The following is a 66630-nucleotide window of genomic DNA, read 5'->3' on the forward strand; positions in this document are numbered from 1 at the left end:
GCTGTGACTTCTCATCCAGCCCCGCAGCTGATGCTCTCAGGGTCATCTCGGGGATAACAGGGATCCTTAAATCTCCATCCTGTCTGTGGTTGCCCCCTCGCAAACCCATATACGCTTCCCGTTCCTTCTCACTCTTTTTTGCAGTCCTGGGAGTAAAGCTCTCAGCAGATTTGGACACAGGGCAGGGGAAGCACCCTCTTCCTTGCTCGAATGGATTATGCTCCCATGCTCTCCTATCCCCCATATTTTCTCCTCCACTTCTGTGCCCTTTGCTGCAGCTACACTTCAGATCAAAGCAGGAGAAAGAATGTGCTGAGTGTTTTCCTCCCTTTGCCTTTACCCGGCCTTCATCCCAACAGTCCATATGTCCAGCAAGGGGAGAGAGAGAATTCTTTTCTATAGAAGGAGTGCGGGTGGGGAGAGGCATTATGACGTCTCAGCCACAGCCCCACTTGCTGGACTCGGTATTTTCTCCCATTCCTTCTTACTGTCCAGGCCCCCAGCCTTGGAAAAAAGATTGGGAACAGCTCATAGGGGACAGAGTGGAAGGAGCAGTGATTTAAATTTTATTGGACAGGGCTTATAAAATTCTGTATTTCAGACACAGCTGCAATTTTTACCCTGATCCTGGCTTATAGCTTCAAAACTGCTGTGGTCTGTGAGTGTCCGGTGTGAGAGTGTCTGTCTCTCGGTCTGATACCTTAACTTTCCACCTTCACTACCCGTGCGAGCTCTGCCTGGCTTGCCCTGTCTGTGCTCCGGAGCAAAGCCAGTCCCTGATCTAAAACTCCATTCCAGTCTTGGGAAGAAGAGTTTCTGCTCAGAACTGGGGACAGGGTGGAATTTATGGCTTGGGCCTCTGGGCTCCCTGAGTCCCCTTCTCTCTCCCACGTGCACCTCACTCCTCTGCCTTGGGTCTGCAATCTCTGCTAACCCTGTCCTCTCTCTGCCTCAGCCTTACATCCGGGCAGTAGGTCTGGGCGCCTCCCTTTCCTAGGTCGCTGAGAGAGGTGCCTTTCTTCAGAAGACCTTTGGGATTTGGCTTTCCCCAGGAAGACGGAGGATGGGACACCCACTGTTGGGTCATCTCTCCCCTTGACCCAAAACTTCCCACAAAAATGTCTCAAGAAACCTTCCTGAGACTTAGCGTCCTGCCCCCACCCACTAACTGCCAGTTCTCCAAGTGGGGCAGATAACTGGGCATCCTGGAGGGGGCATTTTTGTGTAAGAGATGTACGGAGTCAGGATGATGGCCACCTTCATATACTGCTCTGCGCAAAGAGGAATAAAACATTTCTTTTTCCAAACTGCCTTTGTGTGATGTTTCCATTCCTCTTCCTCTCTTCTTGGCAGCTGCTCCTATTCCTCTAAACACCACCCCCCACGCCCGCTCCCCCTCTTATAATATTCCTTCCCTCCCACCTCAGAGAATCCCCAGCATTCTGCCCCCCACCCCCCATCCCTAATTTACGGGGCTCTTTGCCTCCTCGGCATCTCCCCGGCCACTCGCCTGGAAATTGGCGCCAGGGGTGGGGTAGGGATGGTATTTTCTCAGTGGGAGTCCCAGGGAACTGAGTGCTACCCCACCCCCCACCACCCCCGAAGCCAGCTGCCTGCTCCCGCCTCAGCCATTAGTAACCTGGAGACGCGCACCTGCGTGGGGGCCGCCTGCAGCCCCGGCTCTCTCCCTGCACCTCCCTCTCCCGCTCCGAAATGGCGCTGAGCGGGTTATTTATCGGAGCCAGTGCTGCTCCAGAAGGTCAGGACAGTGGTGTAAATAACCTCTCCTCGCCATTTCCCCGTCCTTCCAGAGCCTGCGCCCCTCCCCCTCCTCCACCTTTCTTCGCACAAATGAATGTGGCTGGGCTGGCGCGGAGCCTGGCCCTGCATCTTAATGGGGCGATGAGCTCACAAGATGGATTTAGCTGGGGGTTTTATGGTTGCCGCGGCGACAGGAGAATGCTTTGGTTTTCTTTACCCCTTCCTCTGCAGGATTTGAAGCAGAGGGGGAGCGTGGGGAGCCCTTCTCTGCACTGCAATCTGAAGGGTCTCTGTCACCTCTACTGCTCGTGAGGTAGGCCTGTAATTCTGGGGGTAGGCAAAGAGAGGCTGCATTAGGACCTTAGATAGGAAAGGATGAGGGAAGAAGGGCAACGAGAGGGGGCAGCCTCTCCAGCATCAAGGCATGAAACCTACAGTTGTCCAGTCTTGCCTGCTGTTTGAGAACCTAGCAATTCAGTTCAGCAACTGTGGGGCAACTGGGCCCAGGGTCACCCTCAGCAGATAGAAAAAGAAAAATGCTTGGGTATAGCACCCTGCAGCCCTGCATTGAGAGTTAGGGTACAGGGGGTTGGATGAGGGCTAGGGATTTTTGTCTGCCCCTGTGAGGTGGGGGAAAAGCAGTGTTCAGTAATTAAGATCGCTGTCCTAATCTTCCTACTCATCACCCAGCATTGGCCCTGCTGGCGGGGGGCGCGTGTCAGTTTGAGAGGTGAGGGCTGCTGAGCAGTGACGGGTGTGGAGAATGGTGTTCTATCCAGTTCTCAGACTTGGAATTCTCTGAGCTTGTTTCCCCAGCCTGGCCTGGTTTGAACTTTTCCTGCCTTCTCCGTTTCCCACTAGGAAAGGAACTCTAGTTCCCCGGCCTACCAGGTCCTCTGGCCAACAATTTCCTTTCAGGACTATGAGCAAAGCCATTCCCAGCCCTGACTGAAGCAGAGACTGGGGAGTAGGGTCTGACTGTCTCCCTCCCTTGGTCTCTTTCTGTCTGATTCTGGGCCTCTGTCTCTGTTTGTGAGCCTTTCCCTCTTCCCCAGGGGATCCTGGGAACCCCTCCTCCCCCATCCCCCTCCCTCCCCTTTGGCTGGGAAAGTGACTGCAGCCTGAATGGTGCCAGACACCTGCCTGCCAGATGTGGCCATTTCCCATTCTTCTCTCCCTCCTCCCCAAATGTCTATCCTCTCCCCACCCCACTGAGCAGAGGGAGCCCCGACAACAGAGAGATTTAGTGCTGCAGCCCCTCTTCCTCAGTACCCCTCTCCAGTTCCTCTCCCTCCCCCTGGTGCCCATGCCCCCCCTTTTTCCCTGGTACAGCCTCCTCCCACTCCACTACCCACCCCCCCACCAGGGTGCTGGCTTGTGTAAGCCCCAGCTCCTGGACTGGAGAATGAATGGGTGGGGCAGAGGTGATTGGCCTCTGTTTCACCCATGGGAGAGTACATCAGCAGGGCTGAGGACAGTGGCAGCCAGAGCTGATGTCATTCTCACTGGTGGGGCAGGGAGGGGGGAGGGAGGAGGAGGTGAGTGGAGAGGGAACTGGCTCTCCAGGACTATCTACAGAGGAGAAAGAGGTCTGTGAGACCTTCCCAGGTAGGCGAGAGAGCTCGAATTGTTTGGCTGCCTGGTGGACATCGCATCTGTGTTCCTCTGGCTGGGTCTCCAGATGTTGTCTCTGGATCTGTGTCTCGGTATGACTCAGTAGATGCCCCTCAGCTCCTACCCTTCAGACTGACCCAAAACACACACTTAAAGGGAACCCTTAGTCCTTACCCGTCTCTCTTTAGTGTTTGCCCTTCTGTGTCTTCTATCAATCTCTCTTCCCTCCCATTTCACCCTCCTCAATTTGTCGAACTTGTCTTGCAGTCACCTGGCCTCCCCCACCTCCATCCATCCCATGTCATAACACAGTATGATCCCAGACCTCCCATCAAAGCAGAGACTCTGATTCAGAGTCACTCGTTTCTCCTTGCCATCCCTCTTTGCAATCTGACTGTACCCCCAGGCCAGACAGAGGGCTCTGGGGTGGCAGTGGGCTAGAGGATGGCTGGGCTGAAGAGCAGCAGAGGCCGGACAGGCCAATGGAGAGTCCAAGGAAGTAGGAGAGGTGGGAGGAGTGGGACAGGAAGATGGAAAGAGAAAAAGTGACTGAGACACAAGGAGGGCAGGGGCTGAGGGTTAGCAGAAAGCCAGCACAGCAAACTGGAAGAGTGAGAGAAACCCACACAAAGAGAGCAACGCTGGGAGCAGAGAGAAAGAATGGAGAGGTGGAGACCGGAAAGTCAAAGCAAGAGAAGGCAGTTGGAGAGGGGCCAGGCAAGGGGCAGGCTGGCCCTCCTGGGCCCCCTCACACTGCTGGGCCAGAAATCTTGCATGAACGCGCATGTGTGTGTGTCAGTCTGTCCGTCTATGCACGTGCATGCAGGGCACAGGCGTGGAGGTGTGTCTGGTGGGGATAGAGATGATCCCCACAATAGTCTCATTCTCCCATTTCTTTCAGCAGCCTCCTTCCTTGAGGCACTCCATACCAACCCCCCCACCCCAGTATTCCTGATGCTCCAGGGGCCATCCCCAAGGTATTTCCAGGATTCCAAGGAATCCTGGCTTTTTCACTTGGAATGCAGGCCTGCTGGAATGTGCAGTCAGGACCTGCAGCCTCAAGAGGCCCCATCCCCTCACTGCCCACCCCCATGCCTGCTCACCAGCTGCTCCTGTCCGTCTGCTCCTCCCACTCTCCTTGTATCTCTCCCTCCTCCACACTGACCCCTCCCCCAGCCTCTGACCCCCCAGCCGCCTGGGGCCTGGGTTGGAGGGAAGACAAAGACAGGATTTATCACCAGGATTGAGAAGCATCCCGGAGACTAGGGCTGAGGGCAATGGCTGACCTCCCTGGATGGCAGGGAGTGCTTGGCCAGATGCTGGGAGGCAGGAAGCCTGGGTTCCAATGGCTCCTGCTCACAACCCTCACCCCCCGCCTCTTCCCACTATAACCTTGCTCTCTCCTTTGTCCCTGAAGACTGAGGAAACAGAGACGATGGCCTCGAGGTGGCTTTAGGCCTCTGAAGGAAAACCTGGGCGGAGGGAAGAGATGAGATTGGTGTCTTAGGGTTGTTCTCTTATGGATACTGGGGAGGATTTGGAAACCAGGTAGAATCAGGTGCCAGTTATTTCCAGGACTAGAAAGGAGTTCAGGTTTAGCCCTGCAACAGGCGAAACGAGATGAACTTCCCCTAATCTAGAAGGACTTCTCCAGAACAGCCCCTGATTGCGAATAAAGAGGGAGATAAAGGTGATTATGGGTCCTGAAAGATGGAAGATACCGTCTCACCTGGAAGCAGAGAAAGAAATGGAATTCCCCAAGGGTTACTAGCTCCAGCCCCTGTGAGAAGGCCTTCCTCGGGCTTCCCTGGTGGCGCAGTGGTTAAGAATCCGCCTGCCAACGAGGGAGACCCGCATTCGAGCCCTGCTCCAGGAAGATCCCACATGCCGCGGAGCAACTAAGCCCGTGCGCCACAACTACTGAGCCCGCGCTCTAGAGCCCGTGAGCCACAACTACGGAGCCCAAGTGCCACAAATACTGAAGCCTGTGCGGCTATAGCCCGTGCTCCGCAACAAGAGAAGCCACGACAATGAGAAGCCTGCGCACAGCGACGAAAAGTAGCCCCCGCTCATCACAACTAGAGAAAGCCTGCGCACAGCACCGAAGACCTAACAAAGCCATAAATAAATTTATTTATTTATTTATTTATTTTAAAAGGGCTTCCCTGGTGGCGCAGTGGTTGAGAGTCCACCTGCCGATGCAGGGGACACGGGTTCGTGCCCCGGTCCGGGAAGATTCCACATGCCGCGGAGCCGCTGGGCCCGTGAGCCATGGCCGCTGAGCCTGCGCGTCCGGAGCCTGTGCTCCACAACGGGAGAGGCCGCAACAGTGAGAGGCCCGCGTACCGCAAAAAAAACCCCAAAAAACAAACAAAAAAACCCACTTCAGATTGTTTAAAAAAAATAAAGTAGGTCTTCCTCCCTGAGACCTCCAACTGCCTCCTGAGAAGATGAGGAGCAGCTGGACCCTGCCTTTACAGTAAATAGATTATTGGCCCGAAATTGTCTCTACTCAGCAGGCAGGGTGTGTGCTCAAGGAGAGGGAACGGTATGATCCAGGAGTTTCCGAGAAACCAGACCATATATCTCAGTGGACAGCTCCTGCAGCTTCCCGAGCCACCCCTGGAGGCCCGCTAGCCCCTCCAGAATCTCAGCGTGTCAGGCGCTCTGCAAACCCAACTCTGAAGCTGCACCCCTTCCAGCTCCTGGCACCCAACACCCTGCTTGCCGCCTTCACCCTACTGTCCCAGGAGAAGGCTGCTCAAGTTATCTCCAAGTGAAAAGAGGATGGAGGGAAGAGAAACCGAGGCAACTGGGAGCTTCCCATCTATCAACCTCTCACCACAATCCCACCAACCCATTCCCACCCAGGGGCTGATGAGGGAGACCTTCTCATGGTTTCTTTTTAAACTCTTCTGCAAGCTGAAACCATTCCCTCAATTCTTGATGGAAAGCCAAAAATTGGAAATTTCAGTGGGAAGCATTCATGGGTTGGGAGGAGAGACTGGGAGAGGACAAAAGAACTGGGGGTGGGGTGGGGATTTGCACAGGGTAAGGAAAAAAACAGGAAAAGGGAGAAGTGAGCATCTCGTTTTTCCTCACTCCCTCTTCCCCCAATTGAGAAGGCAGATTTACAGCACTGGTTTGGGGAGGGGGGTGAGCATGAGGAAGACAGATCTGCAGTTCTGCCCTCTGCGTGTCTGGGTACTTAGCTTTAACTCCCCCATTAGCATCAATCCCCATCTTGCTGCCCATCCGTCTTCTGACATCAGCTCCTTCCCCTCTCTGTAGCCCAGGCTCTCTGACCCTAAGTGGCTCTTAAAGGGCCAGTCTAGACCTTTCTCTACCTCCCTTCTCCCACTCCAGGCAGCACAGTCCGGGTGTGTGTGCTGTGGCCATCCTTGCTAAGGCCACAGTGGATGGGAGGCACAGTGTGCGTGTGGACGGAGGGGGCAGCTCTTCCCCACCTCTCTCTGTTCTCTTTAGGTCCCCCTATATCATGGACCCCCTCTTTGTTCACTACCTCCCCAAGCCAGAGCAAGCCCTCTGGTTGGGCTGGGAGTCACAGACACGGCTCCTGGAGCTGGGCTGGAGAAGTCATGTGGACCCACAGGACAGATCCTCTCTCTCGCCCTCATTTCCTGGAGGCCCAGGGGTATCGTGAACTACTGGCTGTTTTTAATTCCCAGCCAGCAGTGGGGGTGGACAGGTTGGGGGCTTAGACTCCTAGGAGATGCCCTGAGCCCTGCATTCCCAGCCTCCTTTCCCAGGGACCCAGGCTGTGGTCTGTGGGGCGGTGGAGGATTTCAAATCTTCCTCTCCCAGTGAGCGAGGTGACAAGCCAGAGAAACCTGCCTCTGAATTTCCTGGCTCCTCTCCCTTATTCCTCAGCAACTGAGTTTAGGGGGGCAGAGGGGAAAATGGCTTCTCCCCATTTCTGTCTTCTGCAGAAATGCTGTAACTGCACTCGAGGAGGGGTGATAAGAATGCCAGGATAATTGGAAATTTCCTCCCCCATCTGCCTTCATTCAATCCTTTCTGCTGCAAAGCTCTGCAGTCCCCTGAGGGGCTCTCCAGGATAGTCAAAGGCCCTTTCTGATATCTGAAAGCCATTCCCCACCTCACTCAGTGCTCCTTTCTCTGGCTCAGAATGAGAGGGAACTGGTGGGTGGGGGCCTTGGGAAAGCGTCCGTGCTAAAAATAGGAGCCCAGCGCTGCAGCCCCTCCATGGCCCCTTATTTATATCACCTTCCAAGCCTCACTCTCAAAGAAGCATAAATATTCCTAATTCCTGAAGGCCAGCCCTGAACTCATAAATTTAACTAGGGAGGTGGGCAAGCGGGAGGAGTGAGGTGTAGGAAGGGGAGCCTACTGCAGCCTTGAGGAAGTAGAACATCTCCTGGGGGTGGTGTCTGACTTGTGCCCGGGCAGACGCCTATGGGTCTTCGCTGAGAGGAGGAGTTGTGGCTCTCAATCGTTCCTCTAGGGATTAGCCTTTTCTCACGCCCCCAAATAAAAACCAAACTTAGTTCTGTCTTCTCCATTAGTTTCCCATCCTTCTCCCTCTCTCTTTTCTTGCTATTACCTTCTAGTTCTTTCCTGCGCCCCTCTCCCCTCTCTGCTGCGCTTTTCTCTACGTGTTTGCTCCTCCAAGTCTCCCCCTTTTCAGAACCGTTGTCTGAAGAGGAAATTTCCGTCTCTTATTCGGTCTGGATAGTGACGTTTGAAAAGAAAAGTCTCTCTCCGTGCCCGGAGCTCCCCGCTTCTGCCCATTTGCCCCCCTCATACACGTCCTTTCTTTTCAGTCTCTCCCATATGCTCCTCAGAGCCCCCTCCCCCTTTCTTTCCCTCAGTCTTCCTTTTCTCCTCAGCCTTCCTATTCCTCAGTTTCCCCTTCGTTCTTCAGCTCAGGATTCTCTCTCCCTCTCCAATCTCCTCTTCTCTCCCTACTCTACCCCATCCTACCCCTCAGATTCCTCAGCTCCTGTTCACCCCTTCAGACCTCCTCTTCTGCTTCAGTTCCTACCACCACCACACCCCATTTTCCCCTCCCAACGGATGAAAGAGGAGGAGAGGGCTTGAGGAACAGGTAGAGGGAGTGCGGTTCCTTGAGGGGAGGGAGAGCAAGGGGAGAAGAAGCAGGGGATAGGAAGACGGAAGCGGTGCAGAGGGGAGGGGCAACCTCATTCCCCAGCGGCGGCCCCCTCTCTCCTCCGCCACCGAGCCATAAATCAGGGCCAAGGCATTTTGGCCAATGACAGAGTGACTCGTAAATCGGCCTGTCAAGCTCAGCCAATGAGAGGCGGCGTTAAATCAAGTCCTGTCAGCGCTTGGCCAATGAAAGGCCCTGGGCTGACCATAAATCTGCCTATAAGAGACAGCGAAAGAGAGAGAGTGTGCGGACGAGCGACAGCGGCCGGGGTGGGGGACTGGGGAGGGGCGCGGGGAGAGCGGGCGGGGGGCAGGCGGGAGAGAGCAAGCTCGGGAGAAAAAAGGCGATAACGGAGGTACAAACGATGAAGACAGCCTACAGGAGAGACGGACAGATGGAGAGAGACAAAGAGAAGCCTTGAGAGATAGCGTCAGAAAGTCCGCGATAGAGCCCGAGACTGACAGAGATAAAGAGAAAAGAGAGACAGACACTGACACCCTCAGGAGGGCCCCCGTGACCCACTTCCCCAAGACAAATGCATACACTTCCCCGAGACACGCGTGAGCTCCGCACCACGAGGGACACGCGCGCCGTGCACACCCGCAACAGGGAAAAAGCCTGAGAGATCATCTTCTTCTTCTTTTCCCTCACTCAGCGCCTATCGAGATTAGGGGTGGGGTATGGGTGTGTGGGCTGTGGAGGGTGAGAGAGGAGGGCGTTTCTTTCTCGCTATGATCCGTCCTCTCTGGTCTCAGACTCCAGGGTTTCCTTCCGTGTTCCCTGAGTCATTTTTTCCCAGCGACTGATGATTGGGAAGTCCCTCCTGAGGTCTAACCTCAATCCCTATTGCTGCTCCTTTCTACTTGCCAAAGCTTTTGAATCGCCTTCAAGGAATATGAAAAATGAAGCCTTTTACAACGCTTCAGAGAACTCTCAACTTTCAGAATCTTAGGTCTGAGCAGGAAGGATTTTTAGGGATCATCTGGTCACTTGATTCTAGTTATAAAAGGCTGCTGTCCTATAGTGGTTAGACATGTGGGCTGGTACTAAAGTCAGACTTTCGGCCCTCAAATCATGATCATAACACTTACTAGCCCTTGGACTTCAGACAAATTGCTTACCCTATTTGTGCTTCATTTTTTTCATTTGTAAGCAAGAGATTATAATAGATACCTTTTGGTAAATTTTGTAAGGATTACACAAAATAATATATTTACAGGATTTAGGACAGCACAAGGCACATGATAAGAGTGCACCCCACCCCCATCTTTGTACAGATGATAAAACCTGAGGTCCAGAATGATCCAGGGTCCTGCTCCAGTTCACAGAACTAATTATCAGAGGGCCTTGATTGGAGCCCTGGTCCCTACACTCCCAGGCTGATGTTCTTTATCGGTTCTGTTGTTCACCCCACCTGTCTGGACCCCTGCCTTAGTCACCTGAATTTGACTCAGTATAGGCTGCTGTGATTTTTGCGGGAGGAGGACACTCCAAAGCACATGTTCCTCATAAGGAGGCAGGATCCCTGGGCCCTGGAAGTGTGTTGAATGTGAGGGTATCAATCTGTCCACTCTGACTGTGGTTCTTTCTGCCCTTGTCTTAATCTCTCTGGACTTTGTTCTCTCAGACCATGGACTTGGGGGCAGGGAAGGGACGGCACGCAGCCACAGCAGTGTCACCATCAACATGACTCTCACATTCTATCCCCAGTGCCCACCCTGCTCCCCGCAGCCCAACCAGGTAGACAATAAATATCTCATGAAAAATAAGTGTCTAATTCTTCACTTTTCTTCCTAAGCTTTGGGGAAAAGGGAGGGGTGCGGGTTCCTGGGTCTCCACCCCTGCTGGCCAGGAGGGTGGTGATACCTCTGGACTCCCAGTCTTGCTGACACCTTCTGTCCTCAACAGGGAAGCCAGAAAGGAAACACAGAGAACCAGCGTCACCTGGTGGCCACAGGTGCTTTAAATTCGTGCATGTGCATTCGCGAGCACATGGGTGACAGGATGTCAGTTACACTGGAGGAAGGGAATGATGTGCTCTCCCCTCAGCTTGGCTCCTGAGCCTTCTTTTTTTTTTTTAAATTTATTTATTTATTATTTATTTTTGGCTGCATTGGGTCTTTGTTGCTGCGCGCAGCTTTCTCTAGTTGCGGTGAGCGAGTGCTATTCTTTGTTGTGGAGCGCGGGCTTCTTATTGCGGTGGCTTCTCTTGTTATGGAGCACGAGCTCTAGGCGTGCGAGCTTCAGTAGTTGTGGCACACGGGCTCAGTAGTTGTGGCTCGCGGGCTCTAGAGCACAGGCTCAGTAGTTGTGGCGCACGGGCTTAGTTGCTCTGCAGCATGTGGGATCTTCCCGGACCAGGGCTCGAACCCGTGTCCCCTGCACTGGAAGGCGGATTCTTAACCACTCCACCACCAGGGAAGCCCCCTGAGCCCTCTTAACTAGAGTCTCTGTTCGGCTTTCGTAATCCAGGATGACAAGAGCAAGTCTGGGGGAAGGGAGGGGCCAGGACCCAGGTGAATTGGCTCCAACAAGCGTGACCTTGCTAAGGCAGCTAGAACACCCTTCTGCCATTGCCTCAGCTAAGCTCAGCTCCACTTCCACAGAGCGAGGAGTTCTTCCCTGTGACCATTCTCTTTGGATAGGGCAAGGGCCGGGAGGCTGGACTCACTGGAGGGGCTATCAAAGCCGGATTTCAAAACAGTTTTGAGCTGAAAAACCTGTTTGCAGTGATGGGGGATCCTGGCAGCAGTAGTTAGAGGTGGGGGCCATTTCTGGGAAGTTAAACAAAAGGCAGGCTAATCCTCTTAAACCAACTCACATGTTTTATACCTGGAAACCCCTCAGCTGAAGGCTGTGTCCCAGGCCTTCTGCTTCCTGCCCCTCCCTGCTCTGACCTAGGTCCCCCCAAACCCTCAACTATTAAGTTCCAGCTGCAAACCAACCCTGGCCTATTTCCTTCTTCCCCAAAGATCACACCTGAATGTGAAAAGGACGGATTTTGTTTATTAATAATTAATAATGCACCTTGAGCAGCCTAGGGCTGAAATGTTGAGCGAGGGATGGAGAGGCCTGGTTTGGGGCTTGGGGAGAGGTTGTCTGTGGAAATTCCCAAAGGTCTTTCATCTACTCTCATACCAGCTGGCCACCTTAGTTCTGGAGGAGACATTTCCAGATTCTGGTGACTGGGGACATAGTTCTAGTGGAACCTATGAAAACTCTGGGGCCCTCGTTTTAGGAGGGAGCCATAGGCTTGGCGGAATTGGCGGTTCATGGCTGCATAGAGCACAGGGTTGATACAAGCATTGAGCCAGGTGAGATTGGCAGCAAGCATGTGGACAACCCGGGGAGCCCGGACCTTGGCATCCAGGATGTTGAGCAGCAGGAAAGGGATGTAGGTCAGGGAGAAGCAGAGGAACACAGCAAAACACATCCGAGTCACTTTCCCAAACTCTGACGGAGAGTCCTGAGCTCTCTGGTCTCTTTTAGTTGTCCTGGCTTTGGCAGGCTCTCCTGGAGGGCTTTTCTCTGCCATTTGCTTAGCTGCCTTGCTGTTGCTCTGGTCCCCCACTGCTGATGAGTCCCCTTCCAGGGTCTGGGTGGTGGCAGCACTGACTGGCTCAGATGAAATCCCCTCGCTGTGCCCTCCTGATGCCAGCCCACTGTCCATCTCCTGGAAACGACCAGGCATGGCCTCATCTGTCCCAGCCACGTGGTTGGAGTGGATGCTCGCCTGGCGCAGCTTGTACTGATCCAGCGCCTGTGCTGCTCGCTTCACCTGGCGGTGGATGAGGCAATAGAAGACGCCGACACTGCTGAGCCCAACCACAAAGTAGATGCCCATGAGGATGGTGGTATAGGGCCGGCCTCGAATGCGATCAAAGCTGCAGGTGCAGACTACAGGCACCAAGACATAGATTGGCCAGAGGGGAGCAAAGCTGGCCACACCCACTGCCCAGGTGCTCACCAGTGCTAGCACGATGCCCTTGGCACTGAAAATATGGGGAAAGAGCTTCGGGTGGGCAATGAGGAGGTAGCGTCCCAGGGCGATGAGGCAGAGGGTGAGGATGGAGACAGAGTTGGACGCAAAAAGGAGGAGCCCAAAGACCCTGCAGAAGGTGGCACCAGTGCGCCAGTGCAGGTGGAGGTAGGTGTCCACAGAGAAGGGCTGGAGAAGGGTGCAGTAGAGCAGATCGGCCACTGTGAGGTTGGCGATGAGCAGGTTGAAGCGGGTACGGAGCTTGGGCTGGATGGCCAAGGCCAGCAGGGTGAGCACGTTGCCCACAGTGCCTGTCACGGCCACCACCACGCCCCAGCTAACTGCCACATAACGATAGCCCAGCACCGACTCATGGTAGCAGGAGAAGTTGGTATCAGAGGTGTTCCACATGATGGAGGCTGAAAGGGGTGGGGTGGGGGGAAAAGGAAGAGGGAGTCAGAACCTGACCTTGAACTTAGATCTTTCTCTTTTTTAAAAGAAATTTTATTTATTTATTTATTTATTTGGCTGCTCTGGGTCTTAGTTGCAGCACGCAGGAAATTCTGTTGTGGTGTGCGGGATCTTCAGTTGCGGCATGCGAAATCTTAGTCGCAGCATGTGGGATCTAGTTCCCTGACCAGGGATTGAACCCAGGCCCACTGCATTGGGACCGTGGAGTCTTAGCCACTGGACCACCAGGGAAGTCCCTAGATCTCTTGAATAACTCTGGGCTCCTGAACACCTGAACCACTCCAGGATCTCACCAGCCTCCTGAGCCATTCCCACGCCTCTTCATCCCAAGATCCCCAACCCCTTCCTTTCCCATTTTCAAAGATTTTCCCAAAGTTTTATCTAACTTTAATTTCTGTCCACTCCAAACTCCCAGCCTTTTCAATATCCATCCAGATACTCTCCGTAACCCCAGCACCCTCCGACCTTTCTAACTCTTTCCCTGTCCCTTAAGACCACCCAGGAGTCCCCTCTCCTCTGTATTCAGGAGAATAGTCCCCTCTGTCTGTAGTCCCAGGCCTCAGTTTTTTCTGTTTTTACCACTTGGGAGATGAGGAGACAGAACGTAAAAGTACACCCACTACCAAAGTACTCACCTGAGTCTCCCAGCCTTCAAATCTCTCTCCGGTGGAAGACGTCCAACTCACTCAAAGAGCAGTCCTTTCTGGTGGGCAGTCAGGCTTCAGACAGGGAGTGCTTTCCCCCCTGTCTCCTATTATACTAGACTGAAAGAACAAGAAATTCTCCAGTTACACAACCTCAGCCACTTCCTCCCTTGCCTCTGGTCCTACTCACTTTGCCTTAGCTAGTGAAATCTGGGCTTCTCTGTTGAAATTTCCCTGCTACTTACCCCAAAGCCTTATCTCCTTCCTGAAACCCAAGCTCTGTTTCCTTCCTCTCTTTGCACGACAGGACACCTGTAAGATCATTGCCGAGAATCGTTGCGACAGGGAGGCAGAGCATCAGAGTATCTGGGCCACTTCTCAAGGGGCCAAAGGACAAGACCAAGTTCTAGGAGCAACTCTAGGCACCCCAGAAGCCTTGGGTTTGTTTTGGGAGAACACTGCCTTCCCTCTCTCCAGAACTTGGAGATGGTTCACATCTGAAAAAGGATTCAGACGAAGAAAGGTGGGAAATGAAGCATCTAGGATTCTGGCTTCCCGCCCCACAGGGCCTCAGGCTCCCAGTCATTGGTTCATTCATCCATTCACTCACCAAAAACATATTGAGTGTCTACTATGCATTGGACTCTGAGCTAGACCCTGGGGATGGTGCATGGCCTTGTTGAGTAGTCTAGGGGAGGAGACAGATATGTAAATATATAAATGCCTAATTGGTCCTCTGAAGCAGAGGTCAGCAAAGTTTGGCCTTTGGGCCAAATCTGGCCCACTATCTATTTTCATATGGGCCATGGGCCAAGAATGTTTTCTTTCATTTTAAAATGGTTACCTATGTAGGTACCTACATAATACCCTCAATTTTACCTCTTGGCCAATACAACCTGAAATATTTGCTATCTGGCCCTTTAAGAAAAAGTTCGCCGACCCTTCTGTGAAGTACATCAGAGACTTAGAGAAAAGGAGTGAACTGTCAAGGAGGGGATCAGGGAAAGGTTCACAGAGAGACACCTGAACTGGACTGTGAGTGATGAACAGGAGTTTTTTGGGTGGATAAGTAGAAGGACATTCTAGATAAAGGGAACAGGACGCACAGAGTCACGGAGATTTAGGTAGAGGCGAACAAAGCATGTGAAGGAGGGGGCAAGAGGGAAGATCCTGGAGAGGTGAGTGGGGTCAGAATCAAGGAAGGCCTTGTGTGCCATGCTGAGGAGCTGGGGTTATATCCTGGAGGAGATTTACACTTGGAGAGCTGTGAGTAAGGAGTGAAAGCCTGCAGGCCAAAGGGAGAGAGACCAGTAAAGAGGCACCAGCTCAGGGCTTCCCTGGTGGCGCAGTGGTTGGGAGTCCGCCTGCCGATGCAGGGGACGCGGGTTCGTGCCCCGGTCCGGGAAGATCCCACATGCCACGGAGCGGCTAGGCCCGTGAGCCATGGGCACTGAGCCTGAGCGTCCGGAGCCTGAGCGTCCGGAGCCTGTGCTCTGCAACGGGAGAGGCCACAACAGTGAGAGGCCCGCGTACCCTCCCCCCCCCCCCAAAAAAAGGCACCAGTTCAGACAAGGGGTGGGCAGGGCCTGAGTTAGGGCCAGGGCTGGTTTGGTGGGCGTGTCACCTGCGCGTGTAATCGCACAGGGCCTTGTGCTGAGAAGGGTCCAGTGCTTGAGTTAATGCTCTGCAGTCAGCCTTGAGATCCTTTTGAACATTTTGCTTTTTCATTTTGCACTGGGCCCCAAAAATGATGTAGCCGGTCCTGGTTAGAGCGGCGGTTGTGGGAATAGAGAACAATGATCGGGGATCCATAGGTCCTTAAGAGGTCAAATAGGATTTATTTAATGGCTCATTAGATAAAGGGTTAGGAAGAGGGAAGACTAGGAGGACTCCCAGTTTTCCAGGTGGATGGTGGTTCTCTTAATCAATGAGATAGGGAATGTGGGAAGCACAGCAGGCTTAGGGAAGGGGGTAAATAATGAATTCAGTTTTATACCAGATTTGAAGTACCTGTGGGACATGCTAATATCTCAGCCCCTCTAACCCCGATTTCTTCCAGCCCCCCTCTCTCTCCCCACATGTGATCCAGCCTCGGCTTTTCTCATTCCACTCTCCTATTCAGCCACTCCTGCCCCTCAGACTTCTAGATCTCCAGTCTCTGTCTTTTTTTGAGCTAGATCGACCTGAAACAAAACAAAACACACACAGAAAAAAACCCCCAAAACTCCCTGTTGGGTTCCATTTCCGAGCCAACAGCAAACTCCCACCCCCAACTTCATAACTGACTAACTCAGGAGGGCCCTCTTCCCCGCCTCCTTCCTCTTTAACAGTCGTCAGGTCCTCCCATCTTCCCTCCCCCTTTCTTCAGCAAGACTGGGAAGTGGGTAGAGAGGTGGAAGTGAGCAAAGAAAATGCAACTCAGGATGGGCCCATGTAGAGACTGGGTTCTGGTCTGGCCTTTCTTGTTGACCTTCTGTTGCCCAGCTGGACTAGAGCAAGGCGGGGTCACAGAATCACTGGCTGCTCTTGTGAGTGTGTGGTTGAGTCGAATTCTGAAGACAGAGAAGAGACCCCTTCCCCCAGCATCATGTGGGAGGCAGTGAGCGATGTGTGCCCTCTTGTCCCATAGACCATTTAGCAAACCAGATGAGAAGGCACCCTAGCATATCTGTAAATGGCACGGTCCCAGCACTTTAGTCATGGATCCATGAAGTCTCAATGAACTTTTTTTTTTTTTTTTTTTTTGCGGTACGCAGGGCTCTCACTGCTGTGGCCTCTCCCGTTGTGGAGCACAGGCTCCGGACGCGCAGGCTCAGCGGCCATGGCTCACGGGCCCAGCCGCTCCGCGGCATGTGGGATCCTCCCGGACCGGGGCACGAACCCGTGTCCCCTGCATCGGCAGGCGGACTCTCAACCACTGCGCCACCAGGGAAGCCCTCAATGAACTTTTAAGAGACCCAAACCTGCTCATTTTGCAGATGGGGAAATTGAGGTCTCTCGAGAGGGTAAGGACTAACCCTAAGGTCACTGTTTATATGGGGCCGAGCAGAGCCTACAGCTCAGATTCCCAAGTCCCTGCCCCCACTTATTCCCATGCCTTGAGTGTTGCTGGCGTGCGTTTCCCACCAGAGGTACAAAATCCTGGATTCTTCCTTTGTCTGAGACCGGGTCTAGACCTGTCTGCCTAGAATCTAGAGACACGCACTGGAGCCTAGTGGTCTCCTTTTCCATGTCGTTGGCGCCGCCTGGTGGAGTTGCAGCGAATTCTCATCAGCCGAGCCGTGGCTGCAATCCGAGACCTGGACTTGAAATGATTCCCGAGGGCCAAGTTGACACTTGAGCTGGGCCGGAGTAGGCGTGAGTGGGATGGGGAGCTCTGCTCACTTTGCGCAAGCCTCGGATCTTGCCTCCTCCCAGCCCCGTTTTCCCGTCCCCCTCCTTCTAGCCCTCTTTCCTGTGTGCCGGCCACCCCTCACCATACACATACACTTCCTGATGGAATTGCTCCCAGATCAGCGGGCAAAGATAGAGAGTCTGAGTCTGGGGGACGGAGGGCAACGAATCCAGATTTTATTGTCAGGGAGGGGGGAAAAGGGAAAGACGTGGGTTGGGGGCCGGGGTTGCTACATCGTCAAGCAGAAAGAGTTGATGGGGAGGGGAAGGCCAGTGGGGGCCTGTCCCCCTCCCGGGTCTGTGCTGGAAGGACTGATGATACGGAAACCACAAGGGTGGGGGGAGGTCACGACCCCGCCCAAGTTGTGCAGTGGAGAGGTGTCTGGTGGGAGGGGACAGCCATGAGGTCTAGGAGCTGGGATGGGGTAGGCTACAGACTCTGCAAATCCTGCGGAAAGGGGCGGGGCGGGGGCGAGGCTTCTATTGCTTTTTGCTCACAGTTTTGCGGAAGGCGAGGCGGGGGTGGGCTTGGACTGGACACCCCTTGCCCCCCTTGGTACCCCTTGGGCGATGGGTGCTGGTGAAAAGAATGGAATCCAGACTGGGAAGGAAGAAGGTGAGGGAAGGGTCTATAGGGGCATCTACTTGGTCCCACCCAAGTGCCAGAGATGCCACCAAGTGCTGCCCATGGGCCCGGCTAGACCTGGGCTGGGGCGTGATGCGGGGCGGGCACAGTGAGGTTGCAGGCGGTAAAACCAAAGTGCTTATGAGGGACCCAGGATCCCGCCTGCTCCCCTCCCCCTGCGGAGGACGGGGGTGTTCACGGAAGCGCTTCAGTTTGGGGGTAGGGGGCCGGAGTCCCAGAGTCTGCTTATTGCCAAGAAAATCCATTTCTGCCCCCTGGACCCCGATCATGGCTTGTGAACCCCGTTTTGTGCTAGGTTTGGGGGGAAGGGCTGGATGTACATGGCTTTTGGGAGGGGGGTGTCTCCAAGGGGGCTCGGGGGTGAGACAGCCCCCCCTTTTCTAGGGGAGAGGGAAGGGCAGGGGGCGGGGTTCCCTGAGATCTGGGGTGTTCCCCCCCTTCTGAAGCCCCCCTCCCCCGCTACCCCTCCCCTTTCCTGGAACCCCGTACCTCGGGGTGGGGGGGAAGGAGAGAGATCATTCAGGGAGTGCCGGGAGGAGGGACGGACTGGGAGCCCGGAGGCCTGGGTCCCGGCTGGAGGTGGGGGGCGTTGAATGGGAGGGGGTTCAGGGTTCAGGTCAGTAGGGGGAGAAGAGGATGGGTCCGTGCGCAGTTCGGATGGGCCCGGGGGCCGGGTGGAGCAGGGGGTGGGTGATCGGCGGTCCCTGGAGAAGAGGTGCGGCGGGGGCCGGGCGCAGAGACAGCGGGGAGCCTGCTGCCGCTGCCATCACCGCAGCCACCGCGAGGGGGCTGGGGAGCAGGCCTCCGGCCAAGGACTTGGGCAGCTCCTTGGAGAAAGTCAGAGTGCCCTGCAGCGGGGAGAGGGGCGGGGAGAGGGAAAAGTCATTCTGTGGCCCCGCCAACTCCACCTCTCCCAGGGCCGGCCGGCATCCCCTCTCCTCCCCGCTCCGGTCCCCGCCCCTTGGACGAATTCTCCATCGCCCAGGCCTCACCGCCAGCTCCCCGGCGCCCCTGGGCTTCTTGTGACGGCTCAGTAGGGGGTTGGGCTTCCCGGCCACGCCATCTCGGTGCCGCCGGCTGGAAATGTGCTGCAGGGACCAGCGGGTGGGGGGCTGTGAACCACGGGGAAAGGAGCAACCGCCAGGGAGCAGGGTGATCGCACCTCAGCACCTGGCCCCGCCCCTTCTGTGGCACCAAAGGATGAGCCTGAAGAAGAGTCTCACCCAAGCTCGCTGTCCTCCCTCCTCTCTCAGCAGGTTCACTCTCCAGAATTCTTGGAAAGGGCCTTGGACCCACCTGTTTCAGTTGGACCTCCGAGTTGACCTTGACATTGCAGATCTCACAGTGGAAGGTTCGGTCCTGGGCAGGGGCCTCTGGTTCCCCGGGAGTGGGAGGCCCCAGCCGAGGGTAAGCTTTGATGGGGCCCAGTCCACTTCGGGCCTCCAGAATTGTCTTGTGCTTAGTACCTGGAGCCCCCAGAGGGCAGGAGGTAAGAGGTGGAAAACAATTCTCCAGGCTTACTATGCCTCAAATACCCACATTTCCAATTACGAATATTGGGGGGGGGGCATCAAGCGTGGGGGCTTTCCAAGGCCCTTGGGACCCTTCCAGACACAAGGTGGGTCAGGGGAGAGTCACAGTTACCAGAAATAGGGCGAGGGCGGGGAGGGAACTGAGGAGGTAAGGGGCTAAGGAATGAGGGAGATGATTAGGGAGCGAGATAGGCTGGTAAGTCTTTGAGGGTCCAGGGATGCTGGAAGCCAGGAGGGTTAGGACATAGTGAGCAGGAGGGGATGAGGACAGGGGAGTGGGCGTGGGGGAGGGGAGCCCATACCTTTGTTATGTGCCTCAAGCTGGGACAGGGAGTTCACTGCCACCTTGCACAGAGCACAGTAGAGCAGCCGCTTGGCCTTCTCCTCCTCTTCCTTGCTTCCCCCAGGCATGGAAGCTGGGGCTGGAGTCCCCCCTTCACCCTTGGTCACACCCTGACCAGTCTCCGGAACACTGGGAGGGGATGGGGAGCCAGGCTGTTTCTCTGGGGATCCTGGGGCTGGACCCAGTCCATTTTCCATGGAAACTGTCACTGGGGGAGAAACATAGGGATCATCCCAGATGGCTTTTGGAGAACATTCTTTATGTGGAGGAGACCTAGCCCCGTTTCCTGGAGGGCAAGGGCCCAGGAGTCCCCGCCCTGTGACAACATGCATGCTCTCACGCCCTGGACCAGAGCCAGATGTGGTCCAGCTGCTGCAGGCTGGGTGTGAGACTCCAGTGCCTGGCTCATTCTCCATAAGCTGGGAATGGCTGAGGGGTCCAGCCCCACCAGCCTCCCCTTCAGCCAGGGTGAAGCTGGCAGCCAGCCTGGTGAGGGGGAGAGGGGTATGGAACAAGGAACCTCCCCTCCAAGGCCTGCCAGCCAGCCTGGGCTTCCCGCCCGGCCAGCCCCTTCTCAAGAGGCCTGCCCAGTCCCCAGGAGGCATGCCAAAGAACTCTAGGAAGGGGCAGAAGCGAGGTGAGGAGAGGTTGGGAGAGACAGGCACAGACATGGCAAAAGGGAAACAGAAACAGCAGAACCAGAGAGGGAAGAAACAGGGATGTGGGCTGCTCTATAATTCATGGCTTGATTAAAGATGCACAGGCCCCAGGCCTCAGCGCTGGGTTCTGGCCTCTGCACAGGGGAAACTCTAGCGCTCCCATTCTTGCTCCAGCAGCTGATCCAGTTTCCGGGTCAGGGGGAGGCCGGGGGTGGGGCCGGGGAGCTGGTGGGAGGGGACCTCCTGAGCCCTGCCGGTGTCCATTTGCTGGTCCATCCTGTGATCTTTCCCTTTTTTTTCTCTTCCTCATTTCTGACATCATTTATCTCCATCCCAATCCAGACAGCACACTCACATCTCTATCCGGACAGAACCTCCTGGCTTTCAAAAGCAGGGCAGGTATCCTTACCTCCGTAGGGAGATACCCTAGGAACTAAGTGAGGTAATAGGTATCAAGCACCTAGAACAGTGCTAGACAGAAAACGTTAGCTACACCGCCACCATCATCATCCCCCTTTGACAGAGACATTACCAAGTTAACCTGAGATGTTCAGGCTGAGAAGCAGCTAGAACACAGTTAGAACTCAGCTCACTCACTCGCCCTATCTGTGCATCCCTGAGGGACGGTGTGTGTTTGTGTGTGTACGTGTGGTGCGAGTGGGGCCTGCTTCCCAAGCTGGTGGTGCAGCTCCTCGGTTTTCATTCTCCTTAGGGTAGGGCAGGAAGGACAGGCAAGGACAAGGAGGACATGGGGATGTCAGGTCTCTCTGGAGTTGCCATGACTGACATCTGATGTGGTAATCCCAGGATGGGGGTGGCTCGGATCGTCCTGTCTTGATATTCCTTCTTTCCAGTTTCTTGGCTGGGAGTAAGGTTGAGGATGGCCACCAGCCACGAGGGAGAAAGAATCTCTGAGTTGCTTTTTGTAAACCCGGAAAAGACCTCACAGATCTTCAAGGCTCACTCCCTCATTTCCGAGGGACAAAAAACTCTGGCCCAGAGAGGTAGAAAGATCTACCCAAGATCACCCAGGGAGTTGCCTGGGTTTCCTGGGCTCAGTCCTCCCCAGGGGGGGCCCCCATGGGCAGGCCCTCAGATATCCGGATTCTCTCCCCTGCCCCTCTCCCCAAGATGAAATGGTCTCTCCCTGGATTTGGTGGTTCCCTTTTTCTTGAGGAAGTTTGCCAGGTAGCCTCACCCTAGCCCCTGTCTGAGTCACTGGGAGGTGGGGAGGACAGGCAGTGGGGGCTCTGCTGAGAGGAGCTGGGGCGGCAGTGGGGGTGACAGGATGGAAATTTTGCGTCACTGGGTTTGGCTGCAGGACTCACCTTGGGTGGGGCTGGGGTGGGAGCTGAGGAAGAGAGAGATGAAAGCAGAGGAGAGTTCTGGGAAGTGGGGACAGAATGGAGGAGACAAGTTCAGTTGAAGGATGCTGGGGGGGTTGTCAGACATACCTGGACGGGGGGCTACACCCTCTCCATTAGGGGGCGTGCCGCCTGGGGGAGCTGGATCTCCTGTTTCCCGGACGCTGGGCTCCCTGCCTCGAGTCTTGGCAGCCTCGATGCCTTTGACTCTTCGGGCATGGCGATTACCCTTGTAGTGTGCCTCAGCCTGGCTCTTTAGGGATGGAGGAAGAAAAGGGGATCTGAGATCATCTTTCATCTGAACATTCTTCCCCTGGAGCTCCTTCAGGTCCTGGGGTGGCCTCAGCAGGCTGCACTTAACCTCCCCCTACACCAGGGAGAGGTAAAGCCCCATGTCGAGGACCCTGGTTACTCAGTCGCTGGGAACCTGGGTCCCCACCTAGCCCAGGCTCTACCCCACCACCACACCCAGGGCCTGCCTGCTGACTCAGGCTTCCCACCTTGTCCAGGGTTGAGGGAAGGGGCCCTCAAACCTATAGGAGAACCCTAAATGGGAGGGGCCGAGCAATCTAGCCAATCCGCATCCTCTTCGACCCCGGGCCTTCTGTGCCTGTGTCCCCTGGCCCCAAGATCCAGCCTTTGCTGCTCCTGGGACTCCCACCCTCAAGCTGGGAGTCCCAGGAGCTCTGCAGCCTGGGCTGTACCCTGACTACTCCCCTCTGGGTCTCATTTTTCCTGAAGCCTCTGCGGACACCCTGGAGGACCCTGGCCCCAAGCCCAGCTCTGGAGACAGAGAGAGCAGCAGAGACAGCTGTCAAAACAGAGGCGCTTGGTGGGGGAGGGGAGGGGAGGGCAAAAAGAGGAGAGGGCTGTTTACTATTGGCCCCTGGCCCCTCCAGCCTCCCACCCTCCAGCAGTGAGCAGAGCCAGGGTTGGGAAAGGGGACGCCTGGGGTCGAGGTCAAGGGGAGGTCTAAAGCTGGGTTGGTCCTGGCTCCACCCCACACTGTGGGCACCCCCTGCTAAGAACACACAATCCTGGAACCACAAGGTCACCCAGACAGGCGTAAAGTAGAAATAAAAGGTGTGGATAGGCAGGAAAAGATTGACAGCCCAGGGGTGGGGCAGGTGTGTGCAGAGCCTGGTGGCATGGTGTGGCGCGCGCGCGCGCGTGTGTGTGTGTGTGTGTGTGTGTGTGTGTACTGGGTAGAGAAACAGAAGATGCTTTCTTTTTCCTACTCAGCAGAATGAGGCTCTGCTGTTTTTCTCCAAAAGTCCTCAGAACCTGCACGCCACAAAGCCCCCTCTAGACCCACACAGAAGTCCCAAGAGAGCCTCCGAGGGAGAAAATCTGGGAGGCCAGACACCAAGGTTCTGAGTTTGGGGTGGCTTCTCCCATGGGAGAGACTTTCCCTTGGGAGAGCAGTGGGGGCCAGGCCTTGTGTGTAATTTGGAGGGAGGACAGTGGAGAGAGGAGGAAGCCAGGAGGTTAGAGGGAAACGGGTGAGCCGGGGAGGAGTTTAGCAGAGGCCAAGGAGGGCACAGGCTCTGCAGGGGGCCAATGACATAACTCAGCCCTGCACCCAAGACCAGAGGGCCAGAGGCCACACTCCCACCCAGACACAGATGGCCACCTGTGTTCCAAGAAGTTCTGAGCCAGGGATGCCTCAGTCCCCAAGGGAGGGAGGGGTCAGCCTTAGAGGACTGGGCTATATACTTCATGTCAAAATATACAGCCATCTCTTGTCCTTCCCGAGTGCTTCCACCAGCCCTGCCTCTCCTGCAGTATCCCCCCATATCCCCTTAATCCCTGCCCCTCACCCAGAGTTCCCAGACCCTGCCCTCCCCTAAGATCCCCTGGCTGTCCCTGCCCCAGCCAGTGGATGGGTGAGCAGCTGGGTGTCTTACCTGAGAATTGAAGCGGATCTGACAGACATTACAGGAAATGATGGGCCGCTTGGTCTTGAGTAAGGGTCCCCCAAAGGTGTGGGAGAGTACAGCCTTCTGCACAGGGTCCATCTGTGGAGGCAGGCTGGGGTGAGCCAGGAACCCCAGCACAAGCTCATGTCCATCACAACCCCACTGGCAGCAGCTGGGTTGAACCAAAGTCCCCAGAGCCTCCTCCCAATCCCCCAGCACGCCAGAGGACTCTGAGCCTCAGCTCCCTGATTCCCTCCCAGCCCAATCTTCATAGCCCTGGAAGGGACCTGAGAGATCCCCTGGCCCAGTGCTCCCATTTGACAGAAAGTAGAAGTGGTTTGCCCAAGGTCAGAGCATGACTTAATAGCAGAGCCGGGACTTGAACCGGGACTCGTCTCCATCCGTTATACCATGAAGATCAAGCTCTGTCACCTTGACCTTTCTCCTGGGCTGATCCACCAGAGGCCCACTCAGGAAGTCCCAAAGCATCCCAGATCCTCGGGCCCTCAGCTGAAGCCTTTTTTGGCCTCTGCTCTGGGGCAAGACCATCAACCAAGCCAAGCTTCTGGTCCCGGGAGACAGATGTTCCTAGCTTCCCATCTCTGGGACCCAGGTTGCTCTAACACACTCATTCCCTGGACCCCTTAAAGCAGTAGCTTCTAGAGGGAGTAAAAGAACTCAGAAGAGAGTAGGTGGCTCCAGCGGGAATAAGTAGGAGAATGTAAGAAGCTGGGCTGGCCTGAGGCAGCCCGGGGATCTTCTGAACTCCCTCCCCTTGGTCACAGGGCTTCTGGGGCAGGGCTATGGGGCTGGGAGGGATTAGGAACGGCCTCTGCCCCCACCCTGGGTCAGCAGATGTCTTTGCAGTCTCCTGCCAAGAGTTCACATGAGGCGGGAAGAGGATGGGAGTTTCTCTCTGAGGCTTTCTGCTATGGGGATAAAGCCAGGGGCCTAGAGGCATGAACACTGCTTCTCTGCCCTGTCCTCCTCCCTTCTGGCCCCCAGGCGGCCAGGGAGAGGCGAGCCTGGAATGCAGCTGAGGCTGAGCAGAACTGGGTGATGGCTGGGATCTCTCATAAGCATGGAACCAGATTAGAGCTGAAACCTTATCTTCTAGGTGGAAGGATCAAGTGAAAAAAAAGTTGCTGGAGACGTGGGGGTCCTTAGCTCCTCAGCTGAGGCCCTCCCTGTGCCCAGGTCTTCATGATTCCCCAAGAGACACTGGTGAGAGACGGGAACTCGGAGCAGGGGGAAGAGGGGGTCTGGAAAGCCCACACATCCTGTCTCCCCTCTACTCCCCAAAGCTGTCTCACTGGCTGCTTGGGGTTAATGTCAGGAAAGGGGCTTTAGCAACCCTGTGAAAAGCGCCATCCCATCTGGCAGTGGCAGAGGCAGGAGCCAGGTTCAGATAACCAGTCTGACAGACCAGTGTCAATTTCCTGGCCTGCCGTTGGCTGGAAGCAGCCCCTCTCAGTGGCTTACTCTTCACCTCCTGGAAGCCCAGGTCCTTTTCAGGGAAAAGCCAAACAGGGGAAGACTGGGTGTGTCTGTGTGTGTCTAGGCAGTCTATGATCAATCTGTGCAGGGGTGGAGTGTGAAGGCGTGTCACGTGCTGTGTGTACATCATTTCTGTATCAACAGTTCTGTGTCGGGGGCTCTGCCGAAGCCATGAATGGTCAGGTTGTGCAATCTTCAGCTGTGTGTTTATCGGTGTGAATGTATGATGTGTCTGGCAGGAAGACAGACCGAGTTGGAGACAGGCTGTAATCAGAAAGGGGAGACAGATGTTGCACTCAGCTCCCAGCCTCCGGACGACAGTCCTCCCTAACCAGGGACCCCCAACTCTGCCCCAGGGTTCTCCATAGCCCCTGGACGTCCTCACATGCTGGGTGGGGAATGGAATTCAGCCCAAACAGAAACCCAATCTGGGCCAGGAAACCTAAGTCGATGAAAATGGTAGGGAGAGAGGAGTGGGATGGAGAGGGGAAAGCAGAGGTCCCTGGCTCTGTCTGTGCCCCACCCCAGGACCCCAGCCTGCTCCCCAGAGTGGCTGAGGACCCAGTGCCCTGAGGATGACCTGTGAGCTGACTGTCCCAACATCCATCCCCTGCAAATTGGTCCCTGTCCCGCTTAGGTCCTTCCTCCAGGGTGAGAGCCTTTTCCTTTGCACAGCCCTCTCCTCAGGCTTAAGTCCATAAACACCAACTAGGGGTGGGAGGTGGGCAGGGAGGAGGGCAGCAACCCAGTCAGGTGGGTCCTTCCCACCCTCTCCTCCGGGAACTGAGGAGACACCAGGCTGAAGGTGAGGGTTCCTGGGCCCAATCCCTGCGCAGGTGGAATATGAGCCACTGAAGTGCTGCTCCAGGCCAAGGTCAAGAGGCCCTGGTGACCTAGATGAGGGCTCTCTGGGGAGGGGTGAAGGCCAGCATCTCCCAGAGCCCTCTCACTCCAGAGCCCCTTCCCTAGGATTTTGGCCTAGACACTGTCTGGAAAGGTCCACAAAACAGTCTCCTCCCACCTGCCCTCCAATAGCAGACATGAAAGGGAATCGCTCCCCTAAGCTGGGGCAAAATGAATCAGGAAAGGCAAGGGGGAGGGAAGGGGGAAACCAGATCGGGAACACCAGCAGGGGCTATGATTATATTTCCTTCCATTGCCCTTTATCTGATGGCACCGCTGCCCCTGTTTGACCACCGCACCGCCCCCCCGCCGCCCCAAATAAAGGCAAAAAGGGAAGGGGGATGGAATCTCAGGGGTGGGAAGACCTGAGGGACAGGAAGGATTGAAACAGGAAAGAGAGGAGCTAGAGGGTGTCTAAAGAGCAGGTGGAAGCTGGTGGGGGAGGGATGCTAGGAAGGGGACTAAGGCTGAGATGGGGTCAGGGCTGCATAAGGGATCTGACCGGCGGCGTGGCAATTTGAGGGTAGGTGTAGGACCTGATGGGAAGTCTGAAAATTTGGGGGACTTCAAGGATCTGAGAAACAGAGGCTGGGGTATCCAGTATGGTGGCAGCAGTCTGGGGGGCGCCAGATGGGATCCGGAGATTGGTTGGGGCCGCGCCGGTCGTGGGGGATGGGCCGGATAACCCGAGGACCGGGCGAAGGGAGAGGTAGGGAGCCGGGCAGGGGCGGGCGGGGATGGCGTGGGGGGGCGCTGCGGCAGCGGCTGGAGCCAGGGAGAGAGGAAGGGCCGGGTGGCTTACCCTGCGGGACCCCGGGGGACGCGGCTCCATGGCCCGGGGTGGCGGACCCGGGAGGGGAGGCCGAGCCTGGCCGGGCCGGGCAGGCCGGGGACGCGGCGCTCGTTGCCCGGGTGGCTCGGGGCTGTGCGGCCGGGCCGGCCCGGAGAAGGGGAGGCGGCGCCGGCCCGGCCCGGAGCCCGCCCCAGAGGCGGGGCCGAGGACGGGGGCGGGGATAGGGAGCTCGGGAGGCATGAAGGGGCGCTAGGGCGAAAAGAAGAGAGGACGGGGTGTCCATGTCCAGACACTCGTTCCAGAAAGACCTGGTCCTGGCGAAGGGCCCCTCGGCCTGGCGACGGGGCATTGACCAGATGCTCCACTGGGCTTCCTCCAATAGGGACCCTTGCTGGGTCCAGTAGCCCTACCAATGGCCGACCCTGTTTCTCTAGCTTGGACCTTTCTCCTTTCTTTCACCCCTTCCACCCTCGCTCTTCTGCTGACAGCTTCTCTTTCGAGTCCGCAGACGACCCTTTCCCGGCTCCCTCTGCACACGACCCCTGTGCCCCTTATACATGTCACTTCCCCAACTAGGGATGCAAGACCGAGCCCAGGTACCCAGGTGTCAGGCACTGCTCTCTTAGTGACTCCTCTGAACGGTGGAGCTGGGGTCGCCGAGGGCAGAAGCGACGTCAAACTGGGGACATCATTCCTAACCTCTTCCCACCTCCTCCTCTCGCCCGCCACCTGCTGGAGAACCAGGTTCCCGAAGGGCTTATGCTTCGTGCACTTGCTGCCCTCTGGCGGTAGAGTGGGGGCAGCACTGGGGGACGAGGGACAGGAGGGCAGAACAGCCCACTGCCCCAAACACTTCCTTATCCTCTCCGGATAGGTCCTAGGATTCCGGCTCTCTCATCTCTGGATCTCATCCCCTCCGTTCCACCTAGGGCCGAGAGATGAGCGAAGCAGGGGCCTGGATGTAGAGAGAGGCTGTCTTTGGGAGACAGTGAGGGATCTCCAAGGGCAGAGGGACACATAATTCAGGGAGGGGTCTACGGGGTAGGAACTACCCGAGTAGGAGACATCTGGAAGTATTAGTGCAGGGAAGGAGAGGCTCTTCCGTGAATAATAATACCATCACACCACCTAATGTTGACTGAGCCCTTGGAATGTGCCAGCGTCTGGACAGAGCTCTTTGCATGGATTATCTAATTTAATCTTTACAACCACTATTATAATAGGAAGTACTATTATTACCTTCATTTTATAGATGAGGGAACTGAGGTTTAGAGAGGCTAAATAATTTGCCCAAGGTCATAAGCTAGTAAGTGGCTGAACTGGGATTTGAATTTAAACCCGGGCATTCTGACTCCAAAGCCCTGTACTTAACTGCTGCACAGTACTGCCAAGGCATGTCTGCAGCTTTTCTGCAGTCCTCATTCCCCTGCAGAATTTGGCACTATTGATGCAGCCTGCCACACTCTCTCCCTTGGCTTCTCCAGCTCTATAGGAACCTGGTTCTGTCCCCACCCCCTCCTGTGGCTCCTTCATTTCCTTTGCAGGGGCCTCCTCCTGTTCCCACTGCCTAATTCTGCTTATTCCCCAAGGCTTGGGCCTTGGAAACTACCTTTCTCTCTCTGATCCTCTATTAAATAAAAACAATGAAATAACGTAATAATCATAGCAGCTTACACTGATTGAAAACTTACTTTGTGCTAGGTGCTAGGCATTATGATTATGTAATACGATTCTCACAACAACCTTGCGAGTTGGTACTATTACTGTCTTCTTTTACAGCTGATAAAATTGAGGTTCAGAGTGGTTAAGTAATTTGCCTAAAGTCACACAGCCAGTACTTTTGGAACATCGATTCAAATCCTGCCAGTCTGATGCCAAAGCTGGTATCACTCAACACCTGGCCACACTCTCTCCAAGCTTATCCACTCTCATGGCTTTAAATAGCTCCTCCCCGCTAGAGGCCGTGGAGCCATGAACCTGGGGAGTCAGAAACTTGGGATTATCCATGTGAATCAACTAAGTAGCTTTGTGATCTTGGGAAAGTCACTTAACCTCTCTGGGTCAGTGTTTCCTCATCTATAAAATGGGGACAAAGATAGGAGACCCAAGGTTAAGTGTAAATCAGGTATGTAGACTGGGGGGAAACTATTCCCAGCACCTTCTGCTCCAGTCACACCCAGTCAATTGCAGTTTCTCAAGTGCTCTTTTTTAGCCCTTGTTTCAGTCTGGAGTGTTCTCTGAAATCCCTTTTAAAATCCTAATAGTTCTTCAAAGCCCAAATCATAACGTCGCCTGCTCCAGCTTCAATCCCTTTTTCCTCTGCTGTTTCTTTTTTTTTTTTTTTCCTGCTCAGCTCTGGTCGGTCCCTCACCACATCCAGCAAGTCTTTCCTGACACCCCCTTGGGCTCCCCTACAAGCTACATGCCTCCAGCACAGCTCTTCTCATACTATAGGGTAAATGCTAACTTGCTGTCTTTCCAACTACACCGTGAGCTCTCCAAGCACAGACTGAGTGAGTCCTGTGTCCCTGATACCAGTGCCTAGCACATAGTAGGTGCTCAAAAATTTTTTTGTTCAATTGAATTTTTGTTAGTGTCTCTGTCACGATATTTATAACCCTTCCTCTGTTTTGCATTGTAGATCACTGCATACACATCTATACTTCTTTCCTGAATATAGCGCCTTTAGCATGGGAGCATGTCATATTTACCCTCATGTCTCCATTTTATCTAGGACAGCGCCTTCCTGATAGTCATTACTCAATTTTCTCGTCTGTAAAACGAGGATAAAACGACAGCTACCCCATAGAGTTGCTATAAAAACTGAGATATGAAAAATGCTTTGTAAACCTCAAAACGCATTGCAAATGTTGGTTTGGATTCTCTGGGAGGAGTCTGGAGGAAGCAGCAGGTATAAAGAGAACTGTATTTGGAGTCAGATGCTCTGGGTTCAAATCATACCTTAGGCACGTACTGCGTCAACTTAGATAAATTCCTAAACCCTTCTGGGCCTTAGTTTCTGTCTTCCAGTATGTCAGACTGGAATAATAATGTCTACTTTGTTGGGTTATGGTGAGGATTAAATGAGATCAAGTATAGAAACATCTACTGAGATCAAGTATAGAATTCCCTGGCGGTCCAGTGATTAGGACTCCACATTTTCACTGCTGAGGGCCTAGGTTCAATTTCCTGGTTGGGGAACTAAGATCCCACAAGTCACACAGTGCAGGCAAACAAACAAACAAACAAACAAAAACTACACACACACACACACAAACACATCTACTGCAGTGCCTGGTGCATAGCTGATGCTCAGTACGCGTCTGTAACTGAATATGGTTTGATGGTGGGTTACTTGAATTGAATAAAGCTGACTTCCCCCAAACCTTTAGCTCCAGCCCACTCTCCAGGACCCAGATTCCAACTGTCTGTTGGACATTTTGGGCTCAACGTCCCACTGGTCCACCAACTCACCACGTCCTAAAGTGCGTTCAGCAGCCTCACCTCAGGCCAGCCTCCTCCTCTAACCCCCTGCCCCTGGCAAGGTGACTTCTCTCTCCCAGTCACAGAGACCTGAGCCCTGGAGTCATCCTTGACTCATCTTCTCTCCCCCACCCCCAAACCCTGGTTGGTCTCCGTGGCCTGTCAAAATTTCCTTGGAAAAACCTCACCCACCCCCCTTCCTTCACTCACTCTGCCAATGCCACGGGCCCAGCCTGGCTCTCCAGGTTCCCCTGCAGGCCCTTATTGCTGGGACAGCCTCCTAACTGGCTAGCATCCTCCAGTCTCAGCTCCCTTCCATCCAGCTGCCCCACTCACCTGCCTCAAACACTGCTCCTTCCCACTCACTCTCCTGCTCAAGAATGGATAATGCCTCCCCATTTCATAGTGATTAAATCTAGACGACTTTGCCAGCCCTCCAAGCCCTACCCCACTGACCCTACCCTACCCACCCAACGGTGGGCTCCAGAGAGCTGGAGTTTACAAACAGGCTGCTGATGCCCTTGAAGAGTCTCTCTTTCCACCTTCCTGTACTCACTACCACCAGTCTAGGTCTTGTGACTTCTCTCGATGGTGGACTGAATGAGATGATTCATATAAAATACCTAGCAGTGTCTGGCCCATAGCCGGATTTCAGCGGATATTAGTTATTATGGTTATTGTTGCCAATAGTATACCAGAGAGCCAGCGACACTTGTAAGTGACTAGAAGTAAAGGAGATGGGGCCCTAAGAAGACATAAGGAATTAGATACAAGAGGAGAAGAGGGCAGGGAGAGAAGGAGCCGGGATGGCAGAAGGGTGGGGAAGGCAGGCAGGCTGCTACTCACAGTGCTGTAGTTGCTGAAGAGGCCCAGGGTGGGTGCTGGCTCCAGTGGGAAGGGCAGGATCTGCTTGAGGTCCAGTGGGGGCTGCATGATGGGGGGCTGCCGGAGCAGAGGGAGGGGCCCTGCCCGGCTCAAGCTGCCTAAAGACCGGAGAAAATATTATGTGGGGCAGGAAGACTGAAGCTCGGGAGCCCAACCCAAGCCTGGCAGTCCCACTCCCCATCTGGGGGCCCACACTCAGAAGTGTGACCCCCATCACACACACTTCCCCTGCTGGCTGGCTCCGGAGCAATGGAGCACGGTGCCCTGTGGGCCTGGGGGAGGGCGCAGACCTGTTGTTCTTCCCTTCTGGGTGATTTTCACTTCCCCCTTCTCCAGCCTCCCTCCCCCAAGACCTTTAGGCATTTTACAGACCCAGGAAAATCACAGGCCTTCTCTGCAGGCCGCCTGCTGGACCACAAGGACTCGGGAGTCCCACGCCCCTGGCTACTCCCTTCTTCTGGTTTTGCTTTCCCCCAGGGAATCCCAAAGGCTAAGTCTTACCCCAGGGAGAACTGTCAGGTGAGTGATTCATCCCACTGCTTAGAGAGGAATATTGAGGCCTGTATTTGGAGGAGGGCTGCTGGATCTTTCAGGCTCCCCAAAGAGTTATGATTTTGTCCCAGCCGTAATTCTTAATTAACTGTCGATGTCTCGGGGTAGGAAAGTGGCATTCGATCTGGGAGGTGGGCTGCCTGTGGCCATTCTCAGAGCCCCTTCTCCCAACCTTCCTGTCCTCCCCAGGTCCCTCTGTCAGCCGCGGGAATGTTCAGCTCAGGCTCTGCAGGAGGAACTGCGACCAGCCCCTGGGAGGGGAATGCCTGGGTCTGACCCCAAGGGGAAATGAAACTCTGGGCCAGGCACTCCACTACCGTCCCTGAAATCTTCTCCTCCTACCCCAGAGCCATGGGAGGAGCCCTGCCAGGCTCCACACGGCTGGCCCAGAGGCCCTCAGGACCCCTCTGGGCTTCTGCTGGCCCAGCTCCCTTCTGCGACTTCTCTGTCAACCAGTCAGGGAACTCTGGCTGCCCTTCATGGCTCTAGCAACCCCCTGCCAGCAACAGGGGTTCCCAGGAATAAAGGCAAACCCAGGAGGCTGCAAGCTTAGCCCCGTCCTCCCATGACCTTACGGGGGCAGAGGGTCCCCCTGGGATCCTTTCCTACTCCCTCCAGAGACGGCCCCGGCCCCTTTTCATACCTTCAGTGTCTGGTGCCTGCTGCCCCCAGGCAGTGGCCTGGCCCTGGCCCCCCAGGGGCCTGGGCCTGACAGCGTCCCCTTCCCTTGGTTCTGCCCCCTGCCCCCTCCCTTGCCAGCCTCCCCCCCAGTCCAGTCAGTAGAATCAGCCAATCAGAGTCCTGGAAAAGTGGGGCAGAGGGGAGGGCGGGGGAGCAGGGATTAGGGGAATCGGATGCGAGAGGGTGGGGGTGGGGAGGGCTCAGGCACAGCTGGGGGCAGGGAGCTGGTCCAGGAAGGTCTGGAGGGGTCTGTCTTTTCCATCCACTGCTACGACTGGGCAGCCAGGGTGCCAGAGGCAGAGAGGGGTCAAGGCTGCTGGGAGCTTGGGCTGCAGACATCTAAGGGTTGAAGGAGAAGGGCAGGATGCTTGGCTTTGGCCCTTGGACAGCTGGGGGTCTGTATGTCATGTCCGTTCCCTCCTCTGCCACCTCGGGGTTGAGATGGGGTAGGGGGAGAGGAGGGAGACAGACAGACAGACAAAAGTGAGTGAGAGAGAATGGGAAAGACTGACAGAAACAGGAATAGCCGACTGAGAAAAGGGACATAGACACCGAGAGAGAAGAGGACAGGGGACAATGGAGAGATGAAGAGAGTGAAATGAGAGAGAAACAGAGACACTGCTGAGAAGCTGGACACAGAGCTAGAGACAAGGGCAGAAAGACCAGAGGACAGAGAACAGAGAGAACGAGAGAGGGAGAGAGGAGAGAGAGGGACCGACAGACTGATGGGGCAGGGCGACCATCTCCCCTTCCCCTCTGCCCGCCCATGGCTTCTCCCCTCTGTGCCTGCCTCCTCCTGCCTGGCACACAAGGCCAGGGCAGCCTTAACGAGCCCCAGGCGGCATCAGGAATGGTGAGAGAAACCTGAGCACTCCCAGAGTCCCAGGCACCCAGCACCCACCCCAGGCAGCTGGTCCGGGGCTGGCACTTGCTCCGGCCCCAGAGAGGGAGGCAGCTCAGCTCCTTGACCCTTTCCTGGCTCTGAACTCTCCAGGCCCCCACCCCTCAAACAACCACCTCAGAGGAGAGAGAGATGAGTTCCACAAAAGGCAACAGAAAAAAAGAATGTTTTCAGGTAAAGCACTCTGAGTATAGCACATTTAATCTCTGAGGTAACTATTCTATGGGGTAGCTGATACTAGTTTTTAGCCATCTGACACTTGAAGAAACTGAGGCTCAGAGAACTTAAAAAGACTTGGCTGATGTTACACAGCCTGTAAGTATCAGAGCTGGGATTTCCATCGAGATCTGTCACCCTCTTTCTCTGCTACACAACCCCAAAGGGCTCCAATTTAACTTTGAATTCAGCAGAGATCTGAGAAAGGCTTCCATCTTGTCCAAGGAGAGGAAGGGGAGAAGTTGTTCCATGTACTTCCTGGGGTTGGAGGAAAACAGGTAGCAGCCAGTCAGTTCCCTCTAGCCAGCAACTCATCTTTTCCACTGACAGGAGCCCTGGGGTCGGGGGAGGGAAGGGGAAGTGGGAGGAAGGAAGGAAGGATGGAGTGAGGCAAGGAAGCAAAGTGGGCAACTGGAGATTCATGTGTTTCTTTCCCAGATTCCTGGGTCCACTCCACTGAGATCAGAGGTGGGAGGGGGCAGATGGCAACTTACGGACCAAGTTGGGAGAAACTGGGCCCTTGGTGTCAGGTAGCCCACGCCTCAGTCCCCTCTCCGCCATCGTGAGAATAAGGGCCCCCTGTATGCCAGGCACTTTACATATATGCCCCCCTGTGGATGGCTCTACTGCTCACTAGCTGGGTGACTAGCTCGTTTCCGAACTCTCTCTGTCTCATTTCTCCTTTGTCAAATGAGAGCAACGGTACCTGCGTCGTGGAGTTGTTGAAAGGATTGAACAAATCCATGTAAAGTGCTGGCCTGCCACAAAGAAAGCTCAATAAATGTTTGCTAAATAAACGAATCCTCATCTTATAGATGACCGTCAGCTCAGAGAGGGGGAGTTAATTGACCAAAGTCACACAGCTAGTGAGGGATTTGAACCTGTCTGGCTGGCTCCAGACAGGGCTTTCAGGCACCACACTTTCCTAGGGATGGACGGGGAAAAAGGCAGGAATATAATAAGGGCTGTGAAGGAGGAAATGAAGTAGGAAATCCAGGGCTTCTTATGGCTGGTTAGGCGAGGGCTTCAGGTGGGCTTGGAGGAGGAGGTGGAGAGCAAACTGGTGTGTGTGTGTGTGTGCGTGTGCGTGTGTGCGCACGTGCGTGTGGGTCTGCACACCATGTCAGGCGTGGCAGGGAGGAGCTGAGGCCTGTCTGGGACAGGCCACTCCAGAGGGAAGCTCATTAGCTCCAGCAGATAGAGCCCCACCCAGCTCCGTGGGGAGCTGCCAAATGCTTTATTAAAGACAGTTCCCAGCCACTTTAGGGGGGGTGAAGTCTCAGTCCCTTGGATGGGTGGCCATCTGTCCATTTCTGCATCCTACCTGGACCTAGGCACTTTGATCCTGCTCAGGTATCCCCCCAGCACCAGGCCACAACCAAGCCAGGTCTGACTCCTTACTCCTTCCATCCCACTCAGAGCTGGTCTTTTCCTTCCTCTCTTCCCCAGAAATTCTGGCCAGGTGGGAGTCCCAGTCCCTTGGCCATCTCAGATGGCCAGGCTGGGGCCAGGGTGCAGGGATTGCACAGGTTGGAGGAATGTGGAGCCTGTGCTCTGGGAATCTGAGTCCAAGTGTGCTGGTGGGGGTCACGCTAGGGTCGGGACAGTCTTCATAGATGGGCCTGGAGTCGCTTTCCTGCTAGAGACACTTGGGAAGGAGGCAGGCAACCAGTCATTTGGGCCTAGGGCCTGAAGCCCCTGTGGCAAAGAATGGGAGTGTCTGCCGTGAGCTGGCTCTGGGAGGGGCAGCGTCTGGGTAGGAACAGGAGCCAGGAAGGATGTGAGGGTAAGGCTGCAGGTTAGTGTTGGTCTGGAGATCGGGCCGCGATGAGATTCAGATCCCAGAGAGGTACTGGGGATAGGGTTGCAAGTAGTGTTAGGGCCCAGGGTGGTGAAAAACATGGGGTCAGCACTGGGTTAAAATGGGAATTACGCTCTGGGGCGAAAGGAGAAATGAGATTGGCGTCTGGACTGGAATCTCATCTCTAATCCATCCTCTTTCACTTTAGGCCTTTTGGCCTCTTCTAACCCGAGAAATGCCTAAAACTGGGGGATTAAGGGGAGAGCCTGGAACCCCTAGATCTTGCCTTCTTGACCAAGTCTCAGGTATTTGAGGTATTTGTCCCCTTCTGCTGCAATTTCCCCCTTCTTGGCAGGAGGCCGGCTGAGTGCTGGAAAGGCTTTGAAGTCAAAGATGAAAGCAACAAGGGGATGATTACGAACAACTACTCAAAACATCATCCCTAATAACCCCGGGGGCGGGGGCAGGGCCTAAGGGGGGAGGTGGCCAGGAAAGGCAGAAGGAAGACCCCTGGGGAATTTTCCCCAGCCTGATGGGAAAAGCCTCCCTTAATGCCCCCGCCCCGCACACCACACCAAGGGCCCAGTTGGAGAGGAGGGTAAGCAAAGCTCAGAACAGTGAACCTGAGCCCAGAACCACCACCTTAAACCTGGGCCCACGGTCTAGCTCTTGAGCAGGCAGGCTGGGCCTCACCTGCCGGGCAGAGCACCTGCACACAGATTCAGTGGACCTCAGCGTTCAGAACCTGAAAACCTTAGAATGGGCCTCAGGCCTGGCTGGCAGCTGCCTCCCTCTCGCCTTCCTTCGTCAAAGAGGGTTAAGGTATGTGGCCCGCCAGGCTTCCCACCCCTCTGTGGGCTGGGCACAAGGAGGGAGTTAATCGCAGCGTCCTCAGGGAGGTGTGGTGGGCCTCCAGTTGGTGGCCCCTGGCATTCCTCCTGTGGTGGGATCTTGGGCTGGTTCGAGCAGGTTCCCGAGGTCCTCTCCAAGGCCTACTGACCAGGAGAAGCATGGCTTAAACTGGCCTGTCCTGGACAAGCATGATGTTGCCTCCGGGGCCTGTGCCCAGGCTGGGGCCAGGGTGCAGGGATTGCACAGGTTGGAGGAATGTGGAGCCTGTGCTCTGGGAATCTGAGTCCAAGTGTGCTGGTGGGGGTCACGCTAGGGTCGGGACAGTCTTCATAGATGGGCCTGGAGTCTCTTTCCTGCTAGAGACACTTGGGAAGGAGACAGGCAACCAGTCATTCGTGCCTCTGTTGGCTCATTCATTTAATGGATTTGATGGGGTGCCAGGTGGAGGGGGTCAGATGTAGAGTGGTGACAGCAAGGAGGTACAGGAGTGGGGGGGTGAGAAAGAGGTGGAGGAAGGAGGGCAGAAGGGGAGAGAGCCACCTAGTGGGAGTCAATAGGGGTCAAACGAAAGAAGAAAAGCAAAAGAGCCAAGGGGGCCCCAGCAGAGGGCTGAGGTGGGAGCCAGGCGAGCCCTGGGGTGCCAGCATGCAGCCAGGTGTCCCCGGTGGGGGGCAGGGAGACCACAGGTGTCTGGGCCTGGTGGGGGGTCTCCCACCACAAACAGGGCCCAGGAACCGGCCTAGCCAGGACAGAGGTCAGGGGTCAGAGGTCAGAGGACAGAGCAGGCCTGTGGACTATCGTGGAGGCAGGGGCCTGCAGCCCGACTGATGAGGAGTCCTTTCCTCCCCCTCCCGGGGCTGCCTTCCCATGTAGGTCATGAGGCTGGGGTGGCTGTGGCTGAAGGGATGTCAGAGCCCCTCGGGAGTCTCCCTCCGCCATCCTTGTGCTCCCTGGGGCCCCTTCCTCTGCTGGTGCCCCCGGCCCAGGCAGGGGTGGGGGTGGGGTGGGGGAGGAAGGAAGAAGAAGGCAGCCGGGAAGGAAGGGCCCAGGCAGCCAGAGCAGGGAGAGAGAGAGGGGCAGGTCCTGGCGTGTTGGGGCAGGATGGCTGCGGAGACAGGATCCGAGCCGCAGGGGCCCTGGGATGGACAGTTTCCCACCCCTTTTTCTCCCCAGACCCCTTATCTTCAGCCCTCAGGTTCCCACCTCCCACCACACACCTCGAAGCTACACCCACCATCTTCTCCCCCCGCCCGCCCCTCACTTCCTCCTTTCCCTCTTATCCTGGGCCCAGAAGGATGTCGGAGTGTTTGAGCTAAGGGTGGGGGAAGGCCCCGGGGCGGGGCGGGGGGGGGAGGGGGGGGACGGGTCAGAACCTTTCGCTCAACTCCACCAGGCCAGGACCAGCCCCTCCCCCAGCCTCTCGTAGGCTGTCATATAATATTCATGAGCCTCATGAATACGCAATGTTCTCATTATGGGGCGGGGGTCTCAGTCGGCTCTGTCTCCCCCTTTACCACTCCCTGGATTACCGGGAGAAGAAGCGGCAGTTTGGGGAAGAGGGAAAGAGGGGGCCCCAGATGTGGAGCCAGATGAAGGGGGAGGGGGAACCGGTGGCTGACGGGCGGCCGCAGTCACCGCGGTGCGGGAGGTGGGGGGCTGACCTACTGAGAGGGACCCAGGAGCCTGGAGCCGCGGAGCCGCAGAGCCCACTCACCGAGGATCATGCTGGGGACCCAGGCGTCCGCGGTTCCGCGTCGCTCTGTCCCGGGGGCCGTTCTGGCCGGGCTGGGGGTACGGGGGGTGGAGTCGGGGGAGGAGCAGAGGCCGGCCGAGGCGGAGCGGGGGCGGAGCCCGCAGCAGGTGAAGACGGGAGGAGGGGGGACCCGGGCACCCAGGGCTCCAGGAGAGGGCGTCCTGGCGGCTCCTTTTTTCCTCCCGCTTTCTCTTCTACTTGCTGCCCTGGGTCCCCTGGATTTACGGTGTCACTGCAGCCAGGGCTGGGGGAACAAGACATCTAGAGGACGGTGTGTGTTGATACAGGAAGCTGGAAACTAGGATGCCTGGGATCCCGGGAAGGGCTGAGTCTGAGGGCGGGAAGTCTGGTCACAGGCTGATATGGGGTGGGGAATGCCTAAGTACTCTGGCAAGGGATGGGGCCTGGCTGGATGGGACACCTGAGTCCTCTCCAGAGGATGGGCTGGGCAGGAGCAGAGGGTGGGGCAGAGGATGTTTAGGTACTTGTTTGTTTCCCTGGCTCTGGAGCAGGATGCCTGGGGGCTGGGTCTCAGAGGTGAAATGTGGGGTTGAAGACGGACCCCAGGTTGATCTCTGGCTGGGGTCCGAATGCCTAGGTCCTTAGGGAAGGTCTGAGGGAAGAAATTGCAATCAGTGGACCCAAAGAGGTGGAAATAGAAGCTTGCAACTGAGATCATTAGGGCAACCAGAGATGACAGAAGATCACGAACTGAGGCTCAGCCTTGTAGAGATGACCTGGATTGGTGTGGGGATGGGAGCATCTACCCAGGGCATTCCCCATTAAGGTGAACTTGGACTGAAGAGGCCTGGTAGGGGGTCTTTGAGGAGGTGGAGGGGAGGATGGAGGATAGGACAGAATGTATGGGCTGGGGAGAACATCAGGGGAGAGGTGGAGTACAGGACACCGGATGTATTCTAAGGACCAACAGGATGTATTCTAAGGCAGGCAACTGGGACCGCAGCACGACGCTGGAGTCTGGGAGTCTGCGAGGTGTCTGGGGAAGATGCAGCTGCTGCAGCCTGGACCTGTCTGTACCTGCCCCAAGAGGGAGGGCAGCAGGAGGATTTCCCAGAATGCCAAGCAGCCAGCTTCAGGCCAACCCCAGCCAGGGGGAAAGGAGGTGTGAGTAGGAACTAGAACACTTGGGATTTAGGGACAGTGGAGGGAGGGAGGAAGAGGTCGGTAGAAGGGTGGGGAGACTGGAGTCTTAGAACAGTCTAGGAAAGAGGAAGGGGACTGAAGACTGGCATTCCTGGGTTCTGCAGGGAACTTAGGACCATATGGCTAACTAAGGTACAGGAAGTTCAAGTTCCTGTTTCTGGGCCTCAGCAGTCTCTTGTCCTCACCCCACTGATCTGGTTTGAAAAAAAGATCTGTTTCTGCACCTGCCAAGATGCTCCAGCTCAAGGGCAAGTGAATTCTGGGGGTGCTAATGCCTTGGTCTTGTTCTGATCCAGAGACCCAGAGATCTCAGGGAACTGTGGCCTTGCTGCCCGAATCTGGCCTTGGGGGAGAAGGTAGGGTCTCCGAGCCCATCAGAGGAGGTCCTCTTGCTCCAGATCCGACCTACCATCATGCTGTTCGAGCCTAGTATCAGAAAGCCTGCTTCTCCCAGACCTTGTTATCTACCCGCCCTTGCCTCCTCCCATTCTTTCTCCTGGGTGGACTCAGAGAACAAACCAGAGTCAGCATCAGGCGTGGTTGATCAGTGATAGAGACCCCTTTGCCCTCAGCCTTGTCCATCCTCCCACTCTACCCCCAGGGACCCTGAGTTAGGGAGGTCTTAGAAGAGGGGTTCCTTAGCTCACCAAGGGGAGGCAGCTGGCTGGAGGGCGGGGTGACCTTGCAGGCAGCTGGAGGGGGACAATGTGTGGGATGAATTCATTATTGATGAGCCCTGCACCCTGGGCTACTAATGAGCCCAGGCCGGCTGCTCTAATTGATGTCAAGAAACCTGAGACCCCCAGATCAGCTTCCCGCCTGCCAGCTGCCTCTCCTGAGCCCCCTCCCCCTTCTGTGCCCCCAGCTGCTCTGTTCCCTTCCCAGGGCCTCCTTTCCATCTCCACTGACACAGACGGGGCTAGGACTCAGGCCTTCCCCTTCCCCTCTTGTCCCTTTGCATCACTCAAGTCTCAAGATGGGAGGCAGACAGGCTCTGGAGGGGCTGGGAGATTGGGAAGGGGAAACAGACCAGAGCCTAAGAATTACAGTTCAGGGACAGAGAGGCTGGTGCTGGGTTACATCTGCAGCATTGCTGAGCCCAAGGAATTCTTATCTTGTTTTGTGCATCCTCGGGAGAGACCTTGTCACTCTCTGAGACTCAAAGATACAGGCACTATACAGACACGCCCATGATACTAGCCCAGTACTCACAGCCCACTTCCCCTCCTCATTTCCTCCTCATAATAGTATAAGAAATCTCAGATTTGGCCCCTGGAGTTTGGCTGATGCCATTCCCACCCATCCCCCGAGAAAGCGAGTATGGGATTTCCTTCCTGGAGAATTCCCAGTGCTTTGTTATGCCACAGCTGTCATCCTTGGAAATACTGCGTGGCTCTTTGCCTCATCAGGTCTCACCCTGCCTGTCAGTTCCTCTTCATTTATGGGTTCTGAGAAGAAGTTCCCAAGTTACGGAATTATCAAGAAGTCACAAATTGGAGTGTGGAGCAGGCTTGGCCTCTTAGGAGAGATATTTTTGAGATCACGTGGGTACTGATAGGCAGGAGCTTAAGTTAATAAGAATAGCCCTGTCGATGGGGGAAGAAAGGTGAGGAGGACCTCATTTCCTCCCCTCCCCAAATTCCCGTGAATTTGTGGCTATGCTGCCCTCTGGTGGCTGAACTCTGGTTCAGCAGGACATGAACATCTTTGCCTCTAACAATCCCGCTAGCATTTCAGCACCCCTCTCTGTCCTCTTCCTGGATATTAGGACAGTCCTAGAGGAGACAGAGGATCCTGAGGGGTTCCCTCACTCTGATTTCTCTTCAAAGACCTCAAGGCCATGTTGGTTAAGAATGAGGGCTTTCAGAGTCAGGCAAGGCTGAATTTGAGTCTGTGACCTTGGGCAAGTTACATAACTTCTCGGGACCTCAATGTCCCCTTGTGTAAATGGGGTTAATTGTACCTACTTTACACATTTAATTTCTATCAAATTAAATGAGATACTGTATGTAAACTATTTAACACTCCCTCTACGCACCAAAATACAATGGGCAATGAAAACAAAACAAAAACCCAACTGGCTTTCTTCTGATTTAGTTCTGTGGCCTTTTCTCACAACCCATTTCATTATTCTGATTTAGGAAAGCCCAGGTGAGCCTTCTGGACCATCTCCCCCCACCTTCAACTTGGACCTCCCCCTTTGTATTCTTCCCTAACCCTCAAACCCAAAGAGAAGAGATTCCGCTCCCTTCTCTCCTGGAGGTGTTGGGGCCAGATCTGGCGGGGCTGGGTGATGAGCAGAGGAGTCAAGCCCTTCTTTCACCCCTTCCATCATCTCTTTCACTCAAGAAAAGGGAACCCCCAACTAGTTCCACAGTTGCTGGGGGTCATACTCTTGGCTCCCAGTGGAAAGAAGCCGCAAGAAACACAAACATTTCCTACCCACCAAGCGGTCTGGTTCCAGGAAAGTTCTGGAAAGAGTGGGGATAGGACAGATTCCAGCTCTGGTCAGTGGGGGCACCGGGCCGGGTTTATTGCACTTGCAACAGAGTTTAAATAAGTCCCGGGTGTCCGGAGCCAAGGTGAAGGGAGGGTTGGGCAGGGAGAGGAGGGGCAGCGTCAGTGCAGCTGGCGGGCAGAACCCAGATCCTGCAGGCCGGGGACAGCAGGCTCCCCCTTTCTCCAGGGGACTGGTAGGGCCTGTGTCCAGCCAGTGTTAAGGTTCCAGATCTGTTGCCATCGTGGCCCCTTCAGGGTCCTGGGCAATTCCTGACTTCTCCTGAGTCAGAGGTGGATTGGGCCTCCAGGCCCAGGTCTGGAGCAGGCTCAAATGTAGTCCTGGATCTGCCTAGTTAGGTTACCAATGTCTGAGTCTGGGTCCCAGATCAACCCCAGGCCCCAGGGTCGATCTGGCCCTGGTAGAGTTCTGATTCCCCTTGCAGCTGGTTCTGGGCCAGCGTGGATCCTGGTGTGGGATCTGTCCTGAGCGGGGCCTGGGGCACCATCCACGGTTATTGTTCCTTGTTGGCCCACCGGGGTGGGGGCTGTCCAGAGCTGCCATGTTTCGCTCCCCAGGTTCCAGGTTCTTAACTGGGGGCTTCTGGCAGGGCTGAGGACAGATCTTTGCAGGCTGGAGCTGGACAGGAAGTCCTGGTGGCACGTCTGAGCCGGAGAACTGGGATTGGATCCCCCAGTTCTGGTTCCAAGTTGTTTTCAGGAAACTCTCCAAAATGCAAAGGCTGCAGGGAGGCTGGGGCCTCTGTCCCTGGATCTGAGTTCCCCCATCCATGAGGAGGGCGTGTGTAAACGAGGGTCCTTCACAGTGCATGGGGGGAGGGGATCCCCAGCTCCGCACCTCCCGGCTCTGGCCCTTCAAGTATGTCTCTGGGCTGGGGAGAGGAGCTTCTCCCTGGCCCTCAGCACCTTCAGGAAGCGCCCAGCCCCCTCCCTGTCAGTAGACTGAGGGTGGGGGGACTGGACCTTCAGGGTTGGGAGTCTGGGATCGGGAGAAGTCAGGCGTCGGAGGTGGCTGGAGGCTTGAGCTGAGCTTTTTCCATGGCGGTGCCATATGGGAGGGAGCGTTTGAAGAATCCGAGCTAATGAGGGGAAGAGGAGGGAGAGCTGAGTTACTCTGGTTCCCATTTCTCCGCAGATCTTATCCCAAGGGGGGATGAAGATGACTCTAGTGCTTCCAATCTCCCCATCTTGCAAAAGTTGCCCGAATTCAGGCTGTTAAGACTACCTCTCCAAGAGGTCCAGTGGGTTAAGAGGGCTAAGGTTGGGGGTGCTTTGGTGCCGTAAAAATGCCCCCAGTTCAGCCAGAGATGGCAAATAGGTTTGAAGTCAAGTTCTAAGTCTCACTGCCTAGTAGTGGCTGCCTCTTGAGAAGGATTCTGAGGCTACTTCTAGAGTATGAACAATTAGTGATGGCTGCCATGGGTTTCTGGAGGAAGTGACAGCACAAATGCCACATAGTGGCCACCTGTGAGTAACATTGATTTTGAAAGTATAAATAAACTTATCAGCTTGAGTCAAGAGAACTTTTTCTAAGCTAGGGGCTGTAGAATGAAGGAAAGGATCCTATAGGTAGTGTCCAGATGGGATGCCTGTGGCCAGGGAGAGGTGGGGACATGTGGCTGGAGAACTGGTCTGGAGGCAGATGCTTGGGACTGTGCTGCATCAAGGGTGGAACCTGGTGCGAGAGAGGCCAAGTCAGGTAGGATGTGGCTGACCTTGTAGAGGATATAGATGAGCAGACCTAGGAGCAGGAGGCCAATGAGGATGGCTAGGATAATGATCCACAGCGGGACGCTGTGGCTGCCTTCTGCCTTGATCCACTGCACGGCTGTGGCCACCTGGGGAGCAAGTCAGGAGAGGTCACTGAAAAGCTGTTAGTTCTTCCCACCCTACACTTGGCTCCCACTTGCCACCGGACCTAGACCCACCTTTCCCCTTCCATCTTGGGCTAACAGAATTCTGATCTTCAAAATTCAAATTCCTAAAATGTGCATTATTGTCTCTTACTTTTGGGCCTTCACACCTGCTAATTCCCTCTCCCCAGAGAATATTCCTTTCCTGACTGGTTAGCCTGGTAGATCCTATTTATCCTTCAGGTTTTGCTTAAACATCACTTCTTCCAGGAAACCTTTCCCGACTCTGCAAGCCTGTGTTCAAGTGTCCTTATGATGTGTTCCCATAAACATGCTGGCACTTGTCACACTGTCTTCTCACTGCCCTGTCCATCTTGCTTATCATTGTATTCCCAGGACCTAGCACAGTGCCTGGCACACAGTAGATGCTCAATCAATATTTGTCACCATAATCAGGCCAGCCCCCATCGCATCCCAGTGCTAGCACCAGGCCCAGCACTCTATCTTCCTTGGCCCAGACCTCTGGCCCGGGACTCACCTGCAGTTCCTTTCGGGGAAGCTGCCGAGGCAGGATTCGGTAGGGCATCTTCAGGGCTTCATACACAGCTTCACATTGCAGACTAAATGGCTGGTGTTCCCGCTGTGGGTGGTGGAAAGGTGTTCAGGGTGGCCTCTTATGGTATCTAGGAGGTCATTGGGCTCCCCATGGTCTGGCTCTGGTTATGATCTTTCCCTATTTTGGACTCATTCTCTTCAGAATCTCCCTCTGTGTTCCTTACATGAGATAATAAATGTGTAACTGAATAGTTACAATTAGATGACAGCATGTTCAATAGAAAAAGCATTGTTTTGGAATCATGAATATGGGTGAAGCACCCAGGATGATGCCTGGCCTATAGGATGCACTCAATAACTGACTGCTCTTTACTGCTCCTACATCTGCTCGCCTCTCTGTGATGGATATGTCTTCCATCTCTGTTTTCTATCATTCTCTGCCACTGGTCTCCCTCCAGCCCTCCCTCCTCTGAATGGGCCAGGAAAGGGAAGCTGTCGGTCCCAGTGTGGCCACTAGGTGGCGCCAAGGACACACAGCCCTGTCCAAACGAGGGTGAGGGAGGGGAGCGCGGCTGCCTGGGTCCCAGTCACCAAAGCGGGTGGCTAGGGCAGTGGCGAAAGCGAGCGTCAGTCCAGGCAGGCCCGAAGGTCGGGGGTCATGACTCAGGTGAGGGTCCCTCACCTGGAGGAAGGTCTTGGCCCAGACGCGGAAATGCAGTAGCAGACTTCGGCTCTCTTGCCGGTGCAGTGGCCCCAGCTCGCAGCGCAGCCTGAAACACTCGGCCTCCGGGCATTTCTGGGAAGAAAGCGGAGGCTTGAATGCGGCGTTCCGCCCTGCTGGTGGCTCTGAGGATGCAAACAGATACTCAACGCTTCGGCCCGGACCTCATTCCCAGGAGGACTTACCAGGATCTGAGGCCCTGAGGAGGCAGGGCTCCGGCCTGGAGCATCCCGTCTTTGCAGCCGGTGGTGCTGGGAACCCTCCGGATCCAACTGGAAGAGGAAAGGGACCATTAGCTGCCTCTCTCACCTCATTACAGCCTCTAAGTCAGCCTGCATCTGGGGTCCAGAGCAGCTTCGACCTGGTCTTCCACCCATACGGCTGACCACCTCCTGTGGCAAGGCACTGACTTCAGCACTGAAATACCATAACGGGTGAGACTTGATCCTTGGAGTTTACAAGGAGATGTCAGTAAATAATTAGGGTCCCGTGCCTGCCCTGGGGCCTTTGCACTGGCTGTCCCCTCTGCTTGGAATGCTCTTTCTCGAGTCTTCACACACAGGTTCACCCTTGTCTTTCATGCCTCAGTTCACCTGCTCTCTCCTCAAGAGGTTTTCCCTGATGACTCAAACAGGCTCCCAGCCCTGCCCTGCCCCAGCATATTAGCACTGCACTCTCAACACTTCTCAATACCTGTTTCTCTTTCTCTCTTTTTAATTTTTTGTCTCTTACCCTCCACTAAAACATAAACTCCATGAGAGTGGGGACCTTGTGAGTTTTGTTTGGTGCGATCTTTCCTGAGCCTGTAACATGGCTCAGTGCATTGTTGTTTATGTGTAAACAAGCTTTAAAACAGGCACTGGGGCCCAGGGGAGCCGCTCTGAGGAAGGCTTTCTGGAGGTGGTGGTGCCGGAGTACGCCAGGGCAAGAAGTCAGGGAAGGATACTTCAGGCAGAAAGACAGAAGTGCAGTGCCTAAAACAGTCTCTTCCCCTCCCAGGGTCTCAAGGTGTCTGTGGGCCTTTGGACCCCCTTCCAGTGGCCTGAGTCCTAGCTCCAGGCACACCCTGCTTGGCTATTCTAGTTTCCCGGCGACCTTCCCCAACTACCCTCGACTTGGTCCCCTCACCCCCAGGCCAGTCCCCAGGCCCCTCACCTCCAGGCCCTGTGGGTTAGGGGGGTGACTGGTGGTGCAGTTGCTGAGTCCTGTGACCCTGGTCACGTAGAGGAGCTGGTGACCTTCCAGAGCCTGGGGACAGCTGAGCTCCAGCACGCCCCGGCTAATGGAGCTGGGGCCCAGGTTGATGAGCTGAGGAGAGGAGGGCACAGTGATCATGGGAAGGGAGGGAGTGATTCTGCCCTGTCGAAACCCAGGTCCTGGTGGCCCGCTCATCCCTGCTGTGAGTCTCCCATCTCAGGAGTGAGGGAGGAAATCAACAGGCAGAGGCGAAATCCTCTCCAGCCAAGCCTCCTGGAGGAGGTGGCTCCATCCTTCCCCCTCCCCCCCCCCTTTTTTTCTTTTTCTGCAGGAACTTAGGTCCCCAACTAGGGATTGAACCCGTGCCCCCTGCAGTGGAAGCGCGGAGTCCTAACCACCGGACCACCAGGGAAGTCCCCATCCTTCCCTTCTAAGTTGCTCAACTGGCCAGTCTCTCACACTGATCCTGCCCAGGCCTTTACCTCTCACTCCCCACTCCCCCTCTCTTCCTCTCAATCCCTCAGGCTGGTCCCAGCCATCTGTCACTCATACAGCTCCTCCTTCCCTGTCATTCATTCTGGTCCGGCCCTCCACTCCCAGCAGCCCACCTGGGGACCAGGGCCTCCCTGCCTCTGTCCCCCCTCACCTCATAGACGTGGTGGACAGCAGGGCCCACGTCCCCCTCCTCCTGCGGCTGGTCTCGGGGATGCCAGTCGCTCACCGGGAATAGCACTGCCTCGGGCTTGGAGACACTAAAGAGGAGGGTGGTTTAGAGGACAGTGGAAGGTACCCCATCCCATATGCATCCTTTCCTAGAAGTCCATCTCGCCTCCCAGAGAGCCCCATTTTGCCCGGGCACTGACCCGTTAAGGGAGACCTGGGCCTGAGCTTCCACGGAGAGCTGGAAGGAAACCACTTCGCTTTGCGAGTTGTTGAGATTCTTGCTGTGGGATGGAGGAGAGACTCAGGTGGTGCTGGAGCCCAGCCAGGAAGAATTTCACCGGCGCCAGACTCCGCCCCTGCCCCACCCTCCTCGGCCCCGCCCCCAACTCAGCCTCAGCCTGGCCCCACCCACTCCCTACCTGAGGATCTGGAAGTCAAACTGGATGGTTTTCTTCGTGTCCCTGAGGTGCGGGACTGTGAACCGAAGGCCACCCCAGAGCTGTAGGACAGGGAGGGAGGACAAGGGGGCTGTTAGATTGGGCGTCTGCCAAATCCCAATTGCAGCCCTCCTTCCCTATCCCACAGCTCTGCTCAGGATGAGCCGGTCACTTTCCCTTGGGTCCTCTCTCCTGCCCCAGACTTACACTGGCTCCCGCCTTCATGGGGTTGCCCAGGTCACACACCAGCAGGCGGCTCTGGTTCACAGCAAAGTAGTCACAGCTCAGGCTGGAGAAGTTCTGGAGGTGGGGTGGGTGCAGGTGAGGCTCTGGTGTCCCTCTGGCAGGATCTCCCAAGCCCTGCCTAAGAGTCCCCTCTCACCCCTGGGTGTCTGACGAGTCCTGAGTACTCAGCCTCCGGAGGGGCCGTGACGCGAAGCTCTGCCTCGTAGGCGCCGCCCTCACCCACATTCTGGGCGTGGAAAGTCAGGTTCAGAGAGTTCTTGTCGCCCAGGTACACGTGGTTCTGCTCCCTGGAGGGGACACACAGGGTCAGGGACGCTGGGGAATTAATCCGCAAACCAAGACAATGGGCCATAACAATAATAGACACCGTTTACTGAGTTCCAACTCTATGGCGGGCACTAGGCTAGATGCTTTGTGTAGATTATTTCATTTAATCCTTCCCCAAAGCCAGAGAAATAGATGCTCTTATTCCCACTATACAGATGAGGAAGTTGCATAATTTCCCAGGGTCACACAGCCAGCGAATATGTTCCTAGTCTACTTTTTCACATGCCAGGTGCTTCCAAGCGCCACATGTTCTGCTAGGAGACCTTGGCATCTGGAACCAGCCAGCTTGACGTCAGCCTTCACTTACCCAAACACTTCCAGCTGTAGGTCTGGCACACAGATATTGTCTTCTCCACAGTCCAGCAAGATCTGAGCCTGGGGAGCAGGGCAGCCTTGAGAGGGGGAGTTGCGACTCCCTCCTGAGCTGTCGGCTCCCCCCTCCAGGGCCCCACTCCTAGCGGCTCAGGCCCCTCTCCTCCCGGCCCGTCTCCCCACCCTGCCCTCACCTTGTCCTCTATGCGGCTCTTGCTCTGGTAGTGTAGGACTGGCCGAAGGCCGTGGCTGTCCACAGGGGCTTGGGGGTCCAGGGAGAAGTTGAGGGCGATGTGAATCGGGGAGAGTTTGTCTCGAAACTCTGACTCGTTCTGGAACCAGGGGAGAGGGTTCACAGATTCAGGGGACACAGGGGACTTGGTGGCCCTGCTCCTCATCCTCTCACATCTCCCTTTGTCCACTCAGGACCCTCAAGAATTCAGGTGTCCAAACTTGACCATGCTCGTTGCTTCAGAGGCAGCCTGGTTCCCAGTTCCTCCAAGAGAAGGGCCCCCTTCCCCAGCCTCCCAAAGTCCCAGGCCCTTCACTGGAATCTCCCTGTCTCTTTCCCTTCATGAGGGGCCCCCGGTTCTACATGGCCACTCTTCCCAGGCCAGTCCATACCCTGCCCTTGGGCCCATACCCTGAGGTAGATCTTCATCTCTCTGCAATCCTCCCGAGCCCCGTTCTGGATGAGCAGGGTCTGGGTCAGAGTGGCCTGTCGGGAGGCCAGGAACAGTGCCCGCCGCGCTGCACCCTTCTGCTTCTGCCAGTCCAACTGGAGCTCCACCGTGAAGCCTGCAGCCGGGCACGTATGTTAAGGAGCATCTGCCCCTCCCTTCTAATCTATCCAGAGAGATAAGAGGTCCCCGAGTCCCTAGCCCCTCCGTCCCCATCCCAGTGCCTGAAAGGTTCAGGCAGTCTCTCCCTCACCGATGGAGTCAGGAACGTGTTTTCCAGAAGCATTGAGGCAGAAGCTGAGATTGATGCTGGAGGAAGACCAAAGGGAAAGCTGGTGTATCCAACTGGAACAGGCATCCTATTCCCTACCTGCCTCCCAGACAGACCCAGACTGGGACAGTCCCATTTGTCCACTTCCAAAGACCTGGTCTCCCTCCCCACTTCCAGGCACAGACGAAGCACCCCCAGACTCCATCCCCGCAGTCTCCTGGGCACCCCACTCACCAAGCCGCAGGGTTCCCCCCCAGGCTGCAGCTATGCTCCTCTGGGTTGAACATGGCGGGAAAGATGGTGAGGGAGGCACTGGCAGACACGATGGGGCGACCCCTGCCAAGAGTGGATGTGGGGTCAAAGAACTAAGACTCCTCAGGAACCTGGGCACAGGAAGCTGATGCCCAAGCCCCCAGGACCCCAGTTTGTACGCTTCCCCAAACTCAGCCCTGTTGAGAAATCCCCCAGTTCCCACGTCTCCCAGGCTGCCCCCTGCCCAAGTTCATACCTGTACACCACAGCCTTGTCTACACCAAAGGACCCCACAATCAGATCTGCAAGAAGTCAAGAAACTACCCCTTACAGCAAGCCCCAAATCAGAATCCTTCCCAACCCCTTCCAGTTGCATTCTTCAAGGAGGCCGAAGTGAGGGGACACCGCCATCTGGTGGCCGCATCCTAGAACTGCACCCAGGAGCTTAGGAAAGTGCATTGGCGGGGCTAGGGTTCTGTGACCAGGGAATTCTAAGGTGAAAGGGGCTGCTGGCACAACTCACCAGGGTATCCGTTGCCATCCAGGTCTCGGCCTCCTCGAAGGGCAGAGCCAAAGAAGTCCGGCGTGTGGCCAGCTGCCCACACGGGCAGCAGAACCTGGGAAGGCTTAGAGGCCAGGCCCCCTGGGCCCCCAGGGAATACAAACACCACTCCCTGCTGGTTCTCCCCACCAAAGGCAGCCCCAATGGCTACATCTGCAAGACACACAACACACAGCAGTCAGCAGGCCAGGAATCCAGGAGTTCCAATCTCTACCATCAGACCCCAGGACCCGGGATCCTATTTTCCCCATCTGTCATTCCCAGTATTCTAACCTCTTCAAGCCTCAAGATCCAGACATTGGGATTAAAATCTACACACCTCCTGGAGAGGTCACTGGGGGTCTTGGGTATCTTATCTGACAGCCATCTCTCCCCAAATCCCTTCTGACTCAGGCCCCCACTCCTCCTCAGCAACTTGAGCCCACGGTGCTTACCATTGTAGCCATCCTGGTCCAGGTCCCCCAGGGGGGTCAGGGAACTGCCGAATCGACCAAACTCATCATGGCCAGTGAGGGTAAGGGTGGGCATGGGCTCCATGCCGGCCGGGCGCTGCAGGTAGATGTAGACCCTGCCCACCTCCTGCGGCCGCCCATCGGCTGTCCGCTCCATGAGCAGGGGCGCCCCTACCAGCAAGTCGTCCAGCCTGAGGGTAGGGGAAACCCAGCCATCCTGAGACCCTGCCTTGCCACGTCCCCTCCTCAATCCCAGTGCCAGGAAATCCCAGGCATCTTGGATCCGGGCTCCTTCCCACCCAAGTGAGAGACCTGAGGTCTTCTGGTCTTTGGCTCTCAGCCCTCTCTTTGCCCCTGAGCCTAGGGAATGCAGGTAGGAGGAGGCGAATCCAGAGAAAAACTCTCCTTGCATTCTTCTGTCCCGCCCCTACTCCTCTCCCACTACTCACCCGTCCCCATTGATGTCTGTGGCAGCCACTGCATAGCCAAAGTAGGAGGCCATCTGGGAGGGGCAGAAGGGCAGCAGTGGGTCAGAACTAGGGGGTCAATCAACAAGGGCTATGGGGGGAAATCAGGGACTCCAGGGAGCCTGAGAAGCTGGGCTGAGCTTATTGGCTCAGGGCGGGGGCTTGGTTGGCAGAGGGCCAAGCTGGGTTGTGTGTGGGGGGGTGTGTGGGGGTGTCCTCACCTGTTCCCCTGAGAAGTTGTAGAGGGACCGGATGTCTGAGCCATTAAGGATGGTGACCTGGGGATGAGGAGATATACCCATTGGTCCCAGACTCCCAGACCATCCCACGGATGGAGGACAAATGGGTACAGGATACCCAGGGGCAGGCATTCCTTGGAGACATAGACCACTTGTCTCCTAATTCCCTCCTTTGCTTTCCCTCACATTCCCATCTGTATACTGGGTAGCTCCATCCCAGGGCAACTTCATTATTTTCCTCCATGTCACTTATCAACTACTGCTGACAGATTTCGTACTTATCTGTCTGTTGTGCCTGTCTACCTACTAGAGTGTCAGATAAGTGAGGGCAGGAGCTTTGTTTTGTTTTTTGCTTTCTCCCCAGAGCCTAAAGTAGTGCTTGGTGAGCAGCTGACACTCAATAATTATTAGCTGAATGACTGAGGCCTCATCCACCAGCCCTCCCAAATCACAAACACTCATGGCTTCCCCGACGTGCCCCCTTAGTGATGAGCCCTTCCGGTCCCCTGAGTCTCTCGACTCCCTGTTCTCTTCCCCAGTCTTGCTGCTGTTCCTCTGGTGTGAGCCCTCCCCCAGGACTGCTGGAGAGCCCCCTGGCCTTCCCCTGCCTCGGGCTCCCCCTTCCCCTCAGCACCCTTCCTCCATGGCAGCAGGACTGATCGCCCTAGAGCCGGTCTAGGAGGGACACGGCTGGCTTGGAAATTCCTGGTGGTTCCCTGAAGCCATGGCCCAGTCGCAGCTTCTTGGCTGGTCCTCTGAGGCCCTGGAGAATCTGGCCCCAACTTATCTGTTTTTGCCCAACCTCTCTTTAATCTCCTCATCCCCAATCACCCATGCTGAACTGGCCTGAAGTTTTTTCCTTTCCTTCCCTGCCTTTTCTCATGCTCCGGCCTAGGATGCTCTCTTTCCTCATCTCCACTGATCTTTCATAGGACCTTTTCTGATCCATCCCTGCCCTAGAAAAGAGGTTATTCTTCCCTCTAAACTGCTATATCATCTTGACCACTTTTCTGAAATGTATCCTAGTGCAGAAAGGATGCTGACTTTGGAATAAGACAGGTCTGGTTTTAAATCTCTATCCAGCCACTTACTAACTGGGTGATCTTAAACAACTTACTTGGTCTCTTTGAGCCTCAGCTTTCTCATGTGTAAAATGTGAACGGTAATATCTCCCCTGACAAACTTGTTGCGAAGAATAGACATCATGAGTGGACAGTGCCCGATGCACTGAGGGGCTCGTGAATAGGAGCTGCACCTTAGATTACAATCACATGTGTGTCTTATCTTACATACTTGATTAGAAGCACCTTACAAGATGGGGCATGATGTCTTCTTCATCTTCTTATCTCTTACCTTGCCCTAATAAATGCTGGTAATTGAATGGACTCCTATAGCATTCTTATCTATATCCTTTTTACAGCACTCACCACGGTCTAATAATAACAGCTACAGTTGTACACTGCCTCACAGTTCGCTAAGTACTTTCACGTGCATTATCTCACTTCATCCTTACAAGAGCCTTGTGAGGTCAGAACTATTATTATCCCATTATAAAGAGAAGAATGAGGCTCAGAGAGGTTAAGCAGACTCAAGGTTTTTATGGAATGAAGTGGGGTAGGAATAAATCACAGATTGATTCATCCAGAGTGAGTGCCAGAACTCAAACACTGGTCTGACCCAAGAGCCCGTGTTCTGATCCACTTTTTTCACCCTCCCAAACTGCCATGCATGGTTCTTTGTGATTAGCCAGGGGACGGAAGAGCAGAGGAGGGAGGGAGAGTCAGGCTGGGCCTTACGTAACCATAGGTGAGGTTCCCTTTGGGCACGCCAGCAATGAAGTCTGTAGAGGGAAGAGAAAGTTGTAGGCTAAGGGCAGCGAAAGGGGAGTCAGACAAAAATGGTAAGTGTCTCAGTCCCTGTGGCTCCGGGTCCTGGGTCTCCATCTGTCCCCTCCCTTGGCCCTAGCCTGGGGACACACTCACCTTCTGTGTCATCACCACTGAATTCACCTACAGCCACGGAGTATCCTAGGAGACAGGGTGGGCGGATATTAGGATTCCTGCTTTGGGGACCCCTCTGCCCTGGCCCATCCTCAATCCCTTCCCCACCCCTACTGGGCCTTCATAGTCAGCCTGCACATGACACAAAGGGCAGGAGGCTGGGGATGCCTGGGTGGGAGAAGGGAGGTGGGGTGGGGGTGGGGGGTTGAGAGAGGACAGGGGCCCCTGAGGTGCTCCCCCTGCAGCTCCCACCCCGTTTGCTCGCTCACCCAGGTAGCTGTCATCGTAAATGGAACTGGCCTGGGGAGTCTGCAGCTGCCCCCGAACTGGGTTGATCAGGTACCCGGGGTAATAGGATTCTGCAATCTGCTCCTGGGTGGCGGACAGGATCTGGCCTGGGGAAGGGGATGAGGAGGGGATGGCTGGAGGAGGAGGTGGCAGGGATGGGGGCGCTGGGGGCTGACTGGGTAGGATTTCAGAAGTCTGGTTCAAGGAGGGGAAGCTTGTGGAGGGTGGTGGGAGAGGATGGGTAAGTTTCAGGAAAGGGAGAGGAGAATTGGGACGGGGGCAGAGGAGGGAAGGATGGTGATCTTGGGCTGGGAGAGGGATGGGAGGCCAGGTGCGGGAGACGGACGCAGGGATAGAGGAGGAAGGGCTTACCTTGCCAGAAATAGCTCCCTGGTCCGCCCAGGACCACACGCCCAGTCTGTGGGGGGAAGGAGGTGAGTCCACATCTGGTCCTGATTCCCTTGCATCCAGCACCCACAGCCACTCTCCTACCAGATCCCCCCTCACCTTGGTGAACTCGGCACTGAAGCCCCCTTGGCAGTAACCCTGCCCTGCTGCCCGGCTGAAATCTGCAAGGGAAGAAGGTGGTGGGAAGGAGCTCCACACAGATGGGTCAGGCAGGAAAGAGCAGAAAGCTTGGGGAAGGAGAGGGGAGAGGGGGCCAGGGAAAGGACCTCTCTGGACCAGACAGTGAGCGTCAAGGCTGATGGGGGTGGGGGACCGTGGGGATTCACAGAGAAGGCAGACGCAGGGCTCATGCCCCCTCTCGCCCTACCTGAGCGGCACGGCGCATACTCCAGAATCCGGGTGAAGTTGTCTGTGGAGAGGTAGCAGGTGCCCACGGGATCGCTCAGTGGCTCCTTCTCGGTGCGCCAGCTGTAGAGGGGAGCACAGGCCTGGGAGGGCCCAGGAGGAGGGGGCTCCAGGTTTAGTCCAACAGGACCTCTCTTCCCCGCCCCCCCCCCCCCACTGTGCTCCGCTAACCGCAACCACTGCCCCTCCTGCCCACCACCCCACTCAGCCTGCTGGCCCTCACCAAGATGGAGGAGCCATGGGCTCGCACCGTCGCTCCGAACCACTGCAGGGACTTGTACTCCACAGGCTCCTCTCCCTCGAGGCTGGACAGCGGCGAGGACTCCAGGATCCGAGAGCCTTGGGGAAGTGAGAAAGGGGAGGTAGTTATGCCAGCTTCGGGCAGCTGAGCCCTAGAGCAGCCCATGCCCTCAGCCTGGGGGCACCCAAGCACTTCCAAGCCCTGAGCCCATGACTCATGGGAGGGGGAGTGGGGAAGGCCCTTACAGTCTGCCTGTTGTAGCCTGACTCACCTTCCCCTGCACGCGTGCACACAAGCCCATGTGCACACATGTGCACATGCACACACACACAGAACCTGGGGTTTCTAGAGGTGCATTCTCCTGGTCCGCCTGCCTCCTCACCCAGCTGGGACTAGGATGCTTGTGGTGAGGTGGGGAAGAACGGCTATTTCCTGAGAGGGCTACCCTCTGGCTGCACTCCTCTGTCTGTACCTGGGCCTGTGTCTCTAGCAGCACGTGTTCTATGCCCTTGACCTTTCTCACGTCACTGAATCTCTGCCCCTTGTGTCTGCGTGTGTGCGTGTGCGCATCTGTCTGTCTGGCTGTCTCTCTCCTTCCAAACCCTCTCTGCCTCTATGGGGCAGCCTTTTTGTTTTTTTTTTTACATCTTTATTGGAGTATAATTGCTTTACAATGGTGTGTTAGTTTCTGCTTTATAACAAAGTGAATCAGTTATACATATACATATGTTCCCCTATCTCTTCACTCTTGCGTCTCCCTCCCCCCCACCCTCCCTATCCCACCCCTCTAGGTGGTCACAAGGGGCAGCCTTTTTTATTCCTCTGCTTCTCATCTGTCTTCCAGGTTTTTAAAAAAATCGGTCGGTTTTGTGCTATTACACCACCCCTCCCCCACTGTCTCCGTCTTTTGATGCTCTCCTCTTTTGTCCCCTCACCCCAGTTTATCTCTGGAGCCACACTGCTCAAGTTCATGTCCTCGCTCCACCTTCTACTAGCCGTGTGACCTTAGTCAAGTTACTTAACCGTTTCCTCACCTATAAAATGGGGATAATAACACCTCGTGCCACCGTTGAAAGAAAGGATTAAGTGCGTTAATATATGTAAAGTGCTTACAACAGTGCCCAGTACATAGCAAGTGCTCTTGAAGCGTTAGCTGTTATTATTGTTTCTCAGCCTGTCTCCTTCCATCCCTCTCTGCATCTACTCCGGACCTTAAGCTCCTTGAGGGCGGGGGCTTAATCATGTTTCAATCTCCTGCAGTACCAGCACAGAGCCTGGCACGCATTATCACTTAGTCAGTGCTTAGTTAAATGAATCAAATAGGCTCTGTGACTCTCCCTGTCTTTGTCTGTGTTACTGCCCTGGCCTCCCTGAGTTGTGGGTGATTCAAGGAAAATGAGAGCCACATGTTTCTGAATCATGCCCGCCCTCCTTGGGCTGGGCTGGATTGGGAACGTGGTGTGAGTGCCACGGGGAGCCGCTGCACCGCTGCACGGAGCTGGAGCCCCAGAGCCTCAGAGCACGTGGCCCTGGAACTGGTCAGGCTCCGCCCCTCGCTCCAGACCCCGCCCCGGCCCCGCCCCCTAGCCTCAGCCCCACCCCTTAGTCCCTCCCTGAACCTCCCCGACCTACTACGGAGGGGGTTACCTTTGCTGTCAAATTCAATGGGGGTGCACTGTGCCGGGCTGGTGCCCCAGGGGCAGAGGTAGACGGCACCGCCCTGCAGCACTCCCGGCTGGCTGGTGTTAGCCTTGGGCGCTCCCACCAGCACGCTGACCCTGCGGAGGGGAAAGGAGAGGCCGCTCAGGGGGGCTCCTAGCTCTTCTCCAGTCTCCCCAGGCGGGAAGGACCCAGGCCTCTGGGCCAGGGTCTGGGTGGGCGTGGCACAGATGCCCCCCGGGTTGTATTTATATCTCAGAAGATGCCACGGATGCCAGAGGCACAGGCCGGAGTCAGGCGGTCCCCATGTGCCGCTGTCACTAACACAGCCTCTCCCGCCTCCCCCCACTCTCTCCCCTCCTACCTTCCCCTGTCATTAGAAGGAGGAACCAGAGTCATTTCTGGGAAGAGGCCGGAGCCAGAGCTTCTCTATCTCCCCTATGGACCTGCCAAGACTGGAAGTGCAGCCCCTAGAACCCCAGGGTCCTCTTACCTAGCCTATACCCTCTCCTCCCAAGCCAAAGTCCTTCTCTGGGCAAAACCCAGGCGTCCAGCTGCCCAGCCCTGGGGCGTGTAGGAGGAAAATGTGAGTCTTGGAAACCAGGCAGTAGAAGTGGAGAGAGGAGCTGGAGAATGGTGAAAGCAGATTGTTACCCTGGGCCTGGGCCTGGGCCTAGACTTGCCCTCACCCTGGGCTCTGGTGGGACCTCCCCATCCTGGCTGGGTCTCTGTCTCAGCCTCTGAACCCCTTTCCCATACACCATTGCTCAGAGTCTGAATTCAGATCCTGGTCTACTGGGGTCTTAGTTTTGGACACAGTGCCTCGTTCCCCCTGAGACGACGAGGAGAAGGTTGCCTTTGCTGGGGGTCCTATGTAATGGGGTGGTGATAGCTAAGGTCCTGGAGAATTTTCCTGCCTCTGGCTCTGCCTTTTTCATTCCTGGGTCCCTTGCCTCTAAGACCTCTGTGCAGCTGTCAGCCTTCTGGGCTTTCTCCTCCAGAGTCTCCCATGAGAACTGCATCTGGCAGCCAGGGCGACTGAACCAGTGTCTCTGCCAGCCGCCAGCCTTGGCCTCTGTTCTCCTCCCATATCTAACTCTGGCACTGCTTCTTCATCTGTCCCTCTGCCCCTATGACTGCTTGCTCTCTTGGTTTTGGTTTTAGGGACCTCTCTCTCTCTCATCTCAGATCTTGGGCTTCTCCATCTCTGTTGGTTTCTGGCCCCTTTCAGCTTTCGGCACTCCCAACACGCACCCCTTTCCCGATATTTGGATCCCTTCATTAGCCTTCCTTACCAAGAGTTCCCAAGTTGGGGATTATGGTAGAGGTCACAAAAGCGGGGGTGTGTGTGACAGGATGGGAGACAGGGCGGGTGACAAGAGACACATCGAGTAGGGGAGGGGTGAGGGGGGCGTCCAAGAGGAATAGGACTCGAACACCAGAGGGAGCAGCTCCGAGGGGCTGAAGCAGAGAGTGAGGGTGGTCTAGCAGGGCCAGAGGATGAGGATGGGAGAAGAAAGGGTCCCGCGGGATAGGAGGGGAGGCCTGGAGTGAGAGTTCCTGGAGTGATGGGGGGTGGGGTGCCAGCCTCGGTTACCCTGGGGACAGGAAATGTTTACTGCCTGTGGCTTCCTGTCTGTTTCCAACCTCTCACTTCGCCGTTTGTCTCCCACCCGCCCGCCTGCTGGGCCCCACCCCTCTCACTCAGGCAGTACATTCAGTAGGGGGGTGGGAGCTGGCTACTCGGAGGCACAGTGACCTGGTTGGCTGCCAGGCCTAGGAGGTGAGGTTGGTGGTGGGGAGAGATTGCATTGCCCCAGGGCTTGGGGAGGAGAGAGGGGTGCAACCCTCTGTAGCAGAGGCAGCCGCAGAAAACAGCAGTGGTGCAGGGGTTCTGGGTCAGGCGCGAGCTCAGTGTGGACTTGGGAATACCCTCTCCCTCTTCCTCTGGGTGAAGAGGTTGAACAGGTTATCTCAAAGTCTTCCGGAGCTCCCATACTCTTCCAGGAGAGCATAGGGGCTTGGCCAAGGGACCCTGCTCCCACCCCCAATTTTCCCACCACTCCGTGGCGGGGCGCTAAGCCTGAGTGCTCCTGGGATGGCCTGAGGAAGAAGCTTGGAGTCTGGCAGGGCGGGAAGGTGAGAGGGAGGCCTTACAAGGCTTAGAAAGCCCACAAACTTGTGGGCCAGGGGCATATGCCGTGGCTGCGTGAAGGTTCAGGAGATCTGGGGTACAGGCAAGGGACACAGATCCCGACCCAGACTTGCCCCGTGCCGCCCATGGCTTATACCTGAGGATGCAGTGGCCCTTCCTTCCCAGCTCCTCCAAGTCAGTCCAGTAAGTAGCGTCCTCCCCCATGTGCCAAGAGAGGTGCCCAGTGCCAGGGGTGGCACATCATGTACCTTATCCTTATTCTCCCACTCCTAGTTCCTGCTTCCTGAATCCTGCAGCAGCTGGGTCCTACTAGGGGTCCAAGAAGGTAACAATGGAGGGTCCTTGGGCTCTTTTCAATATTTCAGAGAGCCTAACGGAAATCATGCGTTTACCTGATAAGGCAGCCCAGGCTAATTAAAACCTCAAGTGTATTTGCTTTGGGCCGGAATTATATCAACTCCTGTGGGGAACCTCGTTATCTCATATTGGTCAGAGGCTCTGATTGGCAGCTATAGATGTCTTCTTGTTCTAATTTTTGGTTGATTAAAAAAAAAAAACAGGAAAAAGGAATGAATTATTCCTTGCTAAATGCAGCTTGGCAGATAAACTCTTCCAAAAAGAAATAATTGCCATAATTTATTTTGAAGCCTCAGAACTCTGATGTTCTAGAGCTGCTTCTTGGAGACACAGGCTGCCTCAGCACCATGGTTTGAAGACTTTCTTATAGATACCTCAAGGCTGCCACATGGAGAAAGCAGAGGCCAGTTTGGTCCTGACACTCCTTTCCATCTTCTTTCAGAGCAACCTCTTTTCTCTGTTTTGTTTTGTTTTTTCTTTTTTGCGGTACGCGGGCCTCTCACTGTTGTGGCCTCTCCCGTTGCGGAGCACAGGCTCCGGATGCGCAGGCTCCGGATGCGCAGGCTCAGCGGCCATCACTCACGGGCCCAGCCGCTCAGCGGCATGTGGGATCTCCCCGGACTGGGGCACGAACCCGTGTCCCCGGCATCGGCAGGTGGACTCTCAACCACTGCGCCACCAGGGAAGCCCTTTTCTCTGTTTTATATAGAATGCCCTGGTAAGATATCATTTGAATTGAAAGAAAGAAAGGAAGGAAGGAAGGAAGGAAGGAAGAAGGAAAGGAAGAAAATAACAAACTGTAACAAAAAATACTGCTGACCTAGTCCCATGTCCTCATTGTACAGATGGGGAAACTAAGTCCCAGAGAAATTAAGTCACATGTCCTGGGGTCACTCAGAATCCTTCTCAACCTAAGAACCAGAAGCCAGGAATCCTGATACCTAGGCCACTGTTCTGGTCTACCCTGTTGCCAATTTGTTCCCTCCTCTCCTTGCCACTATCTCCCCAGCCAGGCTTCTGATTAACCAAGTTCCTGTTCAATACATGGTTACTGTTTGACTCTGTTGGCCTGACAAGGTCGGGGGTGGAGAGTAGCAAGTGGACCGGACCCAGCTCCTGCAGGTCCTACGGCAGCCCTGGCCAGGCCAGAGGAGACACCTGGTTCTGGGTCCCCCAGTGTAGTCTCAAGGGAAATGCCTGGCTGGCTGGGAAGGAAGAGTTGCCTCCACTTGTGGCAGCTCCACAAGGGGAAGGAGCTGGGCTAAGGCTGGTGCACCTTTCAAGCGCATGTCTTGGGTCGAGTCACTTCCCCTCTCCAAGAGTTGAATTCTCTACCCATAAAATGATGGGTTGCCCTTGAATGGTCCCTAAACAAATTTCTAGTTCTAAACTTCTATGATTCCTGAAGCTTCAGTTCATATACATGCATAAAATGGGAGCAATAATGCTTCGTCTGCCTAAGGCAAGGATTTTTGTAATGATCCAACAGAAAAATTGATATGAAAGTGCTAAGGAATGTGAGGCACTATTATTACTATCACTGCCATAAGCAAATATTAAAAGCAAGTAAGAAATAGTGAAAATCTTAGACAAAGAACTAGGTGGTGTCCAGGGAAGAGAGAACCAGAAACAGAAAATAGCTACCTCATAAAAGTCATGCCTCCAGGGCTTCCCTGGTGGCGCAGTGGTTGAGAGTCTACCTGCTGATGCAGGGGACACGGGTTCGTGCCCCGGTCCGGGAGGATCCCACATGCCGCAGAGCGGCTGGGCCCAGTGAGCCAGGGCCGCTGAGCCTGCGCGTCTGGAGCCTGTGCTCCGCCAACGGGAGAGGCCACAACAGTGAGAGGCCCACGTACTGCAAAAAAACAAACAAAAAAAACCCCCAAAAGTCATGCCTCCAGGTACTGATCACCCTCCACGGACCAGGTGCTTTTTATATATATTGTCTTGTTTAGTCCTCAGAACAGCCTCATAAGTTAGGTGTCTGATTTTCATGAGAAGACCAGGCTCCAGTATTTAAGTATTAAGTAACTCAGCCCAGGTCACACAAAGAACAAGTAAGTGGTGGGGCCTGGACGCACACCCAGCTTGGCCTGACTTAAAGCCTGCCCCTTTCCTACCGTGTAACCTCTCTAGTGCTTACCCTGCCCTCTGATGCTGTTTCAGTTTCCACAGTGAGAGGTGATGAAGGGGGCCAAGAACACTGAGGCCCTCCCTCTCCAGCAAAGGCCCCAGATGAGGGCCTACATTTGTCCCCTGCAGGTAGGAGGGGTTGAAGTCCCAGATGTGGTGGGGAGGGAGGTCACTGGGGAGGTGGAACGTTCCGAGTCCTATTCTAAGAGTGCTTTGTAGAGAGAAAATGAGAGGGGGAGGTGCACAAGCTGGACACCTGGGTTCTCTTGGGAGAAGAGATGAGCAGAAGGGGAGGGGGAGGGGATGAGACTGCTGGGTCCTGCTTTAGAAAAGGGCTTTTGGGACTTTAGGATCAGGCCAGGGACCAGACAGACACCTAGGGAACCAACTGGGAGTGTGTGAAAGTCCAGATGTTTCAGAGGAGTGTTTTAAAAGGGAGATGACACCCTTGTTAGGTGGGAATGGGGGTGGGATAAGAGAAGGGTTAAGAGCCAGATAACTGGATACCCTGTTGTGGGGGAGGGTCCCGGGTCCCACCCCCTCCCTCCCTCCCCCTTCTCTACCCCCTTAGGTTTGTGGTAAGGAGTCGCAAGGGGCCTGGGGGAGGCCGGGCCTGGCAGAAGCTCCAGGCCAGGGTGATGCAATGGGGTTTGGGCAGGAGGCCAGGGGGGTGGGGTGGGGGCTGGGTGGGGACCTTGAATAGCCCAGAACCAACAGCTGGGGCCTAACCATCCTCCAGACAAAGGAGAAATTTGCCCCATACCCCAAGTGAATTACCTAGATTAACCCCTTTTCTCCAAAAATTAAAGGAAACGAGTAGAGATCAGTTAACTGTATCATGTGCAGGAACAGCTCACCTCTGACAGAGGTCCTATCAAAGCTGGATACTAGGGGTTGTTGTGCTGGTGGCGATGGTGGTGGGGAGCAGTGGCAATCTCAGAGCCCAGAGATGTAGAAAGAGGATTCTTCCAGACATCGTGGAGGATCAGGCATCTGGCACCTGGGAGTCCCCGTCCCACCCCAGGAGCAGCTTCCTTCCCCTCTTACTCCCCCGCCAACCCCACATTTAAACAAACACCCTTGTTCTAATGTTGCCTAGCTCGTTTCCCCAAGCCCGTGGGCTCCCCATTTTCCTGGCACACAGGGTCCGCTCTGCTTGTCACCCTGCTGAGCTGGGAATGGGGATCCTCCTTTGAGACTTCCCGTGTCTCCGAGGTCCTGTGTTCCGACGCTCTTGGGCCCTGCGAGCCCGCGTCTCCCCAGCTTCCGACCCCAACCCCAGAAGTCCCGGTCTCAGCTCAGCTCCGGCCGACAAGCTACAGGAAATCAGTTTTTCTCTTCCTCCCAAGAGCTAGAGGAAGAGGGAAACCGCCCACCCCCCTTCACGGGCGCGCACACACACCCCTCCCGACACATCCGAGCCCCCGCCCTTGGCTGAGCCAGCCCCCAGCCCCGGCGCCCCCCAGGACCAGGGTCCCGGGACTCTCCCCAACTTCCCGGATCCCCTCTTCTGAACAGAGATTGGGGGTGGCGGGCGGAGTAGGAGATCGAGGAGAAAGGGGAGGGAGCCGCCGTCCCCCTCCCGAGGCTTTCCCAGTCTGAGTTGAGGGGGGAGGGGAGGATGAGGCTGGCCCCCATTTAACCTCCGGACCCCTTCAGCCTCCGACTCCCTTCTTACTACACACAGCTCATTCTGCTTCGACCCGTTCTCTCTCCGCACAATGGCCCTCAGGGGTCCCGGGGTTCCCCAGTGCTCCAAAAAGCCCACCCTGGCCTCCGCGCCCCTTCTCCGTCCCCATCCGCCTCCGGTCCCGGCAGCTCTCGGATCTCAACCAGAGACCCTCTGCTCTCCATTCCCGCGCCCTCCTCTCGCTTGGCCCCAAGACCCCGGCCCAGACTTCTCCAGCTTGCAGCTTCGTGTCCTCTCCCCACCCCACACGTCTCCCTGCTGATCGCTCTCAAACTCCTGGCCACCCTCCACGCCGGCCACTGTCCCCTCCCTGCTCCAGCGCGGGCCCCCAACTCCGGCGAGGGCCCCCAACTCCAACCCCAGTCCTTCCAAACTCCGCCTCCCAAACTCAAGCCTTGGTCCCCTCCAGACTCCAGCCGCGCCCCCTGTGTCCAGGCGCGCACCCCCGACCCCGCCAGCCCGCCGCCAGCCCTCCTCAACTCACCCGTCTGTCCCCGGCCGGTAAAACTCCACCGAGAAGCCGAAGAAGGAGCCCGGGGGCCCAGAGAGCACTGCTGGGGCCTCCGCGTCTAAGTTGAAGCCCCCGACCCTGGGCGGCGGCGGCAGCAGCAGCAGCAGCAGCAGCGGCAGCAGCCGGGATCGGCGCCGGGGACCCCAGCGCAGCTGCACGGCGAGGAGAGGGGACCCTGGCGTCCGGCTCCCCATAGCACCCGCTCTTCCCTGTCCTGGGGCCACCGACCCGGAGCCGCTTCCTAAACCTCCCAGAGGCGAATGACTCAACGCGGGGAGGAGTTTGCCAAACTCCCGGCTGAGCCCTCCCCCCGCCTGCCGGGGGGGCGGGCGGGGGGGCATTCCTGGGTCCCTGGAACGCTGAGCCCGCGCCCCCCACCCCGAAGGGGCGTGGGGGGGACGCACCTCTCCACTTCCCTCGCCCCAGCCCCAGCTGGAGGCCGGTTGTCTGGACTGGGTCAGACTGGGCTGCTTTGGGCTCTTCCCCCTCCTTCTCTCTGCTTCCCCCTACTTCCTCCCGCCTCCTTTCCAGATGTACAACGTAAACGCTCGGAAAAGGAGTCGGAAAAAGGGAGCGGAGAATTTCCTAATGAGGAAAGGAATCACCTCCGGAGGGCGGAGGGAGTCTGGATATGTGTGTGGGGTCTCCCTCACCAGTTCAGGGAGGAGGCTTTGGGGTCTAAAGGCAGAGGAGACACCTCTGGCATCTGGCCAACTGGGATTCCCCCTTGCCTTCCGGGGCCATGGGGTGCCTGGGTTCCAGCCAGCTGGGTTTGGGACTCAGGAGTTGAGGTACAGAGTGCTCCCAGTCAGCCTGATCCGATGGAGGACCTACACCGGCTCTCCGCTCCCTGCCCCCTCCCCGCACCCCAAGTTGCTAGAATGGAAAACCCAGGAGTCCAGAAATTTGGGGTTACTTCACCAGGAGGATTCCGGTCCAGGCCTCCCCCTTTCGTGGTTGTAGGATATGGAAACCTCTGCTGAGTCCCTTCCTAGAATCTGGCAGTTGACCAAGAGCCTGGTAGCTGGCGGGGGAAGGGTTGCTTTGGCCCCTCAGTGTCTTCTTGATCAAACTGGCCCGATTCCTACAGACCTGGAGAACTGTAGGATGGGGTGGGGTGGTGTCTTGCAAAGGGGCCCAACCTTTAGCTTCTATTGTCTTTAGGCTCTGGGAGCTGGAACCCAGGACCCCATTCTCCCAAGATGCCCTGTGGAGGTAGAGGAAGAGACTGTAGCAGGAGAAGGCAGTGACCCCCTGCCCGTCCCTTCCCCCAGCCCTGGCTCTGTGTGGTGAGATCACCTTTCAGGACTCTAGTCTTTATCTTAGTCTGGGGGAGGGGGACCAAGGGGCCTAGATTCTCTCCTACCTCCTCTCCTTTCCAGCCCTCCTCCTGTCGTTTTCCTCCAGGACTCCTCCCCTTCCAGAAGAATAATCCCCCCCGAATCAGAACCCTGCCCCTTCTCTTCTCCGGTCCCCTGCCCTGCTCTGGCTTGGGGGACTCAGAATCAATGCTTTTTCCTTCGCCACGAGTCTCCTCCTCATTCTACTACTCTACTTCCTGTCCCAAATCACCCAGCTGTTTTTTTAAAAGCCCCTCTCCAGAGCCAGCTGCAGCCCAAGGGAGAAGGCAGCTGGTCAGACTGTGGAGTGATGCTGGCTCCTATCCCACTCTCACATCTGCAGGTCCTGACCCCCTCTTAGGCGAGGAACCCAAAGAATCTCTGGGTCAGGATCTTAAGCACAGCACTGCCGTGAAGGTAACCTCTAGGTGAAAACTACTCAAGCCAAGGGCTGAGACCCTCTCTGGGAGGAAAGATGTTGAGGGCTGACTGCTGTATAACCCAGCAGAGCACGTGTGTGTGAACCCAAATCTCTCCTTTTTCAGCCCAGGCACAAGCTCTTTAGATTTTCCCAGGATTTGGGAGCTTGGGGTGGGGGTGGGAGGGATACAGGGAGGGGTGTGTGTGATTCAGCTCCTCCCAGGAGCCTTGGTGAGGGACAGGGGACATAGCGTCCTGCCCCAGTTCTCCTCCCCACTCCATCCCCCCCCCCCTGCTTGGCCAAGTCAAAGAGGCCCCCTCCCTGTCCATTCCCTGCTCCTGTTTACACCGGGAGCCCCTTAGTCATTCTCTGGCTGGCTTTTCTACTCTCCCCAATATCCCTCCTCTCTTGGCTCTCTCTGCCCTTATAAGTCCTCTCCCAGTGGCCCCAACACCTCCTGCCTTCCGTCTCACCATGCCTGCCTCTGCCTGGCCCTCCCTTCCTCTGCTCCGGGTCAGGCCTGCACTTGGGGTTCCCTCCTAGTTGGAGCTGCTTCAGGCAGCCCTCCAGGTCTGGAAGCTGGCCTAGAAAGGTCAGCCAGGAGGGGGTTCCTAGGGATCATCAGCCCAACCCTCTCCTTCAGAAGAGGAAATGGGTGTAGAGAGGTGAATTGACTTGTCCAAGGTCACGTGGCTGCTAGTTAGTGGTGAGGCTGGAACCTAAGTGTTTTGACTCTAAGCCCAATACCCTCTCCTCTCAGCCCACCGCCCACTAAATGCTCCGTCTCCTGTCAGCTTTTTCTCTGTGTATCTCTCAGCTTGTCTCTGGCCAGTCTGTGTGTCTCCAAGTGTCTCTGTTTTCTCTCTGGGCTCTGACCTCTCTGCTACCCTTTGTCCCTTCATTGCTTAGTAAGAATGATTTGCTGTGATGACTGATTATTATTAATCACGGTCTGCTTGACAGAGGGGCAGAAGGGGTGAAGGGCAAGGGCAGGACACTCACCAGACTCCTGCTGTCACCAGCTTGCCTGCCCTGAAGGCTGGAGCTTAGAACTAGGAGACTGAATTTCCGCAGAGGAGTTCAGGGTAGAGGTGCAAGTTTTAAATCCAGGAGCCACGCTGAGTGTCAGTGGCATGGGAGAGGGGTGAGGAATATTAATAATAGTTTATTTAGCATATGCTATATGCCTGGCCTTGGGCTTGACCATTAACCTGCCTTTATCCCATTTCATCTTCCGAATATCTCCAGCACTGCAGGTATTATGATTCTCATTTTACTGTCAGGAAACTGAGGCCCAGAGAGTGAAATGACAAAGACAAGATCCGCAGAAAGAAAGGGGCAGAGGTAGAATCCAAATTTCATCCCAATTGATCCCAAAGTCCTTGCTTTTCCCACTGCACTGTTAGTTTACTCCTCTAAACGGGGCTGGGTTTCTACAGGGGGAAGATTCTGGAGCAGAGATATATAACATAGGACCATTGTTCCTAGGGTGGGGGTGGGGAAGATTGGGTGCAAAATTCATTAATCTTCGGAAACAGGATGGAAGTGTGTGTGTGTGTGTGTGTGTGATTTCTCTGGGGTTGCTTCTTCCAGATTCTCAAATGCCTGGACACTCTGAGAGCACTGAAGCTGGATATCCTGATTTCGGGGAATAGAGTTGAGCCTTGTGGGGCCTGTAAGAAGCCTGGTGGGGTGGCATAGGCTGAGTGAGGTCTTCCTGAAATAACACTTCCCAACTGGTGTGTGTTAACACACACAGATGGGCTGTAGGTGTGCTGAGGCAGGTATCAATCCCCTCAACCCTCGCAGCCTGGTAAGACCTGGGAGCACCAGAGACCCCAGGCTAGTGGCTTCTGGCCAGAGCGACTTCTCTCACTACCTCTGGGGATGGTCCAAATCTAATGTTCTCAATGTGATATGATGCAAAAAAGAGTGGGAAGACTTCGCTGGACAAAGGGGTCAGAGGAGCTTATTGGTTTGCAGCTCCTGGGGGCCCCTCCTCCTGCCCTGTGGTGGGGTGACGAGTGGGAGGTGGGTCTCCCAGAGGGAAGGAAGGAGGGATAGGTATACAGATTATGGAGCTGCAAGGGGTGGGGGGGAGGATTCTGGAAGTAGAGGAGGATCCTGGTTATCCCAGGAGTCTGGGTCTGGAGCCTGCTAAAGTTGGAACGTTGAAATGTATGTGTGTCCAAGAGAGAGAAATCGGAAAGTACAGGAGTGGGCTATATGAACCCTAAAGCTCTGTCGCCACCCTGACTCAGATCTCTGCTTAGGGGAACTGATGGCTCCATCATCTGTGACTCACACACCACC

At 55.7% G+C, this 66630-nt stretch overlaps 3 protein-coding genes across 5 annotated transcripts; all 3 read right to left on the reverse strand.

The window, feature by feature from the left end:
• Window positions 1–11726: 11726 nt before the first annotated feature.
• On the reverse strand, window positions 11727–12917 carry GPR84 (G protein-coupled receptor 84; the record flags this gene model as incomplete). Its single annotated transcript, XM_079715196.1, has 1 exon — window positions 11727–12917. The coding sequence occupies one exon, from the start codon at window positions 12915–12917 to the stop codon at window positions 11727–11729; it is 1191 nt and encodes a 396-aa protein (XP_079571322.1).
• A 5330-nt stretch (window positions 12918–18247) lies between these two features.
• On the reverse strand, window positions 18248–37816 carry ZNF385A (zinc finger protein 385A). 2 transcript variants are annotated; one of them, XM_079714166.1, is made up of 7 exons: window positions 37756–37816; window positions 31000–31136; window positions 23466–23576; window positions 21649–21811; window positions 18957–19126; window positions 18653–18748; window positions 18248–18508 (listed from the first exon to the last, which is right to left on the reverse strand). In XM_079714166.1, the coding sequence occupies exons 1-7, from the start codon at window positions 37763–37765 to the stop codon at window positions 18278–18280; spliced, it is 918 nt and encodes a 305-aa protein (XP_079570292.1). In that variant the 5' UTR covers window positions 37766–37816; the 3' UTR covers window positions 18248–18277. The 2 variants fall into 2 exon arrangements, with proteins under 2 accessions (XP_079570292.1, XP_079570291.1); XM_079714165.1 differs by lacking the exon at window positions 37756–37816 and adding an exon at window positions 19495–19737 and having other exon boundaries at window positions 31000–31101.
• Window positions 37817–42470: 4654 nt separating this feature from the next.
• ITGA5 (integrin subunit alpha 5) lies at window positions 42471–62765 on the reverse strand (the record flags this gene model as incomplete). Of its 2 annotated transcripts, XM_079714611.1 has the most annotated exons (30): window positions 42471–42554; window positions 43191–43313; window positions 43867–43968; window positions 44566–44679; window positions 44790–44876; window positions 45760–45912; window positions 46448–46553; window positions 46665–46745; window positions 46884–46963; window positions 47109–47201; window positions 47284–47434; window positions 47782–47849; window positions 47981–48118; window positions 48430–48584; window positions 48720–48775; window positions 48972–49073; window positions 49246–49291; window positions 49513–49704; window positions 49986–50194; window positions 50453–50505; window positions 50692–50748; window positions 52506–52549; window positions 52692–52736; window positions 52979–53104; window positions 53370–53415; window positions 53505–53566; window positions 53773–53893; window positions 54034–54149; window positions 55699–55829; window positions 62530–62765. In XM_079714611.1, the coding sequence occupies 30 exons, from the start codon at window positions 62748–62750 to the stop codon at window positions 42471–42473; spliced, it is 3162 nt and encodes a 1053-aa protein (XP_079570737.1). The 2 variants fall into 2 exon arrangements, with proteins under 2 accessions (XP_079570737.1, XP_079570738.1); XM_079714612.1 differs by lacking the exons at window positions 50692–50748; window positions 52506–52549; window positions 52692–52736; ... (5 more) ...; window positions 55699–55829; window positions 62530–62765 and having other exon boundaries at window positions 47121–47201.
• Window positions 62766–66630: the final 3865 nt, after the last annotated feature.

The sequence above is a fragment of the Hyperoodon ampullatus genome (genome assembly GCF_949752795.1).
Source record: "Hyperoodon ampullatus genome assembly, chromosome: 11".
Classification (NCBI taxonomy): domain Eukaryota; kingdom Metazoa; phylum Chordata; class Mammalia; order Artiodactyla; family Ziphiidae; genus Hyperoodon; species Hyperoodon ampullatus.

Excerpts from the sequence above, each read along its gene's own strand:
- ZNF385A (XM_079714165.1), bottom strand. The coding sequence starts at position 31,086 with ATGCAGCCCCCACTGGACCTCAAGCAGATCCTGCCCTTCCCACTGGAG. Across the intron at positions 23,577-30,999 it reads TCTTCAGCAACTACAGCACT|ATGGACCCTGTGCAGAAGGC; the intron begins GTGAGTAGCAGC and ends CTGCCTCCACAG. Across the intron at positions 18,509-18,652 it reads GGGGCGCCGGGGAGCTGGCG|GGCACTCTGACTTTCTCCAA; the intron begins GTGAGGCCTGGG and ends TCCCCGCTGCAG.